The sequence below is a fragment of the Cryptomeria japonica genome, chromosome 1 (assembly GCF_030272615.1).
Source record: "Cryptomeria japonica chromosome 1, Sugi_1.0, whole genome shotgun sequence".
NCBI classification, from domain to species: Eukaryota; Viridiplantae; Streptophyta; class Pinopsida; order Cupressales; family Cupressaceae; genus Cryptomeria; species Cryptomeria japonica.
Genome location: NC_081405.1, coordinates 485,767,551 through 485,839,639, shown reverse-complemented (window position 1 = coordinate 485,839,639; position 72,089 = coordinate 485,767,551). Strand labels below are relative to the sequence as shown.

Here is a 72,089-nt window from a genome sequence, read left to right as displayed (position 1 = left end):
AAAGTGATTTTAAAACCTATGGTATTTTGAAATTATTGAATAAAATCATTTGCTAATTGTTGAAAAGAAGTAATAGAATAAGATGGCAAAGAGCAATACCATTTTAAAGCCTTATCTCTTAATGTTCTAGTAAACAATTTGACAAGCAATCTTTGATCATAAGCAAAGGCAGTACACAAAGTTTGGAATGTTCTAACATGTGTTAAAGGATCACCTTTTCCATTATAGAGTTCCAATTGAGTGACTTCAACATGTTTAGAAGGGAAACCTCTAACAATATCAAGAGAAAGTGGGCTCGCAATATCACATGTGGACATACTAAACTTGGATGGACTCATAGAAGCGATTTGTTGTTGCAATGAAGACACAGTTCGAGCAAGGTTATTAATAGTTGCTTTGGTTGAGGGATTTATATTAGACATGCTTGGTTGAGAAGGTGGTGCGATGTTATTGAAAGAAGGCATTGACTGAGAATAAGATGGTGGGACACTATGGTAATTAGGAATAGGCTATGATTGAGTAGGAAATGGGAAACTAAAAGGAGGGATAGAATGATTGGATGAATTACCCCCTTGTGTCACATTGATTGGTTAATAGACAATAGAAATATTGGCATTGGGTTGTCATTGATGTCAACCAGTATGGGATGACTACCGGTATGAGAGATGTATGTGCAACATTGTCATGGAGAAGTACAGGATGAGATATCTTCGATATCACTTTGTGTTGCAGGACACCGGCAAGGTAAGGAAGAGAATGTCATTCAGATGGATAACCACTGGTGTTAGTAGTACACAAGTTAGTTCTAACTTGTGTGTATAAAATGAATAGGTAACTGGTATAGTGCATCACAGCTAAGGAAAGGATGTCAACTGGTAAGTGATGTGTTGTCATTGGGAAAACAACTCAACCAAGTGAGTAGTTGTCAACTGACAAGATGATGACCAGTGTACAAGCAGGATGAGCAAGGTGCTTGAGCTATTGTTTGTGATGAAGAGCCAGAATGCTATATAAATCACATCAACACGAGAGGATAAGGGTGAGCAGGTCATCAGTATGTTGTGAGGTTGTAGAGAAGAAGGACTCCCACTGGATGAAAATGCAGTCATCATAAGAAGCAATGGCTGATAGTGAATGTGACCACACCAGATCACATGTGCCTATTTGAAGATGTGTTGTACAAACAGGGAAGCCACATGAGTGCACTACAGGATGTAGATTACAAGACCTCACTCCCACTGGTAAGTAGAACTTATCTCCTATTGTGCATAGTGTGCATCATATTCATGTGAGATAAGGTAGATGAGGCAACGGCAGGCGTTTGAAGTCTTACACCGGATATACCAGTGAATCAAAAGAAGGCCTTAAGTGCATGAAATCGGGGATATGTATTGGACTGTCTGAGAAGGCATCTTGAGATGCCAGTACAGATGAAGAGTGATGAGTTTTTCACTTTGACAAACTGGTTGAGATATGGTCTAAACTGATCAAGGAGAAGGCAAGGCTGACCAGATGCAGTCAGAGGAGAATGGCTAGATTGAAGATGGAGTCTGGTGAAGGTTGATGACATGGTGTCATCAAGAGTGTTTATCGATATGTTAGTCCACCGATAATATGGACAAAGTGTAGATGAAGAAGACTCCTCATCTAATGAAGATGTGCATAAGGCAGGTTAGCAAGAGTGTTGCTTGATTGAGTAGTCCACTGGAAGAGAAGCAGAGTGCAAGGCTGATGACAGACTGGTTTAAGGGTTTAATCGGTAGAAGAGAATAATCGGTTGTGTGTTTGGTCGGTGATTCCTAAACCAACACATTGATCCAAGCTTGCAGTTGGTCGCCTTGGATGCCACAAAGAGATGAAGTGGCAAGCATGCAGAGGTCAGTGGAGTGTCGTGTAGAGATAGGTGTCTCTATTGTTGTGCATTCAATATGGATCCCATGATTTGTGGATCGGATCAGAAGAGTGCGGCTCAAGGAAGAGTGAGCAACTGAGACAAATCAGGGAGTTGTTGGCGCTGGATCAAAGTAAGAAAATCAGTTTGTGAGAAGACCTCATGAAGGAAATATAAAAGATATTAATGGTGGCTTGATAGATGCAGGTAAAGATACAGGGCTGTGTTTTTTATATTTGGAAAATGTGTATTGGAAGGCCCGTTAATGGTGGAGATGTATAGTTGGCTGAATGGGAGATCAGATCAAACAAGATCTGATTGGAATTGGTTTGCCTTGAGGTTGATGAGGAAACCCAAACCACCCAATGTTTGAATTGGTTTTTGGTGGGAAAACTACTCTATAAATATGCAAGCCAAAATCAAAGAAGGTTGTCATTGGATGAGAAAGTGTTGCTACTGAATAGAAGAAGATAGTTCTACTACGAAGTGATCAAGTGTTACTTATGCATGTGAAGGAAGAGTAGTTTGAGGAAGAACTAGAACAAAGTGTTCAACCGGTATCAGTGTAGAACCGGTAGCGACCATACTGGCAGAGCAGAAGTGAAGGAAGTTGCAGAGGAAGCAGACATAAAACTGGTAGAGTATTGTACCGGTAAAGTGCAGAGTAGAGAGGAGGGGATCCAGTAGAGCAAAATAGAGGAGAGGTGAACTGATAGAGTTTACTAGCAAGGAAGCAGCAAATGAGAGCAACAGAAGAATGAGTCGGTATAGCTGAGAAGGTGTCTCGCCGATAGAGAGAGGTATATGAGATGCTTACAAGACTCACTTGTAACAATAGTATTAATTTTGTATTTGAAGTTATCATTGTGAACACTGAGTTGTAGCTCGATGCAAGGGTTGTAGATCCTTTGCATTGTAGCCCATAAATCAAGGGTTGGTGCTCCTTGGGCTGGTGCCCTAAATCAAGGGTTGTAGCTCCTTGGGTTGTAGATCCTTGGGTTGTAGCCCTAAACATTGTAACAGAGTTTTGATTGTGAGGCTAGATTGGAGAAGTGGACTCCAGCAACATTGTTCACCGAGGTTTTTCCCATCTTGGGTTTTCCTTGTACATGCTAGTGCTATGTGATGGCCCTTTGTATGTGATTGCATTTGTGTCGGTCTCACTACTAACCAGTAAGTCTACATTTTGTTAGATCCCATAACCGGTATATACACACAAGTTAGTTAAAGGGAAAGTTTAAGAACCACTGATTCACCCTCCTCTCAGTGGTGCATTGTGTCTAACAATTGGTATCAGAGCCTAGGTACCCTGTTTAACAAGCTTTCTCTCCCTTGGGTAGATTTTAGCTTAAGGACAAAATGGTATGTTTAGTGTCAATCCTTGCTCCAGTCTTTGATAGTTCAAACTATTCCATTTGGAGTTGTAGAATGGAAGACTACTTGTCTTCTCTAGGGTTTGATGTATGGATGTCGGTTATTAGTGGTCTCCCTAGGAATGTCAGTCCTCTCACCGGCTCTGAAGAAGAAAGAAGATGCTTGTGCAATGAAGAAGCCATAAAGGCTATATTCAGTGGACTCAATGATGATGTCTTCTCATAGGTGGATAAGTTTAAATCAGCAAAGAGTCTATGTGATAGACTAAAGAAGCTTTATGGAAATGAACCCTACACCATTGGATCAGTTTGTGAGAGTGAGAAGAACAATGCAACAGATGCATGTGCAGATGATGAAGGTAGATCCACTAGTAGCCACAGCATTGATGAAGAAGGAACCCACCTCTTCATGGCTCAAGAATCTAAAGATGAGAGGCACACATCTTAGACTGATCATGCAGATCACTCCTACCAACATGATGTGTTTGGCAATGATGATGAAGATGAAGGAGACAAGGCAAATATATCTAGCCATGAAGATCTATTTGATAGTGAAGGTGAAGAAGAAGATGAAGTAGAAGTTGACCTTGAAGGAGAGCTTGTAAATGCACTTAATGAACTCAACAGAGTAAGAAAGGAATACAAGCTATTCAAGAATGCTGCTATAGTGGAGCATAATCGTTTGGTCAAATGCCTTGAAGAATCTGAGAAATGCATCTTAGAGTTGAAGACTCAAGAAAAAGACACCAAGGAGTGTCAGTGCAGTGATCTAGCTTCTGAGCTAGAAGTAAAAGATATAGAATATCAGAAGTTGCTTGGAGAAATGAAGATTCTCAAAAATGACCTTGAGAAACGTCAAGATGAGCTCGAGGTAAGAATCTGGTTTGATGGAAGTAGTGATGCCTTGAACAAAATGTTGAAGAAGCAAAGGCATGCCAAGGACACTGAAGGCTTAGGTAGTGGTGTTGGTGAATGCTTCACCAACAAGAATGTCCCCCATAATCAAATTTTGTTTGTCTCCTCAAATGGAGAAAACAAAGGCCAAACCTTCACAGTGAGAAATGCTCCCCGAAAGAAGGTTGACCTAAATACAGCCAGTGAAGAAGTACAAACAAGAATAAAGACCAGTGCTACAAGAAGGAGGAACAATGCAGATCCCAAAGAAAAAGGGAAGATGGGAGAAGACAACTTCATCAGAAGTAGGAAAATGAGAAGACATCAAAGAGGGCCTCCTACTGGCAGAGGACAAAGAAATGCTACCACCCACAGAGCAAAGCAAGTGTGGCAGAAGAAGAGACTAAATGGAGGAGGTGCATAGAATGGACAACCTAGGATCCATTCTCAGAGAAGGAGAAATGGAGATTCCAAACCAATACGATCTCCCCATGCATGGAAGAATAAATTTGTAAGTCATGTGCCATCCTTTACCAATTATTGCTTTGCATGTTATGCTTATGGCCATAGGCTAGAAGAATGTAAAAAGAGATCTAGAAGGAATAATCTAGGATCTCACAGACATCATACATATAAGCAAAATGTATCCAGGAATAGATACATGCATGTCCCATCTTTCGGTTATGCAAATATTTTTTGTCATAACTGTAATGGATCTAGTCATAGAGAGTTTGAATGCATGAAGAGGAACTTGTAGTCATATGTAGGCCGGTGTAGAAACCTTTCTCTGCATAAAAGTGGGTATAGAGCATATGGAAATTAGAGACTTGCATGGAACCAGAGGAGAAATATCCCTGCAGGAGCAAGAGGTGAACCGGTTTTAGCTACTAGACATAGCAACATGACCAAGAGAAGATGGTCAAACTGGTAAGTTAAGAGATTCCCCAATCATGAAGTTGGGATGAATGTTGTGTGCTACTATAGAACCACTTTTGGTTGTGATGCAGAGTCCGGGAAAGAAAGAACCCATCAGCAAAAGAAGGAAAGACCTGCTCCTAAGATTGTAAATGGGAAGAAGAATGAGATCAAGCAGGTATGGAGAAAGAAGACCATGGATCGACACTATGCATTCAATGCACAGGTAATATCTCCTAAGGCTTAGAGGAGATGCATGACCTCAGGGGGAGTAGTACATTGAATATATCATTCACCCTTAGTGGAAGAGAACACATGGAAGGACAAATTGTTGTCGGTATGAAGGAAGAAAATAAGGAGATCAGTGTGTGCAAAGGCGGCTACACACCTTGAGATCAATGTTGGATCACTATTGTTGTGTTAAAGTATGATGAGATAACAATTGGAATCAGACACAAAGGTTAGGAGTCATAGGAAGGTGCTTTGGTAGTGATAATGAAGTGGTACAAGACACCGGTATGTGCGGAATGTTACCGACATGAATGCTAATAGGTACTTGTAGGTTATGTAAGACAATGAGTTTGGAGATCATTGCAATAGCCCCTGTAGTATGGAATGTGGAGATTATGTCTCAGGTGGTATTGGAAAAGACCTGAATGACATATGTTGGCCTGGTGATTGATCATGCAGGCATGCATGTCTTTGGGCTAACTGGTTTAATTTATGACATGATGATTTCATTGTATGGCATTGTGAAAATCCAAGATCGTGTTATAGGCTGTGGTGAAACAACGGAGCTGAAAGATCATCAAATAATCACAGTTGCATAGCTCAACCGGTACGTGGAGATGGTTGGAGCCCCCAGTATTAGACCTCACTGGAGTTGAGAGCCTGATATGTATGACTCGGGGGGAGTTCAAGTGGTTATGATACAAGGCCAGCATGCTTGAACTTTAAAGGGTAAGTGCACTGACTGCCCAAACTACAGATGATGGAAGTTGCAGTAAGAATACCCACGAGAGTTTCATTGTAAGGGGTATCTACTTGTCATCTGGCTGGTTGTAATGATAGTATAATGACATTTGATTCTAAAGAAATTTGGGACCAAATGGTAGGTGATGCAGTTTGACTGACAGGTGAGTAGTGTTCACTGACAGATCCCTCTGCAATTGAGTATTCTAACAAATGATATAAAATTTGCACACTCAATTGGTGTCAGTTGATAGTTGAGTCCTCCATCTCAAGTGTCATGACTTGAGAAGATGTAATAATTTGTAAGTCAAAGGAGGAGAAAGAATTTTGTCAGTGCCTAGTACATGCAAGGAGGAATGATACCTTGGCAGTGCCCTTTGCCATTGGGGAGAAGAATTTTGTAGTATACAACATACTACATGTGTGAGAATCCATGGATTTGAGAAAGGGGGAGAAGGATTATGTACTATGCAAGATACTACATGAGTTGACATCAATGCCAAAGGGGGAGATTGCTGGCATTGGGTTGTCATTGATGTCAACTGGTATGGGATGACTATCAGTATGAGAGATGTATGTGCAATATTGTCATGGAGAAGTACAGGATGAGATATCTTTGATATCACTTTGTGTTGCAGGACACTGACAAGATAAGGAAGAGAATGACATTCAGATGGATGACCATTGGTGTTACCGGTACACAAGTTAGTGCCTAAATTGTGTGGATGAAATGAATAGGTAACCGGTAAAGTGCATCACCGATAAGGAAAGGATCTAAACTGGTAAGTGATGTGTTGACATTGGGAAGACAACTCAACCAAGTGAGTAGCTGTCAACTGGCAAGATGGTGACCAGTGTACAAGAAGGATGGGAAAGGTGCTTGAGTTGTTGTTTGTGATGAAGAGGCGGAATGCTATCTAAATCATATCAACACAGGAGGAGAAGGGTGAGCAGGTCATCAGTATGTTGTGAGGTTGCAGAGGAGAAGGACTCCCATCAGATGAAGATGCAATCATCATGAGAAGCAATGACTAACAGTGAATGTGCCCACATCGGATCACATTTGAATGTTTGAACATGTGCTGCACAAAAAGGGAAGCCACATGAGTGCACTGCAGGATGTAGATTACAAGACCTCACTCCCACTGGTAAAAAATACTTATCTCCTATTGTGCATAGTGTGCATAATAGTCATGTGAGATAAAGTAGATGAGGCAAAGGTAGGTTTTTGAAGGCTCACACCGAATATGCCAGTGAATCAAAAGAAGGCCTTAAGTGCATGAAATCAGGGATATGCGTTGGACTGTCTAAGAAGGCATGTGAGATGCCAGTACAGATGAAGAGTGATGAGTTTGTCACTTTGACAAACTGGATGAGATATGGTCTGATCTGATCAAGGAGAAGGCAAGGCTAACCAGATGCAGTCAGAGGAGAATGGCCAGATTGAAGATGGAGTCTGGTGAAGGTTGATGACATGGTGTCATCAAGAGTGTTTACCGGTATGTAGTTTCACCGGTAATATGGACAAGGTGTAGATGTAGAAGACTCCTCATCTGATGAAGATGTGCATAAGGCAAGTTAGAAAGAGTTTTTCCTGATTGAGTAGTCCACCAGAAGAGAGTAGAGTGCAAGGCTGATGATAGACTATATTGAGGGTTTAACTAGCAGGGTTAGTAAATCGGTAGAAGAGAAGATCTGGTTGTGTGTTTGGTCGGTGATTCCTGAACTAACACACCGATCCAAGCTAGCAGTTGGTCGACTTGGATGCCACAAAGAGATGAAGTGGCAAGCATGCAGAGGTCGGTGGAGTGTCGTGTAGAGATAGGTGTCTATTGTTGTGCATTCAATATGGATCCCATGATTTGTGGATCTAATCATAAGAGTGCGGCTCGAGGAAGAATGAGCAACTGAGACAAATCAGGGAGTTGTTGGCGCGTGGATCAAAGTGAGAAAATCAGTTTGTGAGAAGACCTCGTGAAGGAAATAGAAGAGATATTAATGGCGGCTTGATAGATGTAGGTAAAGATATAGGGCCGTGTTTTTTATATTTGGAAAACGTGTATTGGAAGGCGTGACAATGGTGGAGATGTACAGTTGGCTGACTAGGAGATCAGATCGAACAAGATCTTATTGGATTTGGTTTGCCTCAAGGTTGATGAGGAAACCCTAATCGCCCAATGTTTGAATTGGTTTTTGGCGGGAAAACCAGTCTATAAATATGCAAGCCAAAATCAGAGAAGGTTGTCGCTAGATGAGAGAGTGTTGTTGTTGAATAGAAGAAGATAGTGTTGTTGCGAAGTGATAAAGTGTTACTTCTACATGTCAGGGCAGAGCAGTGTGAGGAAGAACCAGGTTGAAGTGTTCAACCAGTATCAGTGCAGAACCGGTAGCGACCATACCGACAAAGAAGAAGTGAAGGAAGTTGTAGAGGAAGTAGACATAAAACTGACAGAGTATTGTACCGGTAAAGTGCAGCGTAGAGAGGGGGAAATCCAGTAGAGAAGAGCATAGGAGAGGGGAACCGGTAGAGTTTACCGACAAGGAAGCAACAAAAGAATGATTCGGTATAGCTCAGAAGGTGTCTCACCAGCAGAGAGAGGTATATGAGATGGTTACAAGACTCACTTGTAATAGTAGTATTAATTTTGTGTTTGAAGTTATCATTGTGAACATTGAGTTGTAGCTCGATGCAGGGGTTGTAGCTCCTTTGGGTCGTAGCCCATAAATCAGGTGTTGGTGCTCCTTGGGTTGGTGCCCTAAATCAGGGATTGGTTCTCCTTGGGTTGGTGCCCTAAATCAGGGGTTGTAGCTCCTTGGGTTGTAGCCCTAAACATTGTAATAGAGTTTTGATTGTGAGGCTGGATTGGAGCAGTAGATTCCAGTAGCATTGCTCACCGAGGTTTTTCCCATCTTGGGTTATCCTCGTACATGCTAGTATTATGTGATGGCCCTTTATGTGTGATTGCATTTGTGTTGGTCTCCCCACTAACTGGTAAGTCTGCATTGTGTTAGATCACATAATCGGTATACACACACAAGTTAGTTAAAGGGAAAAAGTTTAAGAACCACTGATTCACCCCCTCTTAGTGGTGCATTGTGTCTAACAAGGAATACTCATTGAAGGCATAGATAAAGATGGAGGATTGAATGAAGAAGAGGGATTGCCTCCATGACTAATGTTTGTAGGTATTACATTTTGCATTGAAGTAGTCATGATGTTTGAAGTGAAGGTAGGAATGCTAGTCATTAAAGTGGTCAAAGGAATAGAATGATTGATTTGTGTAGAAGGTTGTGAATAACCTAAGTTCTCAGCACAACTCTTTATAGGCATAACATTAGAATCAACAATGTGAGCAATACCACGCAAAATATCAACTGCATTCTTATCACTTTGAATCATACGTTTTAGACCTTTAATTAATGGAAGAGCTTCACTATTACGATATTCTTGGGACATCCATTGTTGGAAGTTGTTAAATTGATTGTCCAATTTTGATAGTTGATCTATGAAAACTCTAGTCAAAGTTTCTTCTTCATCATGGGAATCATCAATTGGGTAGATAGGGATGTTATTAGGATGGGAAGAATTAGCCATATCCTCATTGTAGAAGTCACCCAAATTAGGCTCCATCTCTTCAAGAATTAAACCTTGGGAAGCCTTAATTCTAATGCTTCGCCTAATGGGGATAGTATAGGTAGGACTAATAGTTGTAAAGCTCATGCACTAGAGGAAAATTTTGAAATTTGAATTTGAATTTTGGGAACAAAGTTTGCAAAATTGAATAATGCAAAATTCAAAAAAATGATGATTATACAATTGGAAGTTTATGGAAAGAATAAATAACACAATCTCCAAGGAAATTTATGATTAATAAAAAGAGTGAAATTTAAAATTAGGGCCAATGAGATACCACTTAATGACAAAATTAAGATCTTAAAATTAGGGCAGATTATAATTAACCGCTTAACTTTAAATGTTTCTTTGAAAGTTGTAATGTTGAAATTGGGAAGTGTTTTTTATTTTGGAGGGATCAAAATTCGACAAAATCAACCAATTTTTTGGATTTAAACAATTAAATACAGTCATAATAGTCTCCCAAAATTTTGGGAAAAAAGTTAGGGCCCAGGTTGAAAGCACACCCGTTCCTCCCAGCTTTTTTGGAAATTTTCAAGGATGAAAGCTATGATGATTTGAGAACTAACCCAAAAAAATTGATTGATTTTACAATCTCTAGATAGGAAAAATTAAGGTTTGAATGTCGAAATAGGACCCTATTAGGGTTTTGAAAAAGATAAGAAATTGAATTGCAATTTTAAAAAAGATCAAACCTAATAGATAGGTCACCTTGAATAATATTTAGAAAACTGAAATTGGTTGAAATTGATTGAAATTTGCACAAAATCCAAGCAAATTTGAAAATTAGGGTTTTAGGACCTAACCACTGAGTTTTAAAATTTTGAATTTTGGAAAAAAGAGGGAAATTGAAAATTTGAAATTTAGGCAAGAAGACAAGTTTGAAAATAGTCACAAATCTGAAAATTAAATGTGAATCCAATTTTTGCACAAGTTCAAGTTGATGTTTGAAAATTAAGGTTGTGACAATTGACCACTTAATTCTGTAATTTTTTATTTGCAAATTGAACAAGACAATGAAAGAATTGTATTTGACAAGCAATGTAATTTTCAGATCTAAGACAATAGATAGCAATTTTTGCAAAACACAAGTTCAATTTCAAGTTTAACAACTAGGGTTTTGATTGAATTAACCACTAAGTTTTATAATTTGCATGAAAATTAAACTTGTAAATGAAAAATATGCAATAATTTTCAATGTTAAGCATGTAAGCACATCGAGCTCACCAAAATGTAATATGGTGAAAAGTGATGAGGGCAGATTAAGTGGAAAGTTTTACTCCCCTCAAGAGAGATGAAATTTTCACAAAGGATACCCTTCAACTTTTCACTCATATTACATTAAAAGAGGGATTGAATTCACTAGATCCAATCTCAATGGAAAGAGATTGAATACTAAGTGAATTGTACGGAATTTGGAATGTATTAGAAAATTAAATTAACCCCCTTTTAAAATAGACAAATTGAATTAAGCAAATTGAGACTAAGTGTAGAGATTACAAATAAGCAATTATATATTGAGATGGAGATGCGGGATGAAGGTGTGCACTTGGAATTAGCAATAAAATATCGAGACAAAACTTCCCTACAAATCTGAGCAAAAGTTGTCGGGACCAGGTTGAAGCTGCACCTGGTCCTCTGAAAAATCTGTGCGCTGAAAGGGTTTTTTTGTCTCTGAAAATGAAGCCTAAACCTGCAATTACAGTTGCGCACCTGCAACCTACACACAGAAAAGAGAGGAAAATGTTGTTGGGATTGGAGGTTTGCCTTCAGGTCAAACCCCATTTTGGAATTAACCAAATGATTGAAAAATGTTCCAAGTAAATGAAAGGAAATGTCTGAAGTAAAATCTACCTCAATAAGGGGATGCAATTAAAATGTTGATGAAATTGCTTGAAAGGATATGTGGAATAGGATGTGGTTGAATCCTTGACTTGAATGCAACACCTAACATTGAAAGGAGACTTGAAATGCTCAATGGATGCTTGAATGTTTGAATGTTTTCTTTTGCTTTATGATCAACTTCTTGTCGCTTATCATCGCTTTGCTTATTGAACTTCACTTGTGCAAATAGGAGGGGAAGTGCTCCTTATATACTTGCCAATTAGGGGTATTTAGCTAATTTTCCATCTTAGGCCGACATAGGAAAAAAATTTCCCACTCACAATTGACAAACCCAATGCAAAGTTTGATCAAAGGAGGCCCAAAATAGGGCTAGGATAGGGGCGTCATGCCCCTGTTCTGCCCTAATTTAGGACAAGCAGTGACAAAAAGGTAGTGCGGGGTGGTGGAAAATGCAAGTTACTAATTTTTTGAGCGTGTCTCAGGTCTCCAATCAGGCTTAGGGATTTGTCCGCCAATGCAAAGACCCAAATGCGGTCAAAAATTGCAAGGGTCACAATTTTATGACGCTACACTATCTTTGATTATCTTCCATGATATTTCTTGAACTGTTGATCATCTTTCCCTTGTTGTTATTCCCCAAGTTGCATGTTGATCATCTTGTTACCATTGCTTCGTTGAAGTGTAACTCTTGATGTTGATCTTTTGACATAGCACCCCTGAGACCTTGACACTAGATATATTGATATCCCTTGATCAAGTCCATTTTCTCTTGAACTCTGACCTTACATCATTATACTTCCTTTGTTTTCACTTGCAATTGTAGCTGCAAAAGAAGTATAATTTGAATTAAAACATCATCAAAATTAATTACATCATCAAGTTGTAGCATCCTAAATTTTTACTCACCAACAATTTTGTCCACACTTGGGCCTCACTTTGGCGTTTTGTAGTTTAAGATCTGACTGGACCACTAATTCTTTTCACACCAACTATCAAACACAATTGTTTGCATTGTCTCCCCTTGATCCTAGAGCCTTGATTTCGAGGACCATGGCATTGGGCACCATGGTCCTCTCAACAAGGGCCCATCTTGGGGCCTCATAACGATCACCTAATTTGGGTGGGGACCTAAATCTCATGTCAGCTCAAGTCGGAAATTTAATTTGGTTTTCAACCAGCATGTATAAAAGGGGATCTAGCCCTCTCATTTTAAACTTAATCAATCACCTAATGAATTCAAGATCTTGATTACACTCCAACAAATTCAAGTGAGCACACAATCAGTCTTCTATCATGCATTGGAGCAGAAGTAAAGATTCAAGTATTGGAGATGACATTCATGTTCTATGTTTTATGAAGACTATCTACATGAAACCCTAATTCTTTGGTGGAGACAAACAAAACTTCATTAAAGGTATATCATTAGGTTTTCATTCATTATCAGTCTTTCCCTCAAAAGGAAAGTATTTTACTATAGTATGTCATTTACATTTTCAATTCAATTTCACAGTTAATTCCAAAATCAAGGTTTGACCTAAGACAAACCCTATTCCTAACAATTTCCCCTTTCTTTTTGTGTGTGGAACAAGTATAGAGTTGCAATCAGGAGGATCAACAAGATTCGTAGAGATGAAGAGGTTCACCTTTTGACGACAATAAATTTAGAGGACCAGGTCGAATTTGAGCACCACAATCCCAAAAATTTAGGTTGAACTTCTAGGAACAAATCCTAATCATCTTCTTGTACTCAAATCCAGGTTGGTGGCTTCATATGACATCTGTAGCTCACTGTTTCTATCAAATTGTTTCAATAATTCACTATCTTACCCTAATCTTTAACAATTCAAATTCAATTCAACTTGAGGAAGAAAGAGCCCCACTTGGGAGGCCTAGAATCTTATTAGAATCTTGACTTAAAAAGATTAGATCTATTAGATTCCACTCTTCTTCAATGCTTTGGTGAATTAGGTCATTTAGTGATTTTATTATCTTAATTTAAGACTACCCTTATTTTACACCCAAAACATTTTGGTGAACCTGACTTCTTACACCTTGATTTCCAATTTGAGATCTTAGATCTAATTGTTTATGCATTTTTAAATTCAAACATTTACAAGTTTAATATTCAATTGAATTGCATAAATTTAAAGGTTAAATTCACACAAACCCTAATTTATAATTCTAAAATTGAACTTGTAAGTTGCCTAATTTGGATTCATTATTTCAAATTTAATTGTTCATACATTTTAAAATTCAAATATGCACTCATAGATCTAATTTCCAATTGAATTACATAAATTTAGAGGTTAAATTCACACAAACCCTAATTTATAATTCTAAAATTCACTTGTGGGTTGCATAAATTTTCAAATCCATTTTCAAATCTAATCTTTATGACATGTTATGTTATGATTTAGAGGCATTTATTTTTCAAATTTACAAATCAAATTGTTGAATTAATTAGTCAATCAATCACTTTTACACTTTTGCATTGTTCAATCACAATCTTCAATTTGTGCATTCAAATTTCCCTCCTTTGTGCATGAGTTTTGTTACCATTAGTCTTATCTACAATATTTCCATGAGAAGTTGTAGAGTTAAGGCTTTTTGAAGTTTAATTTTTAAGGATATGGAGCTTAATTTGGATAACTTATTTCATGAGAATGTCAGTGCTTCCTCTAAGCCAACAAATGGTGTCATTTATTCTCATTCTTTTCATAATTCTCATTCCTTTCATATTTCTCATGAGGATGAATCACTAACTAGGGTTACCATTGACCAATTGGAGAAGATTGACAATGAATTTGAAAATCTTCAACAATACCAGAAAAGTGAGGCAATCCTATTGATTGAAGGATTACAAAGAATTGTGCAAAGTGATAAAATTGGTGTTGATTTGTTGTGTGGCCTTGCTCATATTCTTGACACTAATATCATACCTATCAAAAGTTGTGCCAAAGTCTTTGGTTACTCTCAACCCACTAGTCAAGCCAATCATTTCATTCCTATGCTTACATCCTTGCGCAATGTGCCTACATTTACATCTTTTGTCATGGCTACTTCCACACAAAATGTTAATCCTACACATGTTAGTCATGGGGGCAACCTTGTTAATCAAAATTCTTATATACCTCCTTATGTGAGTCTTCCATTTATATCCCAATCATCTCTCATACCTACATATCAAAGTGTTCCACCTCTTTACTCTCAACCTTTACTTAAATACAACATTACTCCTCCATCACAATCCAATATGTCCAAGTTCAATCCATCCACTAAAGTAACCATCAATAACTTAGCCCAAACTATTACATCCCTACAACAACAATTGGCTTCTATTACCCAATTCAAGTTTAATGTGCCCACATTTGATGTAGTGAGCTCATTATCTAATGACATTGTTTGTGTTGTCCCTCTTAAACATATGAAAGTACCTCAATTAGAACTTTACAATGAAAAAAGTGATCCCCTGACTCGTGAAAACATTTCAATCTTTGTGTAGTGATTTTTCTCATGATCAAAGAATTATGGCTAAACTGTTTATTTGAACCTTCAGAGAAAAATGTTTTGTGATGGTATTGTTCTTTGCCTCCATATTCTATTACATCATTTCAACAATTAGCTAATGTTTTATTTCAACAATTTTACAATAATATTGGTCCTAAGATTACTTTAACTGATTTGATTCATTGTAAGCAAGGAGTTAAAGAGAAAGCGATCGATTTTATTGGTAGATACACACATTTGTATTCTTAGATTGTTTATCCTATATCTGATCATAAAAGTAGTTTTTGAAGCCCCTCCATGCGACCCTACTCTTAATATTAATGGGAAGTAGGATATTCACATGGTCTCATACTAATTTGGTTAAGAATTTGATTACTTTATATTGTACAATTTTTCATGCGCTCAAAGATCAAGAACCCAATGAAGAGCTATTGATATAAGCAACTTATATGAGTATAAAAGGAAAAATTACGAAAAATGGTATTGAAAAGAATGAACTATAACTTTTTCAATATTAAAACAACTACTAGACTTCATTTTCAAACAAATGCATAACAGCTTCAACATTCAACATTCTCATTTTAAAAAACAAATAGATATGATCGAATAAAACTGACCGACAAGTAAATACCTTGACAAAATTATTCTTGGAACCTTATAATCAGAACTTACCATAGTTTGTTAATAACTATCTCATATTCATACAAATTAAAGTGTGAATGAAAGGAGAACAAATAGATACGTACACCAGATTTAAGGAAAGGAATTATATAAGGATCATTTTCAAACTCGAGAAAAAATAGATGAAGGGTCGATTGCTAAAGTAATTGTAATCTTATTGAAGGATTCATAATCAGATTCTAAGTGATAGCAGATTTACATTCTTGCAGACTTGTGATCAGTTTCATGTCAGACTAAAGGAGGAGAGTAGGTGATGCGTGGTTTCAAGTATATAAGACCTATGCACAAGAAGACATTGATAAGGAGATAGACTGCAGATTTAGTATAGAACTTTATCTCAGATTTATAGTGAGAATTTTATGGCAGATTATATGTGCAATTAGTGAAGAATTTTATGACAGACTTACGAGGGGATTGTAGTCTGATTTGGGCAGATTTATAGTCATTTCATAGCATTGGAAGAACAAGTTGAAAGGGAGAACTATAGCATAAGTTATAAAGAATCTATTTTATTATGGCTCTAATCTGGAGGTTCAGTTGACCAGCAACAATGTATAACATTGAGGCATATATCTCAAATATACAAATCAGAGAAAGTTATAAGATAAGTTCTACTCTCTGAACTATTCTTAGAATCTCAAGTTAAAAATTATAATGAAATGTATTCAGTTCTGATAAAATTTTGTTTATTAATATATTACAACTCTCAGTTTAAGTTAGAATTGTTGTCTAAGGACTAAATTAAGGCAAATCCCAAATGGGGGCATTACACTATTGATCCAGCATAGAAAAGTATTATCAAGAATTTATGCATAATCAAATAATAATCTCAGAGTGAAGAATGCATACACTATAATAGCAAATGCAAACTTTTTATAGTTCTCTCTGAATCCGCTTACTTTCCAGCCCCTTACAAGCTCAAGAGCACTGAAAGTGGGAACAGAGGGGGAGAAACTGTCAGGCCCTACTATTCTAAAGGGTTGACTTTCTCTGAAGTTTGATGGAATGGGCAAGACAATGGCCAAAAGTGCTACTTCCGACTGAGTTGAGTCCCCGCAATGAAGCAGAACCTACAGGTGGACTTTCAGCTCCGGGGAGATTTTCTACTTAAATATCGATATTTGACATCTATCATAATAGAGATTTTCACCACCAACTAATCTAAGACTGACGTTGATGTGGCTTGCAACAGATTTTTAAACCAAAATTTGACTAACAACAACTCTATTATCAATATAGAACCACCAATTTAAAGTCTTTCACTTATTTCAACTTCTCGCTGCTTTGTCATAACCATGATATTTTGAAGGAATTATGTCTACTCACTGAGTAGGTAGGTGCGACCATCTCTCACTATCCTGTCCTTGGAGTTAAAAGGGGCCTTGAATTCATCTTCTAAGCATTGTTTTCTAATGCTTGAGCTAGGCATATTGATTTGGATTTTTTGAATGCTTTAACCATAAATCAAAAGTAATTGCCAAGTCACTAGCTAAGACTCCTAAAATTACCAAGTTTAGGAATTAAAACTTATGCAATGATGGAATTGCTAGAATATAACTGAATAGTAAACAGAAAGACCTACAAGAAAAATAAAAAATAAAGGTAAAATAAAATAAATCCTCTTTTTATGGTTGTGTTGGATCATTGACAACAAAGATGCTCATATATCAAACGCACTAGGCTAGGTGTAGGTTAGGCAGATATCTAGATAGCTTTGGGTAGGGGTAGTAGTGTTTGGCATAATACTTGGCTATTGTTGTAGAGGTTGTGGCTGCTGCTTGAAGCTAGCAATGGGGTTAGACCATGATTGGTTTCCCCTCCTTTGTTGCTGTTATGCATTGCATGGTGCTTGCCACTATTGATTATGGACTTGTGATAGTTATGGTTGTTGTTGCTATCCTCCTTGTTGAGGTGTCCAGTTGAGTGATAATGAGTTTTGCCAAGCTTGAGAGGTCATATAATTTAATGATGTATTGTACCAATTTCCAAAATTTGGAAATGAATTAAAAAATAGAACATTATAAGACAATGAATCTTGAAGCATAGATTGTCATGGTGGCAATTGTCTCTATTGAACCACATAGAAAACTTGTCCATCTTCATCTTCTACCACCTTGAATTCTTCCTTCTCATGCTTATATTCTACAATGCTAGCCACCTATTAACACTTCCAATAAATTTTATTTTGCTGACAATAGGAGCAATACTCCGCTATTATTGGCTCTGCTTCTTGTTTCTTGCTTGCAAGTAGTGTAACAAGTTGAGTTGTCATGTGATTTATAATATCCTGCTTCATATCCTTAAGGAGGTTGTTGATCTCTACTCCAAAAATTCCCGCAATAGTCTTTGTGTAGGACAAAATTTTGTCGCCACGAATATTCATCGTAGTGAAAAAGAAATGTGAGTGTTCTTCACAAATTTTATGTATATAATTGAATGGCACTTGAGAAATGTCTCCACCACCAATAAAGTCCAAAGCATCCATACATTCCTCATGAACTCCCTCAAGAATATAAATTTAAGTGAGTCAGCAAACAACTTGTTCTACAAGGACTTTTAATAACAGAACATAAAACTTTATATATAGTCCTCTATAGGAATCTCTTTTTTCTGAGTCATTCTAAATATGTCATCTTCCCTCATATTCCTACTTCTACAATAGTCTTGATACTTTAGCAGGAACTTTTCTTTAGGTTCTCCAATCTACTATTGCATCTCTACCCGATCCCATGAACCACCTTAAGGAAAAATCCTTAAGGGTTGTTGGAACTTCAATCGATGTGCATCACTAGCATAATCATAGCTTTGGAGAAATATGTCAAATTCAAAAAGGAATATGTCTAGTTCAACATGTCTTGCCTATTTAGAAATGAGGAACTCAAAAATAGAGGGTTTAGTTGGATTATATGTTGCTTCTTTAGCCATTGTGGCTTGAACTAAAACAACCCCCAGAGCTTTTCCTATGGAAGGTTTTCTAAAGGATGCTTTAGGGAATTGAGTAGTGTGGTTATGGACTCTAAAATGGCTTACGGTTGTTTGAATTTGAATCTTGACTAATGACAACTTTTAGGGAGACCAATGAGGGTTGTTCCTCAAATGTGATATGTTCACTTGTTTGCCCATCTACTTCAATTGTGACTTCTCTAATTGCAAGATCTTCTATTGATGTAAATGCTTCTCCTTAGGCAACTATCACGAGACCAGCATTCTCTTCTTCCAAATGGGTCTTTTCTTCATCGCATGCAATGCACCATAGCTAAAGGCCCTTTTCTCTTACACAAAGTAAATGGATATGTTTGGTAACATTCATTTTTGGCTACTAATCCTAAGTTGCAAGAAGAAAAATTTAGTCTATAGAAAGCAATCAAATTTAATTCAAAACCCAAAAATTCTGAATGTGACACCATTCTTAACAACGACAACAAAAATGATGACTGCAATCAATTCCCAGCCAAATCAGGTGCAACTAAGGCTCACACTCAACTCGACAGAATACGATTATCATCTACTAATCAAATACTCATGAACATAGTAATCATCATAACTTAGATAAAATGTTATATTACCTTGAATAATAAGTGCTTTAATATATGATCATCCAATCAAACACAATACAGTTAAACTTAGTGCTTATATTAAAATATTAATTAAAAGGTATAAATATCTTTGGGAATTGTAGTTAAAAACAAGAAAGAGCATTAAACAAGGATAATATATAGGCTCATCAAGTGCCAAGAGCTACTCAACTTCATAGGGTTAGCCAATTGTCACCAATAGCATGCAAGTGATAAAATGCTAGGAGCTGCCCATCTCAAGAGTTCAATGTTGGCATTGATATATTAGAGGGAATGTATGCTTCCAATCTTGTGTTTGTCTAAGGTATGGTTCTCACAATTATGATTGTTAAATCAGTCCAGGTGATTGATATTGTAGACACTATTTTGGTGAAATAAAACCATTTGGCATCCTAATTATATTTATTCAATTATAAAATGAATTTGGAGGCTTGGCAGACTACAGAATTCTTATTAAAGGCCTTAAGTGATGTATGGTTTTACACATGTAACCTTGCAATGATGACAAGTAATATAGGATGCTTAATGAAGCCCAACAGTTGGGCTTCATTAAGCAGTGAATGTATGCTTCATGCATATTTTGGTAAGATTGCCACCACATCCTTTTTGCCAATTACTCATTGTGTGTGCATGTGACGTTTAAGTTATTTTTTTTATATTAAATATAGAAGATTAACATCAAGATTACATCAAAGATCAAACATTATACTAGCTGGACAAGCTTCAAAGGGCAGCATATATAAGGACCACACAGGGTCATAGGCCACCTATCGGACCCTTATACCAACTGACTTACAAAACTGAAGATTTACTAAGAGATTGCATCGTAATTAGATCTGACTTACAGGCCTGAAACTGTCTTACCTAGCTGAAATGACTGAAACATTGCTTTACAAGACATGACTTTTTCTGTTGCATGCCTGTCATTACAAAACAAAGCTTTTTCTGTTACATAACTGTCATTACAAAACATATCTTTTGCTGATGCATGGCCAAATGTCATAACTATAGCTACCCAATGACAAGCCTGACTGTTACATACCAGCTGACCAACACATTGATTAACATGATAGTTTCCGTCTACTAGAGAATGAGGCATCCGCATAACTGAGCATAACAATGAAATCTCAGAGTTGGATCTCACATAATGCAACAGATCATGATAATGGGCGATCAATGACTGAAATATCGTAGTTGGATATTTTGCTATGAACTCTATTTTTACCTTTTGCACCATCTTCAGCAGTGCTATTGTTATGAACTCTAGTTTTACCTTTTGCACCATCTTCAGCCGTGTTATTGTTATGAACTCTAGTTTTACCTTTTGCACCATCCTCTTTCTTGTGCTTTGGAGGAAGTTCATCATCATTATAGCTCTTTTGAAACTCATGGAAGGCCTTTGAAAAGGTGGGGTGTTCAACTTTGTTGAATGGCCAAGAAAACCGATATCTATTCTTGGACCTGCTCATAGTGTCCATTGACTCCATTCCTTCCTTCAGCAGCATTAAAAACTTGGGCATGGAGCTCGCCATAGTCACTGATACCTGCATAGCCACGTTGTAAAAGATGGGTCTCTTATTAGACTAAGTACGTGACCTTTTCAAGTCTTGATACTTTTCATCATTTCTTGCAATTCATATTGACCATAAAATTTCAGTAGAAAAAATTAACCAGAACATATTACATTCTTTGTTCAAATCATCTCCCATACCCAACAATATTTCAAACCATTTAATATTGACATTCCAACCTTGAAGATTACAACAAAATAAGCTCCAAATTTCCTTTGCAAAGAAGCAATCAAAGAAGACATGTCTAATAGTTTCAGGCTGTTTACAAACTGTACAAATTTCAGTATCATGGTGATTAATCTTATAAGGCAGTTTTTGAAACTATAATAACCATTTGAAACATATTTTCTTAGGTTCTAAACTACTAGACCAAAGCTGTTTAAACGTGTTTTTCCATTGCTTTTCATTTAAACACAAATTCCAAGTTGTATTGAGATACTCTAATATGGAATCCTTGAAAATTAAAGATCCGTATATTTATTTAGCAGAAACTTTTTGGATATTAGTGCCATCAATCCCTTTTAGTTGACTGACATCATTGCTTTCCTGAATACAAATTTTAGGTAATTGCAGCATCCTGCATGCTTCCCTGAGTATGGAGGAGGTTCTCCAATTAGATTGAGGAAGATCATATTCACTGCTTAATGAAGCCCAACAGTTGAACTGCCTTTCTGCCAAGATATCCCTTTCAAAGACCAATTCTTGGCAGAACAGCCTTGAATCAAGGCAAGAGGTTTATTTTTATGTTCTAGATTCCACCAGATGGATCTATATGCATGAAGCTTGTTATTGTTTTACACTATACCACTATTACTAACATAACCTTTTACCAGCTCCAAAGATTTCCAAACACTCTTAAACACAGTGGGCCCTGCAAGAATAACTAGTTAGTTGCCAATAAGCAGGTCACAGAAGGGGAGAAGCTTCCATGATTTTGCCTACTTAAGGATGGCAAGCTTGATATTGTTTCTAACTAACACCTTCCAAGGTCCATTTCGTTCTATGGCCTTAATAATCCACTTAGCAGCATTGTAACCCCATGAATATTCAGATTCCTTAAGACCCACACCTCTGTAGGCTTTATCCATGCAGCACCAATCCCATTTGACAAAATGTTTTTTCCTCTTCCCCTTTCCATCTAACCAAAAGAATTTATTAATCCTTTTCTAAATGTCATTAACTTGATAGTTGTTGAATAGCCAAACAGAAGAAAAGTAAAGGGTATAGGAGGATAAGATTTTTTGGCAAATCTGAAACCTCCCAGCCAGAGGCAAGAATTGTTCATTCCATTTGTTTTTCTTGCATTCAACTTTATTTTTTATCCAAAATTCATACTTACTAAGCCACTGAAGAGGGGAATCATGCTATCCTAGCAGAGTGGACTCTGATTTAGATATCTTTGCACTGGAGGCAGCACAAAAAATGTTCAATTGCTGCATAAGTAGCCCAAAATTCTCCTCTTCAAGCTCCAAGAATAAAGCAGGATCATCAGCAAATTGCATATTAAGGAGATCCTACATATTAGGGAGGGATAGACCCCTAATCTTGGGAGTCATAAAGGACTCTCAAAAGATAAAACAGAGCATCAGATGCAATAACAAAAAGCACAAGGGCAAGAGGGCATCCTTACCTAAGAGATCTCTCAAAGAAAAAGTTTTAGATAATGACCCATTTATATCAATTTGGGCCACATCATCCTTAAGCAAAGTCTTCATCATGCTACAGAATCTGTTAGGGAAGCCAAAGGCTTCAAGAGCCCTTACTAGGAATGACCACTCTACCCTATCATATGTACTCTCCAAATCCAAGAGAAACATAGCTGCATTCTAGTTAAAGTATCTGGCCCATTCCATGGCCTCCTAGCTAGTTATGAGATTTTCAAGAATGTATCTACCTTTAATGAATCTAGTTTGAGTGTTACTAATGAGGTTAGGAAGAATCTCAAATAGCCTCAATGCCAAAACTTTAGCAAGGATCATGTAAGTAACATTAAACAAAGTAATTGGGCGCCATTTCTTAATCAAATACCTATCACCATCCTTTGGAAGCAACTTCATCAACCCCTTCTTAATATTATTTTCTAGAGAACTTCTTTCCATAACTTCCTTATATACTTGGGGCAAGTCCTAACTTACCCAATCTATGTTTTTCTTATAGGATTCCACAAGTAAACCATCATCTCTTGGAGACTTGTTATTGTTGAAGATCCTTATTGCTCTTTTAATTTCATCCAAGGTGATTTCCTTATTAAGATTATAGGAATCTTCCTTGGAAATCTTTTTAAAAATGAGCTGTCTACAGATATCTCTTGCTCTTTGACTATCCACATTATTTCCTTTAGAGAAGAGAAGATTTTTGTAGAATGCAAAGAAATGCTTTTTAATCTCTTCATTATCAGATATCATTATATCTTCTACCCAAATTTTATCAACTCTCTCCCTTATATTCTTATTATCTAAAGAAAAATTTACAACCATTGTCCCCACTTTTTAGCCAATTCATCTTTGCCCTAACTTTAGTCCTTGCATCTTGTTAGCTTGTAACCTTCTTAGAGAGTGTTTGACATCTGCTATCTCTTCACATACCCCTATATTGGTATGGTCATTCTGCACCTAAGCCTCACAGACTAATAATTTCTCATTGAGATTATCTTCCAACTTTCTTTTGTCTAAAGCTCTTTTTTTCCTAATGGTTTGATAAATTACTTTCCAGTAAATGACATTCTGCTCCCTCCTTTCTATAGCATATTTATCTTTTAACATTCATCCATTCACCTCCCTAAGAGTGAAGACAGCATCATTGTAGTCCTCAACTTATAGGAGGTTAGCATTGAAACTCAAGCAGTTGCTATCATTAATCTTATTAGTCACCATACTATTAATCTGAATATTAACTTGGATAGGGTAATGGTTTGATAAGGAGTAAGGGTATATCTTAACAATACACCTATTCTCTTCTTACAAGTTAAAGAAGTCCTTATTAACATAGGATCTATCAAGTCTACATTAAATTCTTTTACTGCCCTTTTGAGAGTTGCACCAAGAGAACCCCATATATACATTTTCCTTCTTCGCCTCTAAAGGGTCCTACAAATTGAGTTTAGATTTCATTCTGCACCAGAAGTACTTCTCATTACCTTTCCAATCCAAATTTGTTCCTCCAGCCTTGTCTTCAAGGTTTACAATCATACTGAAATCCGCTCCTATAATCCAAGCAATATCTTGGAATTTAACCATCTCCAAATCTCAATCCTTTCTCTATTGTCATTGAGAGCATAGACTAGGTATACACCAAAAATAAGATTGTCCTTCACAATTATGAGCCAAACTACTCTATTGCATGGAAATGAGCCAAATTCTTTTGCAAACTATGCCCGCCTATTTGAAAGAAGAATGAATGAACCTCCCCTACCTATGTGATGATTTGTGGAGAATTGGATAGCATATTTCCAGATTAAACTAAGATAAGTCTTGTTGTGATGTTTTCACACATCGGCCCATTGCGAATGGGGACCCCCTACTTTTTAGGCCCTCTTGGTCTTTCGGTTTTGGTTTTTGGATCTTTTTGCGGTGGTCTCGTCGGTTCTCTGAGTTTGTGAGCAGGATTCTTGCACGAGTGGATAAATTTGTTAAAATTCTTCAAGGCAAGAAAATCTTCCAAAATGTCTTTTGTGAGCTTGGAATGGAAGGATTCTTGTAAAAGATGAGTTGGCAACATGCAAATAGAATAATCTATATTAATGAAGCATAACCAAAAAAATAATAGAAGTTCTTATGACGGGGGGGTCCACTTGCATGTCAAGAATCTATTGAATGCATGGCGGCATGATGGCACATTTACTGTCGGCAAGCGTTTGACCAAATGGCGGTTGAGTCAATGCATGGTAGGGTGGTGGAGCATCTTTTGCATGTAGCCGTCGTGTTCGGGAGATGATGAGGCATTTATGGCATCATGGGCGATTTTGCATGGAGGCATATTTATTGCATTTATGATTTATTGGGCGAGCTTGATGGATGAAGGTGCATTTAATGCACAAGTGGATGCCATTTTTGGCATGCAAGAATTTATTGTTAGTGGGTTTAATGGGCATCTAATGAATATTCCCACCTTGTTGCGTCATGTGTGGATAATTTTTTAGGACAAACCCTAATTAGGGTTTTTTCATGTAATCAAAGCTTGAAGCCTATATAAAGGGGTGACCCCCTCATTTGTAAAGCAGGGAGACTTGTATGAAATTGTTGCGATAAGTTTTGAGATAATAATAGTGAAACATTGTTCTCTGATGGTGTCCACTTAAATTACTTTTCAAAGCTTGCATGGTTTCACCTTCCTCGCTTAGAGTAGAAGTAGAGTAGTGCTTTGATTTCAATGGAGAAAGTAATGGTGTTTGATGAATTTCCATGGTTCCTACTTTTTGCATCTTGTTGATTATAAGTTGTAGTGTAAAGTTACCCTGAACCCCCAAATTTGTGCTAAGTTTGATTGTGAATAGTCGTTTGGATTGTCCAGTGTTGGGTATTCAAATGCACTTTCTCAATGTGAAAATCCTTCAACATCCTCAGAATATTGCACGAGTTCTTGCAAAGTTGTAGTTAATCTTGGCAAAGCAGAGCTTGGTTTATTTGGAATTTGTCCACTAAAGCATTATCTATTGATATCACTGCCCTTAGGAGTAGATTTAGATCCTTCTAAAACCCTTTCCCCTTTATTTTTAGTTCATTTGAAGAAGAAGCATCACAAAATTGCCATATCTGATGATGAAGTTCCAGCCACAGCAAAGAAGTGAAAGAATGATTCAAACATAAGTCCTCTTGGATTACCAGCATATCACATCAGCCAACTGAGTCACGTCCATTGCGAAAAGGAACCTTAGAGTCGATTGTTTGAACTCACGACAATCTTAGCATACAATCGTACTTTGATCAAGAGAAAGTGAAGTGATCGTTAGACAACTTTATTTTGTGTTAGGCGTTGTCATAAAAAACACGTCAACAAGTCTCAAGCATGAAATCAGTAGCTTTTACTTATAAAAGGACAGCATCCTTTCTTTCATCAAGATTTAGAAACGTTTAACAATATATTTCCTGTCAAGAGATTCAAGAACCTTGACATTCCAATAAGTGCAATGAAAACCCATTAAAATAGGATAAGAGGTGCCCATTAATTTCCTAAAGCTATCAAAGCATTTAGGAATCCCCTCTTCTATATCTTTTTTCTTGGAATATGGAGTTGGAATCTCTTTATTTCTTTTTAGTTTTAATTTTTTTCCATATCCAGTTATTCTATCACCTTTGGTTTCCTCCTTTATGAAGGAGCAAGCCTCACCAAGGAGAAAATCTCCTCCTGGAGCAATCTTATTAAACTGCTCACTTATTCCTACAGGGAATTCACTGTGAATCTCCATATTATTGGAGAAATCCATTTCAAGAATTTTATTGTTGCTATCATTATCAATCAAGTTTAGGATCATAGTTTTCCTCTTTCTTAGTATTCAAGTTTTCTTTAAGACTTGACCCTAATTGAAACTCTTCACCCATTATCAAATCATGACCAAGAACCTGGTCATGCTTGTCAATGTTTGCAGAGATGAAAGAAGAGTCAATAACTTCCTCCATTTCAAAGTTGATTTTATTAGTAGGTTCTATTTGCACTTCTTCACTCATTATCAAAATATGCCCAAGATCCTCCTAATGCTTGCTAATGTTTGAAGAGTCCAATGAGGAATCAAGATCAGATTTATTCCCTTCCTCCTTTTCATTGTTAACTTTAAGGGTAGTATCTACTTGCACCTCTTCACTCGTTAGCAAATCACGCTCAAGATTCTGCCCATTTTTTACAGTGAATGAAGAGTTCAAATACAAGTCTGAATTATCATTCTCCAAGCCTAATTTACTTGGAACCTGCAAAATACTATTAGTTTGTTCTATAAAATCATCGTTCTCACAGATCGGATAGCTATTACTTGGATAAGAGTCAAGTGTATGTTCCTTTGAATTACCAAAGCTAGTCTTTGAGTTATAAATACCCATTTTAATATCTTTCTCATTAAGAGAACTTGACCTTGGCAAACCCTTAGGAGTTTGCAGACTCCTACTAAACTGGGTTTTTGTTTCAATTTCCTGTAATAAATTTTTAACAACAGATAGATTCATTAGCCCGAGAAAGAATGATATCACAATCCCCAAGTTATTGTTTGAGAGATTAGAGAGAGAGAATCAACCTCATTATACACTAACTCCTCTAAATCTGTCACATCCCCTCCTATATACTCTTATTTTGATACTTAAATGTGTTGTTGCCTTAGATGGATACTGGTTACTGAAACAATGGTTTTGATGCCCTACAAGATTTCGGTTTTTGCTAACAGTGGTATTCAGTTTTACAATGATGCCCTAAATGGTATTTAATGCTAGAAATAGTGGTTTAGCCTAAATGATGCCCTAGTTGAAAATGGTTTTATTTAGATTATTTTTTAATATTATAAATATATGAAATGTTGTGATGTTCACTTACGTAAAGTAATGTTATAACTCATCTTTTGTTTTAAATGAATATAAACATTAAGGTTGAATTGTCGAGATGACGGACTAACTACTTTGGTTTGGACAAGTGGATGCAGGAACGACTCGGCCTCCCAGAAGAAGGGGAAAAAGATATTATCGGGAAAGAGGAAAGTGAAATGGTTATGGTCAATGATTGAATGGAATATAAGACTGGTATGTACTGCCCAATGTCAACTAGTATGACCTTGTCAACCTAGTTTTCCTATTAGGACCATGGAAATTATGTTCGTTAGTATCTCCGACTTGCTCCGACTCGTTTGTCGGACCTTTGTTCTTGCGTTGCGGAATCATTATTATGTACCTTCTATTATTGTCTTAATTAATACCTTAATTAGACATGTTTTCGACTTGCAAAAGTCGACTCTGTTTATATTTATATATAATGACCAATTGATAAATTATTTTAATAGAGGTGTTTTGTTCTTAAATCTAATTGCCTTGAAAAAAAAGAAAATGTTAATAATCTTTACTTTTTAACTTAATGTATTTATTAAAATATAAAAGAAATAGCTTACTTATTTTAATTTTACTTGGACCTTAATTTCATTAATGTAAAATCTAAATTTAATAATATAAGCCCATTCATGTTAGAATTCATTTTCTTTTATTTCTTTTGTTTCCTTATCAGGATGGTGGAGTATTTCCGAATAGCTTGTATTAGGCTTGGAAGCTTATAAAAAATTTAAAAAAAATTCTATCGGACTAGAGCAACTTCCAGAACCACAATGGGAAATGGCGGAAATATAGAGCCTTACCTCCCATAAAACGTTAGGGTAGTGGGGCATATGGAAGGGATTTTCTTTGTTTTGGTGGAGTGACTTCTTCTTCATTGGCGGCATTCACTTCTTGAAGAGCAGCTTCCACTTCTTCTTGGCAGCTTTTGCTTCATTGCTAGGATGGACGGGAGAACTTAGGGAAAGGAATGAAGGCACTGAAATTCCTAAATCATCTGCAGTAAAAGGAAGTGCAGACAGCCATTACAGCTATAGTCTCTGTTAACCACGTTGCTTTAACCTGTTGCAGTGCAAATACTCTCACATTCCAGGCATGTGGACTTCTTTTTATATTTTCTCTTTAATCCAGTAGAGAGCAATTTACTCTTGTAATGAGGCTTAGCTTAAAGCTACAAAAGGGGTCTTAGTTTTAAGAAATATATTCTCCTGAGAAGTCTAGCTAGTTAAATTTCCCTTGTAGCTCAACTAAAGCTTCTTAAATTGTTCTTTCCAGCCTATTTTCTGCATAGTTTCTCCTGAAGGAGTCTTTTTGTATATGCAAGTACTGGTTTTCCTTTATAATTCATTTACCGTTCAATAGGAACCTCTGCTACAACAAGAAAATTAAGAGAATATAATTAAAGAATGATAATTTAATCATTACCGTTCAGTAGGAACCTCTGCCACAGCAAGAAAATTAAAGTGAAATTTAAACTAATGAAAGGTAAATTTTTAAATAAGGGTTTACACCAGTCAGAAAATATTAAACCGTAAGTGTGAGATTAAAGTATTAACCTCACAAGTGCCAAAAGAAATTTCTGATGAATTCCAGTTTCTTATTATTGCTTATAAATTAAAAGAGCAAGTTGGATAGGATGGAACTGAGCCTCATAAAAACATGTAGACAAACCCTTGGCCAAGGTGCACTAGCTGCATGTAGTGCTTGTCAGTTCTAAGAATCCAGATACAGTCCTAGTCAGGAATTATATCAGTTAGCAGGCAGCTATAGGGTGTAACTGATTATGACTGTAGGGTCTTACACCAGTTCCAGCATGACTTGACGTAACTATTCTCTTTACCCTTGCGGAGGGTCAGGCCACTTCAGTTAGAAGTGAGCAAGGGGGATCGGAAACGATCTAAGGATGGGTGGATAAACCCCCTGGTGATATCTTTTTCCCCTTTATGACTCAAAAAGAATTTAAAGATGAGCAAGTTTGCCTGATAACAAATGAAAAGTACTTTCTAAACCCTTCATCTTTTCTTTATAAATGAAATAAATGCAAACGTATTTTTTTGTTCATGTTTTCCGAAGAACTGATGTTTATTTGTTCAATAAAGAATAATTTTCTTTCTGCTTTGTTATTTTGTTTTATCATAGAATTTGCATATGATAATGGCATTAGTTTTCAGAATTCACTATTTTCTTTTCAAAAAAATAAATAAATAAAACTAGTCGTTACTTGCTTTTCTTGTTATTTAAGTATGAAACTAGCCGTTATATGCTTGAGGGAATTGAATATATTTAGAGCAATCTTTTGTCTAATAAACTCTAAAACAATCTGTTGAGCAGTTTTTTTGACAAATTCCGAATGCTAAGGGATCAAAGATTTCTTAGAGAAGCCCTCCTCTTTGGAGTTAGAGACTAGGAAACATGATTGAAGGCCTAATAGGGGAAGAAAATGGCAAACAAATGATAGAGGGTGGTGTTGATGTGTTTTTCATGCACATGCGAACACAGAATAAAATACCAAGGTATCTTATCCTCTCTTGAACAAAATTTCCTCGAATGCTGAAGATTTTGCCTAAGGATCATTCGAGAAGACTCCAAGGTTCTTATATGTAGGGTCTCTATGTGTGGATAAGCTCTTGTGGTATGATGTAATTTTGCTGGAATCACAGGGGGACTTACATTCGACTACCTGAGCGTTTGATTTGCTGGAACTTGAGTCCTAATTACTAACCGGGATAATGAAGAAATAGCAAAAGATTGAGGGTTCAAGAAAACTATTCTAAGACCTAGAATGCAAGAAGATGGATGAACAACTAGGTGGAGTCCTATTGGGCTGGGTCTCACCATCAGGTTGAACAATCCGACACCAACTCAGTGCGATCTTCTAAGGGAATTTTGAAGATGTTCAAATCGTTACACCATCAAACACTGATCACCATTCAAGTTAATGCATGAACAATAGACGCGTAACGACTCGAGATTAAGCTTATTTTATGCCAGTTGACCACATAAGGCGCCCTTACAATCAACAAGAGGCTAGTGGTTTGGACTAGGCAGATTCCACGCGAATGCATTCAGTAACTTCCTTCATCCAATCTAATTAACCATCATCTAAAATGAAGATTCAACAAGAGGCCGTGCATATTGCAAAGAAATGACACATTTCACCATAACTTCAATGAAAATGGAGTCCATTTACAATTTAGGCAACAATTTCTTGCCTTCTCCTCCTATTCTATTCTATTTACTATTCTATTTTACTGACTATTCACTAACTCTTATTAGCTAACTCTTAACTATTTACAAATGAAGAGCTAGAGCTTTATATAGGGAGCTTTTTACAATTCAATGACTCTGATTGACTTACAATCAATGGCTAGGATTACAAGATGAAAACCCTAATTAGGGTTTGTTACAACAAACTCCTTTAGCCAATAAGAAAATTACATTTCATAAGTGTGAACCAATAGATTTCAGGGGTAGGTGCCTCGAAGTTTGTGCCATCATTGGTGAGTCAGGTACACTGAATTTGGACATGCTGAGGTGGAGCTATTTGACTAGAGAAACAGTGACTGGAATGCAACCTTGTCTTGTGTTTGCCCTTGCATTGACCTTGGTTGATCTTCCTTCATCCTTGATGTACTTAGTGAATGATGTAACCCCTTGACTCTCATATGTTTGATGAAGCCTCCTTATGGTCAGATCACTCCTTAGTAGCCCACTTTGCCTTGAAATGCTTACAAGATCTTTCTTCTAATATCTTGTGATCTCTTTGAGGATAGTTTGCTCTATTGCTTGCGACCCTTTGAACACTTGAAGTCTTCCAACGCTTTCCTCAAACACTTGAAGTCTTCCTTCATGCATTTGAAGTGTCCTTAATGATGATGAAACTTGAGTAGGTCTTCCTTGTCCTAGCCTAATCCTCGTCCATCTTGATTTTGTTAATCTGCAAAACAAACAAAGGATGATTAAGTATACATGATATATTTGTTCTAACATGATATTTCTCGCCTTAAATCATCAAGAGGGCATTAGAAAGAAATTCGCTCAAGATCCTCTCCAGGGACAGGCCCTATAGTGAAATTCGCTTTGGACCCTTTGGAAGGGTCAGGAGCGAAATTGGACAAAGTTGCTCAATTAGACCAAGATCAAATCATTTTCCTCCAAAATTGTTTAGAAATGGGTTTTGCTCAAGGACCTAGTCAAAACATTAGACCTCCTAGGAATTTCGCTTTGGACCCTTTGGAAGGGGTAGGAGCAAAATTTGCATTTTAGCTCAATTTTAATCATTTCTTTGCCTCAAATCTCTTCTCAAGGCAAGAATACATCAATCTTACACCATAGGGACAAAATCTAGGCTTCAAACAAGAGGCAAAATAGTTTTTTAAGAAATATTGCTTTGGACCTTGGCCAAGGACAGGACCTATAAGGAATTTTGCTCTGGACCCTTTGGAAGGGTCAAGAGCGAAATTGGTGATTTAGCTTCAATTTTATCACTTCATTGCCTTAAATCACCTTTCAAAGGCAAGTACATATCAATTCTTTCCCAACCATGCCTTAGAAATCAAGATCTTGGCTTGAACAAGGAGGAAATAGAGGTTTTAGGAAATTTCACTTTGGACCCTTTGGAAGGGTCAGGAGCGAAATTTACATTTTGCTTGATTTTCCCTCGTGAAACTTCATTTTTCATCCTTTTCTCATCAACAACAAGTCTTTTGCCTTCAAAAATGCTTGGGAATGAGTTAGTTCATAGGTTGGAGCAGGGTATAATGCTTCATGGAGAAATTTGCTTTAGACCCTTTGGAAGGGTCAGGGGCGAAATTATCTTTTTAGCTCAATTCACACTTTTTTTCTCCTTTCTTTGCCTTGAATTTAACTTGTCAAACTTCCTTCTATCACCATCAAGTCAACTTGCTCTCAAAGTGGTGTCTACTTAGTGCTTTTGGTGAGGAAATAAGCTATCCTAAGGATTTCGCTCTGGACCCTTTGGAAGGGTCGGGAGCGAAATTTGGAAAATAGGCTTGTCCTTTATAAAACTTTCTCCTAGCTTGCTTTCTTAGCTTCAAACCACCTTAGGAAAATACCTTGAGGGCAATTTGCTTTAAAATTGTGAGGAAAATACATGCTTTTGAGAAATTCGCTCTGGACCCTTTGGAAGGGTCAGGAGCGAAATTGCTCTTTTAGGATCAATTCTTCCTCATTTTCACTCATCTTGCTTTAGACTTGTCTTTTTGAATCCTTTTCTTGCCATGCATGTCCACTATTTGATGTCCTTAGTGAAGAAATAGGTCTTTTGGGGAATTTCGCTCTGGACCCTTTGGAAGGGTCAGGAGCGAAATTTGTAATTATGCTCAAATTCCTTACTTTTCATCACTTCACTTTGTTTCACACATCAATACTCTCTCAACCACGCCATAGGGATACGGTTTATGAGGCAAATTAGGACCAAGAAGGGTGATATAAGGAAATTCGCTCTGGACCCTTTGGAAGGGTCAAGAGTGAAAATTGACATGTTAGTCTGTCCGTCAGGATTCATATATGGAATATAACATCTAAGTATAAGAAATATTTCTTCTTTCTTATACTTTAAGTTATATTCCATATATATTGTCAAGATGTTTGAGACTGGTTTCGAACCTCCAGGAGTTATAATGCAAAATCTAGATTTTGGAGGATTCTTCAATTTTCCAGACAGTCAAATTTTAGGATCAGAATGACATTCCATACTTAGCCAAATTTCAGGACATTTGAGGATCAGGATGACATTCCAGACTGATTAAGGCAAATTCGCTCTGTCCTTGATGTAAGGGATGGGACCTAGGAGGACATTATGCATTCAACCAAGGTTTGATTTAGCAACTTGAAGTGCGACCGAATAGTACACAAAAAACACCCTAGGAATGATCTAAATAACCCCTAATCACTCAATTGACTTGACCTCTTGAGGAGATCCACCTACTGACCCACTTCAACATAAGCAAAGCCTTCTATCCTAATGATCTCTCTGACAACTCTCCAATGCAAAGGCTAAAAGCCAAGACCAGACAACCAAGCAAAGAAAACTAACCCTAGAAAGCAAAAAGTAGGGGTCCCCATTTGCAATGGGGCGATGTGTGAATATGTCACAATAGAGGGTTACATGGAATCACCACCCGAGTTCACAGATTTCAGCAAGGAAGAAACAAAAGACTCCACCAACTCATTAGAATTAACCCTAATATCACTTACAGGGGTCAACAAAACAAAGCTATTTGAATCCATAGTAAGGGGTGAAATAAGCAAGGGTACATCGGGGAGAAGTTTACCCATTGCAGCCAAAGGTTCCACCTTTTCTTTATCTAGACTAACATCCCTTTTAGGATTAACAACCCTATCACTAGAAACATCAAGATTAGGATTAGGGCTTGATTCTTGATTCGAGGGTACCAAATTATTTACACTACTAGCATTTCTATTAACACTATAATTCTATTTGTGACCCACATTACCACGTCAGTTGAGGATAATAGGGCAATTTTTCCTGATGTGCCCTTCCTTTCGGCATATAGATAGCATGCATTAATACTGCCTAGAATTTCAATTTCACAAGAGAAGGAAGAATCATCCAAATTGATTTCAATCATCTCTGGTATCTCAACCCCCAGCAAGACAGAGACTAAATCCCTCGCATCATGTGGAGTGGAATTTGTTTGGAATTGTCAATCCTTGAAACTTTACCAATTTGAACGAGGACCTATGGTAAGAAAACCCACATCAACAATGGAACATTTTTTATAGTCAACCAACAATGGCAAGATGAGCCAAGCCCTCGTCATTTATAGCCTACAATGACCATTTTAGGGCATGAAAAAACAGTGTTCCACGAAAATGTGTTCCCCCCCCCTAGGCCCACGTTTCCGATATGGGGACGTTTCCAAGACAAGGAGACAAGGACATGGCATATCCCATCATCCCACCACTGCCACCGGTGCTTCGCCAAAGACGCAAAGATGTCTCAGTGTCTCCAAGGAGTCTTGGAGACATCTCGACATCTCCAAGACTCCTTGGGAGATGCCCAAAAGTCTCTCGAGGGGTGAGGAGATGCCCAAGAGTCTCCTATCTGCCAGCATAAAAAGCAAATTTGAGCAATTTTGGGGGGTTGGGGGGTAACCCTAATTTGACGTGGGCCATGTTGATGTGTTTTTTATGCACATGCGAACACATAATAAAATACCCAAAAGTATCTTATCCTCTTTTGAACAAAGTTACTTAAATGTTGAAGATTAGCTTAAGGATCACTTGAGACAACTCCAAGGTTCTGGTATGTCAAGTCACGACGTGTGGATAAGCTCATTGGTTTGATGTGATTATGCTAGAACCACTAGGGGACTTACGTTGAACTGTCGAATGCTTGAATCACTGGAACTTGATCATCTAATATTGCAATCTTGTGATGCTTTTTATCCTAAACTCGCTTGAGTTGAAAAAAAGGGAAAAAGATGAAGGGTTGAGAGAGTCTATTCTAAGACCTAGAATGTAAGAGAAGAGTGAATGATTACATGGAATCTTACTGGGCGAGGTCTCACCATCAACTTGAACAATTTGACACAAGCTCAGTGCAATCTTCTAAGGTGCAATTCGGAGATGTTCAAATCATTACCATCGAACATTGATCACCATTCAAGTTAGTGCATGAACAATGGACGTATAACAATTTGAAGTTAAGCTCATTTCATTCTAGTTGACCACACAAGGCACACTTACAATCAGCAAGAGGCTACTGCTATGGACTAAACGGATTCCACACAGATGCATTCAACAAATTCCTCCAATCAATCTAATCAACATGAAAGTAAATTGAGAAGTAAAGACCATGAGACTTGTTGAAGTAACAAACCAAATTCATCATAACTTCAATGAAATCGATTGCTCTTTACAACAAGATTTGGCAACAATCTTAGCCTTCTCCGAATCTAACTTCTACTTTAATTGCTATTCACTATTATATTCTTCAAAAACTATCTATTCTTTTGCTACTAACTATTCATTGCTTACTATTAACCTTTACAAATGAAGAACTTAAGCCTTTTATAATGCTCTCAATACAATTCAATGGCTCAGATCAATTTGAGATCAATGGTTGAGATTTTACAATGAAACCCTAATTAGGGTTTGTTACAACAAACTCAATTTTGGCCAATGAAATAATTACAACACTTTGGCATGACCAATAGATAACGGGGGTAGGTGCCTTGGAGTTTGTGCCATCATGGATGAGTAAGTTCATTGCATCTAGACGTGCTGAGGTGGAACTTGTTTTGATTGGTGGAGATAGTGACTACGATGACAACTAGGACACCACTTCAACTTGCACTTGTAGACTTGATTCATCACCATGAAGGGATGTTGAGAGATCTCTCAATACTCAACATTTCAAGCTTGCTCAAAGTAGTGGTGATGGGAAGCATTGATGTCGCTGAGTCATTCCTCCATCCTCGCCTGCTTGCCTTAGGGTGATTGTATGACTTCTCCATTGCGCTCCTTTGATCTCTTCATGTTTCCATGGTGCAATGAGAGTTGAGATTCATCATCATGAAGGGATGTTGAGAGATATCTCTCGATACTCAACATTTCAAGCTTGCTCAAAGTAGTGGTGATGGGAAGCATTGATGTAGCTGAGTCATTCCTCCATCCTCGCCTGCTTGCCTTAGGGTGATTGTATATCTTCTCCATCACGCTCCTTTGATCTCTTCATGTTTCCATGGTGCAGTGAGAGTTGAGATTCTTCTTGGGCATTCTCGTGCTTGTAAATGAAGTTTTCCCCTTTGCATGGTGGCGTAGATCTTACAATCTTTCTCCTTTTGCTTTGCAATCACCATCCTCTCTTGTCTGCAAAACAAAACAAACATGATATCAAATACACATAATATATAACCTTGATAGTTCTTCTAACTTGATATATTCTTTGATTTTATGTGTTTTGCAAGTTTCATAAGAGGATTTAGAGAAAATCCACTCTCATGAAGAAGCACTTGAAGTTGTTTTTCGCTCCTAGAGAGGAGAACTTGAAGTTCGCTCCAACCCTGATGCTCATGAAGTTACCCTTAAACTTGTCTTTGGACTCGCTTTTGTTCATTTTCCTTCATTCTATGGGTTCTAACATTGAGTCTTCCCATCATTTATTGATGCAAACATGATGAACTGTCCTAAGGGAAGGCCTCTAGAGGAAATTCTCTCCAAGTGGTGTGCACATGAAGCTTGCTCCAATCACCTTGCTCATGAAGTTCGCTCTCCCTGCCTTGAACATGAAGTTCGCTCCCCTTGCCTTGAACATGAAGTTCGCTCCAAGATGGGAGCATGTGAAGTAACCTTCTATCTTGCCTATTCATCTTCTTAATTCAAAATCACTCCTTCCAAGTATTAAATCGGTTCAAAGCAATGTTCTCATAAACAATCTTTCAAATTCACTCCCCTTGGCCTAAACATGAAGTTTGCTCCCTTGGGCTTAAACGTGAAGTTCGCTCCCCTAGACTTAGAGATGAAGTTTGCTCCTCTACCTCAATTCATGAAGTTCGCTCCCCTTGGCCTAAAGATGAAATTCACTCTTGAGGGCTTGAAGATGAAGTTCGCTTTTCTAGGCTTGAACATGAAGTTCGCTTTTCTAGGCTTGAACATGAAGTTCGCTCCCCTGGGCTTAAACATGAAGTTCACTCTCCTTGGCCTAAAGATGAAATTTGCTCCTCTTTGCCTGAACATGAAGTTCACTCCCCTTGGCCTGAACATGAAGTTCGCTCCCCTTGGCCTGAACATGAAGTTCGCTCTCCTTGGTCTGAAGATGAAATTAGCTCCTCTTGGCTTGAACATGAAGTTTGCTCCCCTAGGCTTGAAGATGAAGTGAAGTCCAAATCAGAGTGGATGCACATGAAGTGAAGTGAAACTTGACACTTAGTATTTTCTTGCTCATTCTCCTTCATTCCATTCATTCAAGCTTGTTGAAACTATGCTCATGGTGCGTTCTAGGAACAACTTCGCTCTCAACTAAGGGCAATTGAAGTAGCTTGAAAATGTACTCTTGAGTTGAACCTTAGTTTATGCCTCCAAGGGGTCCCTCCATTCATTTACCACTTCATTTCCCACCTCACACAGGGCTATCTACCAGACTCATGGCTTCTTGACCATCTATACCTCTTCAATGCAAAGGCTAATAGCTAAGGACTCTACCACTACCCTAGAAAGCAGAAAAAAGTGGGGGTCCTCATTTGCAATGGGGCGATGTGTGAATATCTCAAAACAGGTCCCACCCCTTCCCCCAATGCAACACAAAACCACTAAAATTAGTCATTTCATTCACATTTCTAAGTCTGATTTCTTTTACCAGCAAGCTGAAGAGGAGAAAAAACTTGGAGAAGATTGATTGAAGGAGTGAAAAGAGTGAGTGCAAGTCTAAGAGAAGTGCAAGGAGCAAGAAGAAGAGGAGGAAGACGATTCTACAACATTTTGGAGAGATTTTTCAAGCACAAGGTAGTTTTTTTCTTGTTTTTTATTTGTTTTATTTTCTGATTTTCAATTTTTTGGTTGTTTAAAGTTGTTTTTTAAATTCATTTCAAAATCAGATTTGATGTTGAAATCATTTTGCCCTCAAGATTCAACATCAAAACTGATTTTGAAATGAATTAAAAAAAACAAGTTTAAACAACCAAAAAATTGAAAATCAGAAAATAAAACAAACAAAAAAACAAGAAAAAAACCTACCTTGTGCTCGAAAAATCTCTCCAAAATGTTGTAGAATCTTCTTCCGCCTCTTCTTCTTGCTCCTTGTTACTCCTCTTACACTTGCACTCACTCTTTTCATTCCTTCAATCAATCTTCTCCAAGTTTTTTCTTCTCTTCAGCTTGCCCTCAAGATTCAACATCAAATTAAAAATAATAAATTTAAAATTTTGTTAGCAAAAATGAAATTTCAAATTTATTATTTATTAAAGTAGGCTGAATTTATTTCTATTTTCATTTTGTGAAATGCAATGTCACTATCACAATGAGCTCCCATGACATGAGTGAGGATGAGATGGAAATCCATTATCATAGTGGAAATGATTCAGATTTTGAACCTGAAGCTGAGGGGGGTGACCATGGGGCTAATCTTGGAGCCCAAGCTAGTTCCATGGCAAGTACACCAGCTAGTACAAGTTGCCCTTCAGAGTTATTGGCATAGTATGCTAGGATTCCTTATGATCCTAAATCTCCTCTAAAACAGTTTGCTTCAAAAATACAAGGCACATCAAGTACATGTGGGGGAACAAGGAAGTGTCAATGCAACAATTGTGCGCCTTGTGTGGTCAACTGGAATTTAACTAAGCATAACTTCAACTATTACGTGTCCGTTGACAAGCATCAACTTGGATGGTGTCAAGTTTGATGGTGAGAGCCTAAAAATCTTTAAGTATACCTTAGATGATTGCACTAAGCTTGTGTCAATACCTGATTGTGAGACCTTGCCTGGTTTGATTCCACTAAATCCATTCATCATTTCCTACATTCCTAGGTTTAGAATAGATTTCCTGAACCCTATTCTTTTTCCCCCTTTTTTAGTAAGAATTAAATCCAGTGCTACATTGGTAAATCTTAAGTTGTTAGCACACCTATTCCGCATCATTCATGATAATCCAAACATTTGTGTAAGCCCCCAAGTGAAACACAGCAATTCACATCAACCACTGAACTTACCCACTCGTCAAGACCTGACATGTAGAAAGCTTGGAATCATTTTAGTTGATCTCATTCTTAGCATCTGAGGTGATTTTGTTCAAGAGAGGGTAAATTACCTTGGTACTTTATTCTGAAATGTTTTGTGCATAAAAAACACATCAACAGGTCAACTGGAGACATTAAGATTGTTTGAGAGTTCAATCATTGTTGGAGGCATTGATATGTATCTTACTGTTAGTACCTATCCCATTGATGATTGGAAAATCATTGAATCCCCTTAGAAGATCGCACCAATTCCAGTGGAGTTGTAATCTTTTGGCAATACTGAAATTGGTAGAGTTTTACCTGGACCAGTCCTCATTGAGTCATTCTTAGGGTTAGTTTAGTCTCATCTCCTTAAAACCATTATCTTTTGCCCTATTTTTTGAACATCAGTTAGTATTAGGAGAATCTAGTTCCTCATCGAAAAGTAGTTGCACGAACAAGCTTTCTTTGAAAGTACGTAAGGCCCCTTGTAAAACAGCAAACACAACAACCACTGGTGCTTATCGACAAGTAGAGATCCTACATAACAGAACCTTGAAGTTCCTCTGATTGATCCTTCTGCAATATCGTCAACATTCGGGAACTTTACTCAAGAGAGGATAAGATACCTCTGGGTATTTTATTCTGTGTTTGGTCGTGTACAAAAGAGACATCAACACACCCCTAGGCTCTGTTGGTGTCTATTTTATCATCTACCAAACATTAGGATAGGATACCCGAAGGTATTCTATCCTCTCCAGAAAAATCACTACTGGTTCCAAGGTCTATATGTGCGAACAAGCGACTTTAGTGGAATAGCTTCTTGGGTAGTGTATGCTGAAATTTTCAAGGGGGACTTACGTTTGACAAGTATTTTTTAACTGCTAGACTTAGATGGATTTAGCAATTTAGGCTCTTCTTTTTTGGGGGGAATTTTTTGGGATTTAGACTTTCAAAAGAAAGGGAAAAAGGGATAGAGTTCAAGAAGGCTAATCTAATCCTACGAATTCTGGAGACGATATCAACTGGGTGCTCTCGAGAAACCAAACCTTGCTTCGCCACACTAGGGACAACTACACAAGGCCGGTGCAATCTTCAATGGGTTGTGCTTATGATCGAGATGTTGGGATGCACAGGGGATGGGCTCAGACTAACTTTGCACAGTGAGATGGAAATCATCCATACACCAAAAGTATGAGCGGAGATACACCATCAATTGACACTTATCAAATCCTTCATTCGAATTAACAACAATGAAAGCAAATCTAAGTTAATTTTAACTAAGTGTTGAGGCAATTGAAACCATGCAAATCATTCAAATAATAGAGATTACAAAGCAGCGCACATGCAATATATTATCTGGAAATGACCTTAAGCAACAATACATCAAAAACCTCACCCTTTTCAAATGAGAGGAGGCAACCTTATATAGTTTCTCAAAAATAAATGAATGGCCGAGATCAAACAATGATCAAGGGCCAAGATTGAAAGTCCTAAACCCTAATTAGGGTTTCCCGAAATACTATCAGTTCAAACAAATGAAAGAGTGACAAGTGGCGCAGCTGCTAATTTCACTGAGGTGAGTGGCCACTTTCCTCTTTCAAAGATTCAACGTATCTAGACACAATGAGCTTGACCTCCTCCATGGTGACACTTGGCAAACCGCCAATCTGGAAGTCGATGAGGTCCACATTGTCGGCACATGTGGCAAGGATGCCTTCCCACTCCACTGCTTGGGTGAGGAAGTTGTCATCGATGGAGAGGAAGTTTGCAATCTTCGAAAGATCGCCTTTGTCAATCATCCCTGAATCCCGGAAGAAGATCGTCTGAATCCTGGCTCTCAGGTTTTCTGCTTGTAAATGCTTCTCCCTTAGGCTTTCCTTCTTCCAGATCTGTGACGCCACACAGAATACCTTGCCCAGGATCTCTCTAACACTTGCCTCTGTCTCAAAACACTTGGTCTCGGATTTCTTCAGAACCTCAATCCAAGTGACCAGAACATAGTACCACGTGCCGAAGTTGTGCCTGTCTCCTGTCTGTATGATGCCTGCATCCACTAAGCTCCTCTTTGACATGCCTCGGATAACCTTCAGGTGAGGGAGTATTTCATTCTGAATTTCATCCACTTCTTCCCAATTGGATGCTAGATCCTAGATACAATCAATCAACAAAGAAGTTGCCTCATGTGCCGATACTAAGTTTTCTACCAAGGTGTCAGCACGCACCGAAGCGTCTGAAATCCATTCCTTTCCTTGAGTGTACCAACCCTTCATATCATCATAGTCCTTCATTGATCCCTGCTAAAGAGGCTGTGGTGGAGTAGCCGGGACTTCATGGTTGAGCGGGTTGGTAAGATGGAGAACATACTTCTTCCACTGTTGGTTCTCTTCTTCCACTTTCTTCCTCTTTTCCTTTTCATGAGCCAGCCTCGTCTTTAGAACGTTGCAGGAGTCATCAAAATATTGGATCTCTTGGTCCTGGGTAGGCTTACCCATCTCTATGGTAGTAACCTTGTAATCATCTGTGGTGACATTGTCCCTAGTCTTCCCTTCTTTGGGCACCGCTATTTGGACTGTCCTAAATCCAGCACTGTCTCTCTGAATCAAGGAAAACTTCCTGGCGGGTTTGGGCGGTTTAGCTATAGCGGGTTCATTCACCTTCTCCAGGAATGTTGCGGTGACCTCCTCGGTTGAGTGGGCCTCCTTGGGAACCTTGGCCTTTATCCTTGCTCTCAGCCAATCCGGAATGGTTGATTGTTCTACAGTGTTCCGATCAAACTCATCATCTGCCTCTCTTGGGTTCGCTGGTATGCCATCCAAGAAGATTATAGGTGCTTCAATTTGCCCCCTGTCTGGACTTCGGAAGACCTTTTCCACCACTTCCTCAACTGGCTGGGAAAGCACTCTTACTTCATCATCAATCACACAGATGTTCATCTCTTGCTCCCCAATTGCACTCTGATCAGGCGCAATGGAAGCAGCACTTAGGATGGAGTGACTTTCGTTGGATTCTCTTCTCTCACCTACAGCCCTTTTCCCTGTGACCTTTGTGGAGCTTCCACCCAACTCCTTCCTCTTTCGAGACCCAACACTTTTTGAATTTCGAGCATCACCGGCGAAGGTACAAAGGTCGACGGATAGAGTATCATCTACTCCCATTAATTCATAAGTCAAAGTCATACCTTTGGCCTTCAACTGTTTTGTCTTTTCAGACGCCCACCACCTTGAGTACTCAACCACTGACCTCATGAGGTCTGCTAGATCTGATTTCTCTCCCTCTGTCCAATCTATTAAGACTAAGGGTTCATTCTTCATCTTTTCAAAGCCCGGCTCCTGAAGTTCTAGGCTTTCTTCTACCTGATCAGCAACTCTGAATACTTTCGTTGCTCTCACCATACTCAAAGGAATTCTTGACCAGAACCTCTTTCGGATCTCGAAACTATCGGCTGCATTAGCCCAGTAGTCTTCTAGATCCAGTATGTGCTCAAACGTTGTCCCTTCGATCTTCTTTATCCTATGGAATGGATCGAAATCCTTTCTTGCCTTGTATTGATAGAAGGGATACCAGGCCAGTTCTTTCTCAGCGGTGGCTGCAGCCTGTGATGATGGACATGTTTCCAACCCATTACCAATTGTAAGTAAGGACGTCCTTGCCTTCTTCTGCTTATCCCTTTTAATCACTATATACTCCTCCAATTGTCTCACAACCTCGAGCAACACCACTCGGTTGGTAGGGTAAGCTGGAAGCTTGTATGGAGGCCCAGAGAATCCCTGAATTCGGAGGTAAGTGAACTTTGGATATTGGATGTACCAACACCCGAACCGACCGATGAAGTCCATAGACTCTTGAGAGAGCCTCTGGTGCAGGCCACCTTGAAGTGTCCGGGTAATGTGCATCAGGAAGGTATCATTCACCCTTTTGAAATGGAACTTCTCCTCCATGTGGAGCTGGGGATAGCAATCATATACTGGAAATTGGTTCTCCTTGTTCCCAACTTCTCCTCTACAAGCGAGACCTCTGTACCTGTAGGTCCTTGCCAAAGAATAAAACAAGTAAGAACTCATGAAGAAAGTCCTATTCGCCTCTAGGTTCCTTAGCTGGTTGTCTAGGTTGTCGCTGATCATCCGGGCCCAGTATATCATTTTTACTCCATTGATTATTTCATTAATGAAATAATACATCCAGGGTTCGAATGGAGCTCCCTGAGGATTTCCTATTATTCTATCGAGCAGGACAATCATGTCCTCCTTGAAGTATGCTCGCACTAGGATCTTTCTCTGGAGTTTGGAGGCGCCCTTCCTCGGCTTGTCTAGCCAGGAATGGTTAACTATGGCATCATATTCCTCTAGGTGGTTGTGGTACAGACTGTTAGCTTCGTCCTTTGTCATATATACTGCGTTGTGATACTCAGGGATCCTGAAGGCCTCTCTGATGGCCTCATCGCTAACATTCGCCAACACTCTTCCATCAGGTGCAACAATATCCTTACTGATGGGGTTGTAGTGTTTGGCACATTCGACTACTAGTTCATTGCACTGCATGGTGGGGAGGAAGCCGGCAGCGTGCACGATACCACTCTTCATCATTTTTCGCGCAATGGTGGTAGGCACAAGGTTGTCCAGACCAAACATTCGCTTCTTAAACTCCCTCAGATTGATGTGTTCGAGGTTGGTGTCACTGATGTTCTTCCACTTTGAAGTCATCCTCGACTCTGGAGGAGCATCTTTGTCTACCTGGAATTTCATAATGTATAAGGCTTGCATGCAAACAATGAAAATTTTAAAGTTAGAAAAGGATTTGCAAAATTTTGAAAATAACGGGGCTGCGAAAGGGCCAAGTGTTTGAAAATTTTCCCTTTTTTATTCTCATACTTAGCCATAAAAATCGAATTTTCACCTTAAAACCCTCAGTCTTAAAGCTGGTTGTGGTTACCACCAAGTGTCAAAACTTTCAAAAAATTTCATACTTAGCCAAAAAAAATGATTTTCTTCCTCCAAAATTTTCGAAAAAAAATCATTTATTAAATTCTGGAAAATATTTAGAAAATTCACAATTTTGATTTCACCTCTGACTTGGATAGAAGTAAGGCTAGAATTTTCTCTGAAATATTCAGAAAATTCAAAAAAAGTTTGGATGATTCTTCCTCGTACTAGTTGCCTTTCTCCGGAAATCTGTAAACCTTTTGCCAAAAAAATATTATCCAACTTCCAGCAATATCTAGAATTTTCTCCAAATGATCTTCAAACTGACATACTTTACTAAGCTCTCCTTAGTAACTTTGAACTTCTTGGTGTAATAATGAAGTTGATAATGAAGTATTCGTTGACAAGGTTAAATCTTCAAGTAGAAACCCTTAAAATCATCCAACCCATACTTCTAATTTTAACTTCACGTTTCCCAGTTTTAAGACAATCTCAAAAAAAACATTCCATTATGATTTAAGTTTGAAGATATTTATCGATTCTCCTTTCAAAAAAAAACTTTCCATTTTGATTTAATATCTCAATATTCTCAAAAAAACTTTCAATTTTGGATTTATTTTGAGGATTTTTAGATATTTCTTAGATATTTTCTTCATTTTGGATTTAATTTTGAAATCTATGTGGATTTTGTGACATCATGTTGACTTTTCAATGCGTAGGTGGACTTTGGAATTTTATCTCCATCTTTTCCAAGGTATGGCGAACTTTGGAGACCTCTCCTCTTGGCCCTCTTCAAGGCGAAATTTTGGCTAAGGCATGGGGTGGACTTTAGCCTTTGCTCCTTCATGGCCTCATAACCCTTGGCAGACTTTAGACTTGGCTCCTCCATGGCTTTCTTACTTTGGGCGGACTTTGGTGGCCTCTCCCCTTGTGAAGATCTTGGGCGGACTTTGAACACATCTCCAGTATGGCCTAGGGCGGAGTTTAGACATCTATCCCACATGACTTCTCTAGCCTATGGCCGACTTTAGACTTCTCTCCCACCTTGGGCGGACTTGGTGACCACTCCTCAGGACCCTCCTAGCCTATGGCGGACTTTAGGCATCTCTCCTAGCCTATGGCGGACTTTGAAGGTTGCTCCCAACACTTGGCAAGCTTGGGAGGACTTTGTTGTTAGCTCCCACATGACCTCTCTAGCCTATGGCAGACTTTAGGCTAGGCTCCTCCATCACTTGGCATGCTTGGGCGGACTTTGTTGTTAGCTCCCACATGACCTGCAAATGCATGGCGGACTTTGGCTAAGGCACCTTCACGGCCTCCATTAAGGTGAAAATTTGGCTAAGGCATTGGGGCGGACTTTGAACACATCTCCTAAGGCATGGCGGACTTTGGCCTTAGCTCCCACATGACCTCTCTATGGTGTGGCGGACTTTAGGCATCCCTCCTCTTGCTTGGGCGGACTTTGGTGGTGTCCCCTACATGGCTTCCAATGCATACATGGCGGACTTTGATGGTTACTCCATGCAAGGCGGTCTTCAACACATCCCCTCATGGGCAGACTTTAGAGTGTTGGCCATCATGGCCTCTTCAACACATGGCGGACTTCTGGCTTAGCACCCATGTGACCCCCAAAGGCATGGCAGACTTTGAGGTGAGCACCCACACAACCTCCTAAGGCATGGCAGACATTAGGCAAGGCTCCTTCATGGCCTCTCTTACATCGTGGTGGGGTTTGAACCTGCAAAAATACTTCAAAACCCTTGTTAGCCAGACTTAGAATAATTTTCAGAGAAATTTCAAAATTTCACAGTGTAGCGTCCTAAAATTGCGACACTTGCAATTTCGACTGCATTTGGGTCTTCACGATGGCGACGCAACGTTGAACCTGAATGGAGACCCCGAAACCTGTTTACGACACCAAAAACTGCATTTTTCTACACCCTGGCCTGATCCCTCCTTGCACCCTGATGTTCCGGGAGGTGGGACCAAGGCGCCCAGCGCCATGGTCCTGGGGGACCAGGGCGCCCTGCTGTTCCGGGAGGTGGGACCAAGGCGCCCAGCGCCCTGGTCCCCCAGGACCATGGCGCCCAGCGCCCTGGTCCCTGGCCCTATTTTGGGCCCGGTCTCTTTTGGGCATCGGGTCTTTAAGTTTGCAAATTGGAAAATAATGTTTCCTGGTCGGCCTAAGGTCGGGAAAATCAATCTATCAGCCCTAATTGACAAGTATATAAACTACATTTCCTCTCCCATTTGAGGAAGTCGAAAAAAGGAAATAAGCAAGAGCAAAAGGTGGAAGCGATATTCAAACATTCAAGCATTCAAGCATTCCTTCAAGCAATTGAGCATTCTAAGTCTCCATTCAAGGCTAAGTGTTGCATTCAAGACAAGGATTCAACCATTGAAGAGGAGATCACATACAACATACAACATACTACATACATTACACCTTCGCATGTAAGAATACAAACATTCTTACAACAAGGTTGCAGGTACGCGGCTGTAATTGAAGATCTGGAATCCTTGTGCAGAGACGAACAGATCCCCCTTCGTTTCGCGGATTTTTCGGAGGACCGTGTGCACACCGGGCGCCATCGTCCCGTCAACTTTCGCTCAAATTTGCAGAACAGCACCATCTCGACATTTTACTGCTAATTCCAGGTCCGCAGCTTCATCCCATATCCCTATCTCTGTTTATAAGTGAATCTTTCCTACTTTACATGCATTCCTAGTTCAATCTTTCTATCTACATTCTTTACAAAAGAGGGTATCCTTGATGTCTTAACCCTTGAAACTCATTTAGAATCCAATCTTGCATTGCGTGAGATTGGATCTTGTGGGTATCAACCCCTCTTTTGAATGTAAAGTCTCTCCTAAGTGAAAACCATCAACCCTAGTGACTCTCCCTTCTCTCTCCTTGGAGTTGGGGAGGGGAGAACGACTAGGGTTCGATTTTTCCGCTTTACACACAGTTTAGTCTAATTTAATCGGATTAACTTGAAATTTGAAATCCATGCCTAGGTGGATCATCTGAAGCAGCAAAAAGCCTAAAATCTAGGGATTTAGCTTTTTACATCGAAACTTGGAATTTTCAAGTTCCGATCGAAGTTGGTCAATGGTACAAGTGTAAACCCTAGGTTTGCATCCCAAAAAAGCAAAAGGCCTAAAATCTAGGGATTTAGCTTTTTTAGGTCAAAACTTGGAATTTTCAAGTTCTGGTCGAAGCTAGTCAGTAGTGCAAGTGTAAACCCTAGGTTTGCATCCCAAAAAAGCCAAAAAGCCTAAAATCTAGGGATTTAGCTTTTTTAGGTCAAAGCTTGGAATTTTCGAGTTCCGATCGAAGCTGGTCAGTGGTGCAAGTGTAAACCCTAGGTTTGCATCCCGAAAAAGTAAAAAGCAGACATCCCTAAAAAATAGGAAAAACTTTCTAAAAATAGCCATACCGGGGATCGGGCTGAAAATGCCAAAAACGAAACTTCCTAAAAAATAGGAAAAAGCAAAAAAGCAAACTTTCTAAAAATAGAAAGTTGTCCAAATTCGTCCAAATCGATTGCAATCTTCGTCCTTTGGCCTTTCTAAGCACTCTGGTGGTGTTCACATTTTGGAATCACATAACTTGCAAAAACTAACTTTCAATCGTCAGGGCCTGAAATGCTTTGAACTGGACAAGGCTTGGTGAAATTGCAGCAAAAGGTCACAGGACGCTAACAAAACCCTAGAAAGCAGGAAAAATCAGAGGGTCCCCAGTAGCAATGGGGCGATGTGTGAAAAAGGTCACAACAGGCTCCTATTCACCACCTCTGTTTTACCTTCAATTTGGGGATGGTACGTTGAATTGAATTGCAACCTTCTATTCAACTTCTTCCATGAGACCCCCCAAAAGTAGCTTAGGAACTTGCTGTCCCTATCACTTGTTATTGTTTTAGGAACACCATGCAACCTCACAACTTTTGTAAATAACAAATGTGTCACTTGACTCATATCATTGGTCTTCTTACAAGTTATGAAATGGGCCATTTTAGAAAAACAATCAATCACTACAAACATTGAATCTTGCCTCTTTGGGTTCATGGAAGCCCCAAGACAAAATCCATAGAAATATCAATCCACGGTTTCTTTGGCATGGGCAAGGACATGTATAAACATGTATTCTAACATCCTCCTTTTGCTATTTGACACACCCTAAAAGAAGCAACAAACTTGTTCACATCTCTCCTCATATTAGGCCAAAAGAATTTCACTCACTAATCCAAAAGTCTTATCTCTTCCAAAGTGACCGCCCAACAAATTTGAGTGCATCTCTCTCACAAGTTTTTCTCTTCGTGATCCAAGGTAATGCAAAGTTGGGACCCCTTAAACAAGAATCCATCTAAAAGTATGTAGTCTTCAAATGGGTGAATATAGGTATGGTTTGGACTATTTAGATTGCATAGATGTTAAAATGTGAATCATTTGCATATTCACCATTCATCACTTCAAAATCAACTAGTCCATGACTCATTACAACCAACAAATGATCTCTTCTACTCAAAGCATCAGCCACTAGATTGGTTTTACCACTCTTATGATAAACAACAAAAGTATAGGCCTGCAAAAATGAAGCCCAATTGGCATGTTTGTGGGATAGCTTACCTTGTGAATTTATATGTTTCAAGGCTTGATTGTCAATCGACAATATGAATTCCCTATGTAAAAGGTTGTGCCTCCAGTATTTTAATACTTGTTCCAAAACATTAAAAAAATTATCATAAGTGGCATACCTCTTTTTAGCATCATTTAATTTCTCACTGAAAAAGGCACATGGTTTTCCCTCTTGACTTAGCATTCCCCCAATAGGTACTCCTGAAGCATCACATTCAACTGTAAAAAGTTTCTCAAATTCAAGTATGGCAAGGATAGGTGCCTCACTACCCTTCTTCTTGAGCAGTTCAAAACTAAAATCAGCTCTCTTTATCCATGCAAAGGCCTTCCCTTTTGTGAAATCAGTCAATCGTGCTCTTATGCCGCTGAAATTCCTAATGAATCTCTTACAAACATTTACCAAACCATAGAATCTCCTCACCTCAATAATTCTTTGAGAAGTAGGCCACTCAAGAATAGCTTTGACCTTTTTTGGATCCATGCTCGATCCATATGATGAAATATTATTTCTTAAAAATACTAGGTTATCTTTGCAAAATTCACTATTTTCATGGTTGATAAATAACCTTTATGCCTTCAGTATGTCAAGTACTATCCTCAATTGTTCTACATGCTCCTTCAAAGATTTACTAAAAATTAAGATATCATCAACATAAACAATTACAAATTTCTCTATGTGCAATCTAAATAATTGGTTCATTGTTCACATGAAGGTAGCTAGAGCATTGGACAACCCAAATGGCATCACCACCCACTAAAACAACCCATCCTAGGTTTTAAAAGCAATCTTCCACTCATCACGTTTACAAATCCGAATTTCATGGTAACCACTTCTGAGGTTGATCTTGGAGAAGATCTTAGCACCTGACAAGCAATCCAATAAGTCATCCATCCTAGGTAGTAGATTTCAATACTTCACAGTGATTTTGTTAATGGCTCTAGAATCCATACATAATCTCCACTTTCCTCCCTTCTTAGGGAAGAGTAGAGCAGATGTGGCATCCTTTTTCCAATAATTCAGTGATTGGTTTCCTCATTTCCCCACTCTAGAAGAGTCATTCTATAAACAACTTGATTTGGAAGTTTAGCACTACAAATTAGATCAATTTGATAAGTAATGCATCTAGGAGGCAAACCAGCTAATAGGTCATTTGGAGTCGAGTCTGAATAATGTTGCAGCAATTTCTACACTTCCAGTGGACTTGTTTGCTGATCTAATCTATCTTTTTCTCGTAGGTATAGTAGATAACTTTTTTTTTAGATTCTCTAAAAAACTCTTTCCACCCCACTATAAATAGGGACAAAGTTGATATTTTTATTGATCCTTCTCCCTTAAAATGTTTCAAGTTATGGAGTTTAGCTTCATGCTATATCTCATAGGTGTTCTCTCTACAATGATGAATTACATCTCTATCATATAACCAAGGCCTACCCATTAACAAGTGACAAGCATCCATTGGCACTATATCACACAACAATTTGTCCCCATATGGACCAATTTTGAAGTCAACAAAGCAAGATTGGTTCACAAGCATACTATGATCCTTTTTCAACCAAGAAATTTTATAAGGATTTGGTTTCGAAATGCAAGAAGCAATCTTTAATTTGTCTACCATCTCTATACCTACCAAGTTATTAGTGGACCCCTCATCTGCAGTCACCTTGCACACTTTATCTTTGCACTTGCATTGCATTCAAAATACATCATTTGTCCTCCAATCAGCTACGCTGGTTTCTTTGTCTTCAGCTATCATGGTCCGAAACATCAAATTCTCACCTGTCTCTTCTTCCACTTCTTCTATCAAGGGCTCTTCTCCTTCCTCTTCTTGAGTCATTATTTTTCTCTTGGGGTTTTGAGGCCAATCTACAGCTCTATGGGCCTCAGTACAAATATAGTACCCAAAGGATTCCAACCCCTAGAAAAAATTTGTCCTCGTCCTCTACCTTTGAAGCCACCCCTCCCTTGGAACTTTGGCTTTATATTATTCATTGGTTCTTCTTCATTAGTTGATTTGGAGGAACCTCTTTCTCTATTTAGATTTAATACCACCTCTTTTGCTGGCCACTCTGCTGGCTCTTCAATTTCCTCTGGTTTTAAGGCTAGTTGATATGCTTCATCCATGGTATTGACTTTGAGTAGGACTAATTCATTTTGAAGTTGAAATCTAAGACCGTTAACGTATCTAGCCACAAATGCTCCTCATCTTTTTGCAAATTAGTTTTAATTTGTAAGTTCAAAAATTCTTCGATATAGGCTGATATAGAGGGCTCCTTTTGTTTTAGATTTTGTAATTCTCTAAAGAGCTTTTGCTGATAATCAAAAATTAAGATTTTAGTCTTTAAATGTTTTAATATTTTTGGCCACAATTTGATCTTCTCTTTCCATTGACTTCTCCTAGCATTTTGGAGATTCTCCCACCATAGAGCATCATGTGACTTCATCTTAGATGCTGCAACTTTGACCCTTCAAAGATCAGCTTCCTCAATTCCTTCCATGTCATAGTATCTTTCAAACTCTTGAATCCAATCCAAGAATACTTCAAGATTTACAACTTGATTTTAAGTACCTTAACCTTCACTATAGTTCCTCGTTTGCTGATGGTCTCAGTAAGTCTTTCTATTGGATCTATGGCTGCTGCTCATCCCCTATGAACCTCTTGCTCTTCCTCAGATACTTCACAAGGCAACCTAGCCTCAAGGGCTTGCAACCTTCTAAGTACTTCATCAACTGCATTACCTCTCCATCTAGCTTTCCTCCTACCTCTTCTTCCCCAGGCTACATGGGCTCCCCTCTAGGCCATATTCAATTTTTCTCTGTTACCAAGATGATGCAACACTACCTTCAAAAACATGCAAAATTGCTACACAAAAATATACTTTGTCTCTTACCTGTTTGATTCAGATATAACAAAATTTCTGCAGCAGAGATTTCATTTAGGAATAGCTAATAGTTTTCAGATTATTATTAGAAAAACATAACAAATAGCTTCTTATCATATTCCGTAACTAGAAAGAAACAGAACCGCTACCAATGATGACTGATTTTGATTTTAGCCTATTGACAAGAAGCTTTTTCTGCCATATGGAGTTCCTCTCCCCTGAACTCATAAAATTCTTCCTGTCCCTTATTTTCTTCCCAACTTACTCTCTAAGCCTATTTTTCTCCCCTAACTACCCAGCTCACTAAAAGACTCCTAAACAAACTGAACCAAAAGCTAAAAATAGCAGATTACTTGATAGTTGTTAAATTTGAAGACCAGTCAAAGTAAACAATTGAACAAAAGGCTTAAAAAAGTAATGAAAAGATCCTAAAATGACTGAACAGTCACCCAACCAACTGAACGTGGGTGGGGACTATTAGATTAATTGCTCTGCATCAATTCCACTCCTTGGTTAATCCTTGACTCGATGGCTTTCCTCTCTGAGAATGGCTCCCGCTTACAGGGTGAGTATTTATTTATCCTCACCATTCTTTTCACCTTCTCACAACTCTTCAATGCCTTTGTTGTAGATTCTTTCTCTTTGCCTTCTTCTTATTGCTTGTTTCATATTCCTCCAACATCTACCATAACTCCTCCAACCCATACTCTAAATTGTGCAACTCTTTTGTTGGTCCTCTGTTGGCTTCTGCATTTGCCTTTGCCTTATAGTTTCTTAAACTCCGGTTATCTTCTTTCTTACATTCTAATATAACACATATTGGGATCCACAACCATATCCCACAGTTCCAAAACAGAGCTGCAACTCTCTTCTACTCTTCGTTTTTGGATGGACAATATATTGAACACGCATCGACATTCAATTGATATCCTTCTTCCCTCTAAAGAGATTATCACAAATTTGGAGAGCAGAACTACAAATTAATACTCCATAGGCCAATATAAAATCTTTTCAACTCACAACAATCTTCAACGCAAGTGGCTACACTTAACAACATTGATACCAACAAACTACTATTTGGAAAAAAAGAACTCTCTAAAACAACCATCCTACTATTCCTTCAAGCTTATTTGAGAACCATACGCTAGGTTGAGTACTTCACTCTAATATTGCTCAAGATATAAATGTAGAAAAAGCAATCCCTATAGATATTGATAAATTCTTACTACTTTTGCCAATAGCTTTTCTCCCATCCATGCATTCAAGACCTACCCTTATTGACATGAGTGCACCAAAAAAACAATCTTCGGCACTTTAAAAAATCAAGATGGTTACTTCAAACAATTTTTAAAATCTCTCCTCTTTTAAAAAAAAAATTTAATGCCAAATTCAACTGTTCCCCTAGAATTCCATTCAAAGACTTTCTTCCTTGCCTCCACTTCTAATGTTTTGGTTCCTCCAATGCACATCCTTCATCAGCTGCTTGGTGAATTCCCACCCTGAGCTCCTACAACACGTCTAGCTTATAATGTCCAAACTCTCTCCAATGTCTTGGACAACAATAACCTCCTTGGCAAAATCAATGCTAGAGGCAATGAAAGGTGAAAGGTGAGAGATTTATAATGCTAAAACCTCTCTCTTCCTCCAACTCATGAACTAAGTCATCAGCAATGAGCCACTGTTCATTATCCTGCCACTAACTTTGGCGAGAGGCCTCATACGATGGTGCCTTGACACAGGATAAGAAGAAGACAATCCTTCTACAAGAGTAAAATTTCTTACACATCAAAAATAGATAATGAGAAATCTTCTGCCATCAAACATTAAAAACTATCACTCTCTCCTTTGCTGACTCAACAGTCTCTCTACTTCATTGCCTTAAAAATTCCATAGCACACTTTCCACACTCAACATTTATACAATATTTTACCAAGCAGATTCTAGACAAACTTGGAATAGCTCAAGCGCATCAAGGAGAGATAAGCAGCTCCAAAATACTCCGCCAAAGTCTGTAATCTATTGTCTGGTTCTATAATCACTCATGAATCCTTTTAATGCTCTAAAACCAAATCGATGCAGCGCCTTGGCATAAACAAAAATAAGATTAAATAAACCTTAACAACTACAACAATGTAGATAGGAAAGAAACATTATCAATAGCAGGAAAATATACTACAACTTTCAACCTATTAATGGGCCTCTGTGGGGTTAATCCAGATGACAACAGGGCAAAGGATGTTGAGTGGAGGAGCACTGAGGAGGGATGGATCAAGGTGAATTTTGATGAGGAAATGAAGGGTAATCTAGGTCCATCGGGGGAAGGATATGTTGAGAGGGATTAGAATGGTAACATTTTGGCAATGGGTGTGAAGAAGCTGGTGGAGTGTACAAACAACAAAGCAGAAGCCCAGGCAGCTCTGTTGGCAATTAAAATGGCAAACAAATTAGCAGTTTCTGAAATTAATGGTAATTGCATGTATTATTCACAAAAGAATCAAATTTACATATAGCAATTACAAGCATGATGTTTCCATAACCAAACAATCATCAAAATTAGAAGCAATCTAATTAACTAATATTACACCTAATCAATCATTAAATAAAGAAATAATACTTATTCTAACACCCTCCCTTATTGGTCAATCTGACAACTACACCAAGCTGCCCCCTAAATTTTACAAACTTATCCGGGCTCGGAGACTTGGTGAGAATGTCTACAGTCTAATCCTTAGTTGGAACATACTGCAACTGAACTGATCCATCTTCGACAAGTTGTCTGATAAAAGGACAATGAAGCTCAACATGCTTTGGTCTTTCATGGAAGACCAGATTTTTGGCAAGTTTGAGCACCCCTTGATTGTCATAGTAGAGGAGTGAAGGCCCTGCTTGAGACATTTGCCTGTTGGAAAGCATCCTTCGAAGCCAAACTGCCTCACAAGCTACTTTAACAGTTCCTCGATACTCTACTTCAATTGAGGAAAGAGCTACCGCATGTTGCTTTTTGCTGGTCCATGTGACTACACCTATTCCTAGACTGAACACATACTCAGATGTTGACTTCCTATCGTTAATAGAACTTACCCAATTTGAGTCTGTGAAACCAATAAGTCTAGGATCTTCGCTTCTGCCATACATAATGCCAAAGTCAGAAGTGCCCTTCACATATCCCAACACACGCTTCACTGCAACCCAATGTTCAGCTTTATGAGCTGTCAAGAAGCGAGTAGCTCACTGCATAACTGATATCGGGTCTAGTGGCGATGAGGTAGATGAGACTGCCCAATAGTTTCCCGAACAAGGATTCATCCACCACTGGTGAATCTGAATTGGCTGACAACTTCAGCCCTAATTCCATAGGTGTAGAGGCAAGTTTGCAATCCTGCATCCGAAACTTATCAAGGAGACTCCTAGCATATTTCAACTGAGAGATAAAGATACTGCCATTAGTCTACCAAACCTCAACACCTAAGCAATAATGCAAAAGCCCCAAGTCTGTCATGTCAAAGGAGTGGCACAAACTTTGTTTGATTTGCTCGATCAAAAGTGTTGAACTACTAGTGATAATCAGATCATCAACATAGATGACAAGCAAAACAATATCACCACCAGTAATTTTGACATACAAGTTGGAATCGGAATGACTCCTTTGAAAGACTCGATCACTAAGGTACTTATCAATTTTCATGTACCAAGTCCAAGGAGCCTATTTCAGGCCATAGAGTGCTTTCACCAATCTACATACCTGGTGTTCTTTATCGGCAACCTTGAACTAGGAGGTTGTGTCATATAGACTTCTTCCTGTAGCTCACTATTGAGGAAGGCACTTTTGGCGTCCATTTGATGGACTTTCCAACCAAACTAGGCTATCACGGTAAGGACGAGCCGAATTGCACTCATTTTGGTTGTAGGAGCAAAAGTCTCCTCATAGTCAATGCCTTCTTTCTGTGAGAACCCCCGAGCAACTAACCGTGCCTTCTACTTATCAAGGATTCCATCAGCACTATACTTAACTTTATACACCCAGTTGAAACTAATGGGCCTCTTCCCAGGTGGAAGATCGGAGAAAACCCAAGTGTTGTTCTTCAAAAGGCTATGATGTTCAGCTTCCATAGCCTTTTCCCACTCAGATATACCTTTAGCCTTTGCATATGTCTGAGGCTAATAAACACTATGAATGTTGGCCATGAGAGAATAATTAATTGTATGTTGTTGTTTGGTTTTGTTTCTAGATGATCTACCCTCAATGAGCTTATCATCATGAAGATCACCAATAGTCTTGGCCCACCACTTAGACCCGAGAGTAAATGTACCAACATCTAAAACAAGTGGATCAACATCACTAGGAATGTTAATAACAAAGTCATCAGGATGTTGTCCAAGATTTTCCTGAGGAAAGTTGGGTGGTGCAACTACCTGTCTAGGAGACCCTACAACAGAAGTGATAGGTGCAAAGCTTGGAATAGTTGTATCCCTCCCATCAGGTGGACCCAATGGAAAACGGACACCCAGATCGCTAGCCTTCAGAGGTTGATCCTTAGGGCTCAAAACAAGAGAAGAGAGCTGAAAAGGCCCTCGTTCTTCATCAAAACATCTCGACTGAATATGAGACGATCAATGTCTACATCAATCAGCCAATACGCTTTGTAATTATCATTGTACCCGATGAACATGAGTTTCTGACTATTAGAATCCAACTTTGTGTGCTTGGCATCTAGGATCCAAACATATGCAAAAGAGCCAAATACTTTCAGGTGGCTAATTTTGGGCTTCCTGCCAAACCAGGCTTCCTCTAGAGTCTTCTTCTTAGCAGCCTTTATGGGAGATCAGTCAAAAGATAGACAGCAATGTAGACTACTTATGCCCAAAACTTCTTTGGAACATTTCTATGTTCCAGCATAGACCGAACTAGTCAGTTATTGTGTGGTTTCTCCACTCAACAGCATCGTTCTGTTGAGGAGTGTAAGGTGTAGTAAGCTGACACTTAATGCCATGTTTCACACAGAAGTCAAAGAAAGCAGAAGAACAAAATTCCCCCCCATTATCTGACCTAAGAGTGATTATTTGTTGACCAAACTCTTTTCCTACTAAGGCCTTAAACTGTCGAAACATGCTAAACACCTCTGATTTTTGTTAACGAAAATACACCCACATTTTGCAACTAAAATTATCAACAAATAATAGAAAATGCCTAGACCCGGTAATTGAAGGAGTGTTCATCGAACCACAAACATCAACATGAACCAATTGCATTACCTTAGAAGCTCGCCAAGAATCACCATCTAGGGATGGAATCTGATGCTGCTTTCCAGCCTGACAAGCTCCGCAAATTCCCTAATTCTGAGTCTAAATCTTAAGTAAGCCATGAACCAGATCCTCTCGAACAAGCTAAGAGAGATAGTGTACATTCAGATGGCCATACTGCTAATGCCAAAGATTGCTAATTGAAAAACTTTTGGCTACCATGGCATGCTCCTAAGAATCACCAGTATCCACAAGTCTATAAAGACCATGATCCTCAATACCCATAGCAATTGTAATGCAAGTCTACCTATCAACAATGTTGCATTTGTGCAAACCGAATACCACATCAAGCCAAGGAGAGTGTCTCATAATTTGACTGACAAAGAGAAGGTTGAGTTCCATGCTAGGAACATAGTGTACATTGAGGAAAATTAAATTCCTCCCACTACACTGAAGCTGCACATTGCCCTTACTGACAACAGTATACTCTTCCCCTCCCCCAATGACTACAGAATCGATGAAAGGTTGATATTCTATGAACTAGTCACGTCAATGAGTGAAGTGTCGTGAAGCACTTGAATCAATATACTCGGCAGAGGACTTCACATGATTTGTAGGTCTTTTAGTCATAAAGGCGTAAAAGGCAGATTCCTTCTTCTCGGTGTGCTCAGCAACATTTGCTTTTGGCTAAGACCCTCCCTACTTCTTATGTTCAAAACCAAGCGTGATCGACAATATTTCTTCATATGACCATACTTGTGGCAATAGTTGCACTGAATGCTCTTCTTAGAGCTGTCCTAGGATTAACCTGAGCCTTTCTACTAAGAGGATTGACTTTTCCCTTTATATTTAGCAAAGGATTTAGCAGAAAAGGCTTGCTCAGTGGAGGACAAACTAGCACTGCAACCAAACTATTGTTTCCAACAATCCTATTGCAAAAGTTTGTTGCACAACTCTAGAAACTTCAAGTCAACATTAGTTCAAGTAATGTTGAGCATCTCAATAAAATGCTCATAAGACTTTGGTAGACTTTTTAGTGTGATGACTACCATGTCTTCTTCCTCCATCTTCCGGCCAGTTGCTTCCAACTGATCACAAATGTCCTTGATTTTCATGAGATGCTCTTGTAAAGACATTTATTGAGGCATCATGATGGAAAACAGCTGATTCTTCAAAAAGAACGCGAAAAAATTCAAAACGCGAGTCACAAAACGGAGAAAATCCACGTTGCTAAAACTTGCAGGAACTAGAGGTCTCACGAAACACCAAAAATCACGAACACCAAACTCCAAAAATGCGAGTTCAAGTACATACGTGATCTGCAGAGATGGAGGTTGCAAGTGGAATACGGAAGTCGCAGGAACCAAACCCATGCGTCAAACATGTAAAACACAAAAAGACGACTACGCACAGTTGAGAAACAATCTTACGTGAGCACACACAGGGCCATAAAGGATTCCTACGGACTTGAAACACGAACACAAAACTCCGAAAAAAAAACGCAGATAGAAATAAAACAGGCACACGAGTCACAAAACAACACTCACGCGATCAAGCAGAAAACCCCCAAAAAATGCATACAAGATCGCCTAGAAATCTCACATGAAAAACATTCATGAATTACAGATTAAAAAAATCACCCCAGATTATTTCTGCTCTGATACCATAAAATTAATTGTAATTGCTTGTATCATTCACAAAAGAATCAAATGTACATATAGTAATTACAAGCACGATGTTTCCATAACAAAACAATCGTCAATATTAGAAACAATCTAATTAACTAATATTACACCTAATTGACCATTAAATAAAGGAATAATACCTGTTCTAACAGTTTCAAAACTCCATTTAGAAGGCGAATCTCAGATAGTTGTAAATGCCATTATCAAAGGTGAGTCAATTGCATGGAAAATTAATAAATTTGTAGAAGTATTAGAGATTACCTAGCAAATTTTAAAAATTTCCAAGTCACCCATACTTTGAGAGGGGGGAATGTCGTGGGGGAGAAGATGTCTAAGATGGCAATGGCATTTAATGAGGGATAGTCATGGGAGATATGGGAAGATCTTCAAGGAGTAAAGTTCGATTTTTAAGGGTTGTCAAGGTGGGTGGTCTAATGAGTGAGGGGGGTTGTACACCACTGAAAATTGATGGCAATTATGGCAAGTCGTGCGTAATAACTGCAAATAGCCAAGAGATATTTTGGTGAAGGTGAAGCGTCTTTCATTTTGTAGAAAGATTGAGTGAGTTGTGATAGAGGAAGGTGACGGGTGGTGATGATGTGCGAAGGACGGAGGTTAATTTTTCTCTAATAACCCCTAAACAACAATTGGCTTTCATGGGCCAGGTGTCGAAGAAGTGAATGCAAAGTGTTTTTAAATATGAGGAGCCCATTTTCATGCAGATAATGGACCTCCTCCTCAATGAGAAATTCATGAGCGTCACACATCATTAAAGAACCAATGCGGACATTGTGTCCATGGTCATGGCATGGGGGATAGAATTGGGCAACAAGGAGGATGTTGGTTGGGTGATGCAACAACGTGTTGGCGAGGAGTGGTTGTATGGGATGAATGTGTTACTAGAAATGACACACCCTAGGCTTGGGTTTTCGGCTTGTGACTATGACTGGGTGTAAATTGGTGAGTTGGAACCTCCAATGCATCCTTTTATCAAGTGGAGCACTACATTCGACAAGGATGAGTGGCGAGCAGAGGCACATATTGGTTGGGAGGCATTGAGTGATTTCTTGAGGGAGAAAGAGTTGGAGCGGAACGAGGATGTGGAAGGAATAGCAAGGAATAGAAAGAAACAACTCCAATTTATGCTTGAGGATCATTGGGTGAATGGGCCTTTGAAGCCAGGGAGGAAGAAGAAGTGAGCCGAGACCCTCTAGGTTTCATTTTTGGTAAAATTTTGTTTTAATATGTTCAAGGTAGTCTATAAGCTGTCCCATAGTCTCTGTTATTAAGTATACTTGGCAATAGTCAAATTTTGTATATGGTGTATAGGGTATAGTTTGATGGGATATTGTGAATTTTGTATAGATCCAGTTATGATGATTGTATTTAGGGTTTCTTGGGTGTATGGGTTGGCTCTCAAATATGGTTTGAAGTTGGTCTGGTTTCTCTATACAAATGTACCTTTTCTATATTTTCTATTAATAAAATTATCATCTATTACCGATCAAAAAAAAAAAAAAGACAACGGGCTAAATCAACAGACTCGTCAGAATAAAAATAATCTACTTAGTAAACTGAATCAACCATATACAACAATAAGATAGTCAACACAAAAATATACAACCACATTATATTTACAGATCTAAAAGGATGATACATAAGTTTAAACTCCAATCCCCTCGATCACCAAATTGACTCCCTAAGCTTGAGCACTACCTATGTTATAAATAAAGACCCTATTCTTTGGCACGAGAACTCCATTACTAAACTCACTAACTTTCCAAAACAGCATAATAGTAAAAAGTGTACACTAAAAGTTTGAACTTTGAACAGTTACAGACAACCCCAACAAAATAGGAGAAACAATGAATTAACCTTTAGGGTGGGTCCCATGGGGAGCTTCGAGATCTATTTTCAAGGAGTAGGGGTCCCACGAAGCAATAAAATATGCTAAAAGTTTAATTAGAATTTTTCCTGAATAATAGCAGCCCCTACCGTTTAGAAGGCAAATTTAATAGCAACCCCTAGCTTTTAGGAGGCAGATTTAAGCGAGTGAAATTGGGATGGGACAAGAAATTGCCAAATTGGCTTGGTAAGTTTTTCTGCTTTTGTCAACCATCTGAAATTGAGATTCCTGCAATGAAAAAATTCAAGGGAAAATGATCTTTATTTATTTATTTTTATCAAATATTTAAAGTTCATTCCATCAACTTCCCTAAATTTTGGAGCTAAAACTTTTAAGCTGAATTGCACTTCTAAATTCACGAGACCGCTAGCTTTAAAATATTCATTAAAACTCTTAATAGCACCCACTAAATATTTTTAGGAAGCTCACACACATCCATGAGACCCCAGCCATAATTCCTGAGAATCAAATTTTTCGTTGTCCCCTAATTCTAGGGAGTTGGTTTGCATCACCCTCTTACTTGAAAACGATTCAGGTTTAAAATCTTACCATTAAGTAGTCAAAAAACTTAGAACCGATTAATGTGTAAGTAGAGCATCTCTTGTCACATGCCAAAGTTGAGAGTAAAATAGCTCACAACAAACAAACAAGCAGGTGTGAATCTAATGGGCAGTTGTCAACCACAGACTATTAAGAAAAGTGGAGGAAATTAGAACATTGAAAGCAGAACTGGAAATACCTAATTAAAAAACACAAAGAAAGAGCAATAAAAAAACTTGACTTTTTAACAGATCCAATGAAGTCATGAGATATAAGAAAGAGCAATAAAAAAACTTGACTTTCTTCATTCCAAGAGGGGCTCAGTCCTTCCACACATTGAAAATTTCCGTAATCATTATGTATGCTTTGAAAGAAATTACCAGACTATGTTGCCAGTGAAAGCGAAAAAAAATTCAAGAAGATAAACAACATTTGGAATAAAAGTAAAAAAGAGCATGGAATCAAATCACCAGTCTAGTACAATAATCCTTGCTAGCAAGGATGCTCTCCTCAAGTACAAAATATCTCTGAGGAAGTCCATACATCGACCTTCATCATATTCGTCAGGTAACCGAATTTCCATTGTTTCAAGAGAGGGTATACTCTGGAGCAAGCAACTGATTACTGCAATCTCTTTGTAGTCTAACTCGAGAACTTCTACGCGTATTTTCTTGAGGTTAACATGTGGCGAGGCGAGGCAATCAGGTATAGGATCTCTTGCCAACTCCTGCTTTGCAGTGTCATGAATAATTAAGATTACCGAGGGTTCTTTTCTCACATTGTTTAAGAAAGAAGTCTCTCATCTTTTATTTATATACATTCAAAATGCATGACCTTAAACCATCAACTTAAAAACTACTGACCTTGAGGTTAAGTTTGCATATGTACCTGTACAAAGCAGCCCACTATATGCAGCCGCTGAAGATTTGGAAGCCTGTGAAACAGGTTCAGTAGAGGAGCATCTATCTCTACTTCCCTTTCAACGGAATGACCCAAGTATATAACAAGTTCCTTCAAGGAGTAGCAGTTACCTACTATGTGAAGAAATCTACTTGCTGAAACATCTCCTAGACAGAATTGCATCGACAATTCCCTCAGAGTACTTCCACAGTCCATTTCAAGATGCCAGAAGGCAGAGGAAAGCTCGTAGAGTCTTACACCGTTTACACTCAAATCCTCAAGCATCATCCCTGACATAATTTTAAGTTTGGGGCAGTTAACAGAGAGAGATTTTACACGTTGCATTAGCAAATGTTCAATGGTGGATGAAAAGATTACTACATTACCTAGCCAATCATCTATAATTATTTCAAGTTTTTGCAGAAGAGGGCAGAGTGAAATGAAGGAGATTAAAGACTCCTCTGTCAATTGAACACCCTGGAGGCGACAAGTAATCAGGCGGGGAAATCCAACGAAATTAATTGGGACACTGGTGAGAATGTAGTCGTGCAGAGACAGTGCTACAAGACGCGAACATGAAAAGAGAGCAGGGGGTGGGGTTTCTTTTAAAGCACGGTGGCGCTCATCGACACGCTCATTGTAAGGACCTGGCACGTAGTGGTCGAACAGAGTGAGGTGTTGAATATTACACAAAGATGCAAATTCTACCCATTTGCACACACTTTCACGAGAGAAGCGTCGTTGGTTATGATCGAACCCGGTGTTGTGGAGGTGCAAGGCCTCGAGATTATGTGAATGCAGAAGCAAAATATTGGAAATTATATTCTCAGCGCTTGATACGAGGGGAGGATTGAGAGAAGGGCGATCAGACCCCAAAACAAGATCCGGAGAGAAAGTGAGTTCAGGCATCTGGGTGTAGATAAATCTCCATCTCTTGGAGAGGATGGAAGATTTGACAGCATCTTTAATTGGGATTTTCGATAGTATGAAAGAAAGAAGAGAATCAGGAAGTGTGTAGAATGCATCGTGGGCAGCCATGATGTGGAGCAAGAGATTGATGAGATAATCTGTAGGAGTACCCAGCAGCAGCGAAGTTGAGAGTTCTCAAACACAAATCATTGCGATTGACAGCATTGTATCGGCTCGTGCCCGGAAATCCTTAAAAAAAAATGTTCGCAAGCAAGAAATAATTCATGAAGGAATTACATAGGTTTTTTGTGAAGCTAATTTTGGAGAAGTGCCACCTCGGATGCTCACATTTCTCTCATACTAATTTGACGATTATAATATATACTAGAAATCACATCTTGGTGTGCAATGGGTACGCCGAATAGATGTGGAAGGTCGATTAGGAAAAAAATTGGTCTATTCTTTGTATATATTTGTGCAATACATGAGATCACTTGGTAGGTCATTAAAAAAATGTTGTTGTTTGTAAGATAAAGGTATCATTGAAGAAGTGATAGCTTCATTTGAATCAACTATGACTCGGATTATGAAGATCAAAACATGATTGAAAAGAAAAATTTTGAATCAAGAAGATAACCAAACTCCATCACATACAAGCTCATGTTATGTTTGCTATAAAGAGAGAGGGGGGAGTGCGAGAGAAAATATGGATAAGCGGGTAGATATTTGGGATAGAGATAAAGACAAAGGAGAGAGAGAGAGAGAGAGAGAGAGAGAGAGATACATTTAAGGGGAGGGAGGAGAGGGGGGGGGGGGAGGGGGGGGGGCGCAAAGATGGACAGGTATAGAGTGAGAGGGGGAGAGGAAGATATACATGGTGAGATAGTGATAGAGAAAGAAATATACTGAGATATAGAGAGAGGGAGAGAGTTAGAGAGATATAAGGAGAGAGGGAGAGAGGGAGAGAAAGAGACAAATTGGGGGAGGTAGAGGGAGAGATTGTGAGATAGATGTGGGTGTAGGGAGGGAGTGAACGAGGCAGTGATGTTGATAAATAGAGAGACAGGAGAGAGGTAGAATGATTGGTAGGTGAGAGATTGAGAGATAGATGTGGGTAGAGGAAAAGAGAGGAAGAGGGAGAGAGGTAGAATGATTGATGGGGATAGAAGAGGGTGAGATAAGGATAGAAAGGAGAGATAGAGAGATACATATAACTTGGGAAAGCTAGAGGGTGTGAGAGAGATACATATATAGAGAGGGAGATATGGAAGGAGAGAGGATGAGGGAGAGAGAGAAATAGAGATAGAAAGAGAGAGAAAATAAGAGAGAGGAGATGGAGAGATAGAAAGATAAAGATATGGGAAGTGATATATAGAGAAAGGTAGAGAGAGGGATATGAATACAAAGAAAGAGTGGGAGACATGAAGGGATAGATGGAATGAATAAGAGAGGGATATAGAGATAATGAGATATAGATAGAGAGAGGTAGAGATGAGAAAATAGAGATAAAGGGGAAAGAGAGAGATAAATGATATTATTTGTTCAATAAAGGTCCTAATGGGGAAATAAAAGCTTCAAATCAACAATGCATCCACTTACAAGGATCAAAACATGACTTTATAAAGCTCTATATCAAGAAGATAATCATGTTCCATTACTACTTGGGCTCATTTTATGTTCATGAGAGAGAGAGAGAGAGAGAGGGGGGGGGGGAGATGGAGAGATGGAAGAAGAAATATGGAGAAATATAGATGTTGAGGTCTAGGGAGAGGGAGAGAGATGGATGGATAGAGAGAGGGAGACATTTCTAGAGAAAAGAGGAGAGAGGAAAATAGAAGTAGAGATGAAGATAGAATGAGAGAGGAAGAAAAAGATGGCAATATAGAGAGATAAAGAGGGACAAGGAAAGAGATAGAGAGAGATGAAAATATTAAAAAAATTATATAAATTATATTAAAATAGATTGTGATTCTTTTTTTCTCCTTCAATTGTTCTCTTTCATCTCGATGATGGTTCACAGAGTGTGACCTGAAGTGTTGATGCAAGAGTTCTTGCACAATTGAATTTGTAAGCCAATTGCAATCAGTATCATGGACTATGGAAATCTAATAGATAGATTAAAATTGTTAAAGCTATAATTCTAAATTTTAAAAATTAAAAATCCTATTAAAAAAATTAAATTTATAATTAGTTTATTTAATTCCACTTCTATATATGATAAAAATAAATTAAAAAATTATAAGTAATGGGCCAAAGCTAATAAGGTGTACATACTCTACCCCCTTTATGGGATTTGAACTTGTGACTTCTATTTCAAGAGCACAAGTTCTCCACCACTAGGGCAACTCAAGTTGTACATATATGATAATAATAATTATTATTAAAATTATTAGAAATAAATATTTTTATTAAGTATTAAACACTTATTATTATTTACCTATACATATTTAAAATGTTAAATAATAATATTATTAAAAAATTTATATTATATATATCAACTATTTATAATTTATATGTGATATTATCATATAAAAATTTTAGAACAAGAATACAAAATTAAACAATTTTAAAAATATAATTTATTGTTTATATATTATAATATAATAATTATTAAAAAAACAAATTAAAATAATATTTAAAAATTTATTAAATTAAATAATGACATGTTATTAAAGTTTCTATATTAAATGAGATGAACAAGATAGTGATATTTTATTTATTTATTTAAGTAGTTTCTTTCATATAAGGAAGATACGTGTGAAAAGGTTAAATAAATATTTATAGATTATAGCCCTTCAAAAAGATCCCAACTTTTACACACAGGAGAGTGTTAAAGTAATTATGGTGGAATTGCTCTTTGATTATGTATGTCGTTCACCGTATATTTTTGTATTCATCTCACTAAGATGTAAAGAAAGCTTTATATTTATAGCAGGAGGTGGGCTTAACGTCTAAAGTGGGACACCCAAACAAATCGCATGGCTAGGTAAGCGATAGCACGTAGTTTTTAGCGAATAACTAAACCCATTAATGTCATCCACAAAGTTTCTTCTGCGTGAGCAACCAAAGTGGAGAATAAATTGTCACTATTCAAAATCAATGTGAATGAAGGAATTTTAATGACGTCCACGAGACCCAACGGCCTAGGGGACCAAGAAACAAAATTAACCCTTTTTCAAGCTCTTTTCCATGTTGGTTCTTCTCTTATGGATTTTGAGTAAGAAACTCATTGTTTTGTGAATCTTTGTCTCTTCAAAAAGTTCATGTAGATTGTCCACCTTTAATTTGTTCTCAAACTAATTGTGAATATCCTCATATACCACACACTCCTTGATGAAATATCATTCTACTTCTACCACACTCTTGCTGCAAAAAATGCACGTCCTTTCTTCTCAATCTTCTTTGGGCAGCTTCCACCTACCAGTTTCACATCTCAAATGATGAGATCTAGTCCTCAACTATGCAATTAAAATTTTGGCCCTTCCGCTAATCATTGCTCTCAAATAAATTTGTTCTTCATGATCCCAACTATGGTTAAATTCTTTAATATAGTATGTTTTCTTTCTACCTACCTGTTTTGTCCACATGATAGTCTTGAATTTTTCTAATACCCACTTTTTTATCTCCTCTTTAGCACTAGGACATACATTCATATTTATGTCCCACTTGTTCATCCACTTGTTGTTTTGTTTCTTCCACGTCTTCTTTCTATGACACAGCTCCTCTTCTGCAATCATTTTGGGCCAGCGGTGTTTATTCATACTTTCAATCCTTTTTAAGTAGCATATCAACTGAATTATTGATGAGGCCTCAATTGGGAACATACCAGCTTCCACTAAAATAATCTTGCAAGGTATCGTTGATTTGACTTTGAGGCTGCTAGTGATTAGATGATTTTGAATTCTTTCTATTTGTCTCCATTTGTGATTTGAAATGTTGTTCCCCCAAACTTCACACCCATAAAGGATAACTAGTACCACTAACACACCGAAAAGGGTTTTCTATGTTCTCCAATCCCACAATTTAGCTTTCCTACATCTATTTTGAAGAAGGTATAAGGCTCTCCATCCTCCTTGGATCCTCTTTGATCTGCATGTTTCCCAGTTGACCCTATTGTGAAAATCAATTCCTAGGTATTTGTACTCTACCACTACTTCCAAAGGGTTGTCGTTGAAGATGAAATTAACATGTTGCTTCTTCCTTTTCAACGAAAAAATCATGATTTTGGTTTTGCTAGTGTTCACTTGCATCCCAACCTCCTAGCAAAAGAGCTCAAGAGCCTTCAAATGCTCTCTCAAACCTTGTGTCTATTTTGTGATAAGAATAAGGTCATTCACATATAGAAGTAACTTTACCACATATTTCGCCAGTTGGATACCTTCTCCATTGGTATTGTTTAACCACTCTTCAAGTGTATCAATATATAAACCAAACAACGTGGGAGACAAAGGTGAACCCTATTTGACCTTGATGTTACTACCAAAGCATTTAGGCATACCCTCTTTAGTTCTGATTTTGGATCTGACTTTCTCGTAAAGTTTGTGGACAACCACTCTAAACTCCCTTGAAACCTCCAACTCTTCCATTTTGTGCCAAAGTTTATCCCTAGGGACAGTGTCAAAGGCTTTTTTGAAATCAACAAAGCAGCAAAAGGCCTCTCCCCTTGGTTGTCCTGGACTTTTTCAATGAAGTATCTTAGAGTGATGCAGTGGTCTATAGTGGAATGTTTAGGTAAGAAACCAACTTGACCTCTTGCTCCTTTTGCCTCTTTTTCTGCCCATTTACTAATTCTACGCTCTATCATGCTGCCAAAAAACTTCCCAAAGAAAGGGTTGACCATAATAGTACGGTAATTAGAAGGATTATTGATGTCTCCACTTTTGTGAAGAGGAATAACCACACTAGTTGTCCATTCAACCGAAAAGATGTTTTGAGTAACTCCATTAAAGATTTACTTGATATGAGGAGCTAGGAGATCAACTCCCCATTTTAAAAATTCTACATGTAAACCATCAATGTCTTGTGCTTTACCACTTGCCAAATTCTTTATACCTTGTTTGATTTATTTCAATGAGAAAAGCTCAACAAAATTTTTAATTGTGGGTTGATTACATTTATCATTTGTTCATTTGTATAAGATCTTTGCATATTCTAACCACTGGGCACCTGTGATATTGTTTTCAATTTGTTTTCTCTTTAGTTGTAGCTCCTTCCAAAATCATTTGGGATTGTGCTTCCCCAAATCAATTAATTATTTCCTCCTTGCAAAACTTATCTTTCTTTTTTTTATTTAATCAATTGTTTGTATATTATCTTGTTTTCCTTGCTTGAATCCTTCCCTTTAAGAGATTTTTTAGCATCTTTGCACTCTTCGTCATACCAAGGGTTACTTGGAAAGGTATTTGAAACTTTCTTCATAGGTTTAGTTTGTTTACACACCTTCAAAGCTCTGTGTATCAAAGGGATCAACATGTTATTGCCAACATATTCTCTTTCTCTTTTGTTACTCTTCTATTCTATGATGTTTTTTGCCAACTATAGGTGCTCTTCCAAAGTAGCCTTGAAGAGCTCATGATTTTCTTGATTTATAAGGATTTTACCTTGTTTAACATCCTTCATGTGAGACTATTTTTGTTCTTCTTGTAATCTCGTAGCATTTATGTTTAGCTTAATAAAAAGAGGCATATGATCGGAGTTCAACTCTATGGGACCTCTCTCAATATTGAAGTTCAACAACCGGGAAATAAAGCTCTCAAAACATATTACATAGTCTACCACGCTTTTCCCATTGTAAGTCTTGCAAGTAACATTGTTGGATCTTGGCCAATTCTTCACGCCATTACATATAACCATTCCATATAAGTTGAAAAGGCCTAACAACTCTACCCCAAAGTGTGAAACACTCCCATTCTTGTCCTACAAAGTTCGTTTCCAAAGGTGATCCTCATTTTTCCCTAGCCATAAGGGGTTGTTCTCTTCTCCTACATCACTACTCAACTGAATTGATTGATAGTTTGTTGTCCTAACATTGAAGTCTCTAATAACAGAGATCAAGACAGGCAATCTTTTTTATAATACAAGATCTCTTGCGAACACTCACTATTTTTAATTCTTTACAAAGCTTATCATAATCTGCAACCTTTCTTTGAAAATCTAGGGTATGATAAGAAGATAAATGAGGAACTTATCAACTAAATAATACATATTACTGTATGCACATCAAACAAGCTTTTCATTTGCACTTTCTAATCATAATAAAGCAATCATATATATCCAACAACAAGTTCAATGTAGCATTGTTAAAATAGATCCTCAATCAAACTCGTTTAATGAAACACATAAAACAATCTTTCGTGGAACACATTAATACACTTTCGAAGCTACTATAACATGTTCCCTTTTATACTTCTTTTACAAACAAAGTAGTTTCACATAACAACTATTCACATATTAATGCACCTTGCTTAAGATAGGATTTAATCATGTTACTCCTACAAAACACATGGAGAATTCTCTTACAAAAACATAAAAATTTTCTTCCCAATAACCATTATGATCTTTCAAACCCATGGTCCTTTTATTTTTTAAAAACATAGAAGCGTCATAAGGTTCACACAAGGGTTCAAAAAGTCACAACCTTTCTCTTGCAAAAGAAAACTCACATAAGAGATAAATACATGTATAACAAACATTTTAATTTCTAGAGAGAAAGAGGAGGAAGGGTGATAATTGTTCAGTTTGCTACAAAATAAGCCTTCAATATCTACCATACAAGTCCTTCAAGTGTACAACACTAAGCTAGATCCTAATCTTAAAACAAGCACATTTCATACTTTCAGATTCAAGACAAGCACATATAATCACTCAAAAAGCACCAACATCAAGAAGGTGAAAGCAAGCTGTGAACACACGTTACACACAATTAAGATTTGCTCAAAAGAATACGCAAAAGAACAAAACATGAGTCCTTAAGATCTTCAAGATCCTATGCCTCAATCACACCCATACAAAAGGAGGACAAGCATACAACATAAGATCGATACACCTCACACCAACTAAGGGTACAAGCGACACCAGAGATCCCAGTGTTTGCAACTTGGGCTTTGATACCAAATGTAATGCCCTGCCAGGAAACCCTGAAGGGATAAAGCTAAAACACACGAATGGAGTGCAAATAATTTTTTTTTTAAAATTAAACATAACATAATGATACAATGAGTTATCAAAAGCTCAAATAACACAATGGAAGACTAAACAATGCCTAAGGAGTTTCCCAACGTGATTACATAATCTAATAGCCAACTCAACTCATGACATTTGATCCTATTAAGCAGGTTAACTTAATTTCGTGTTGTTACTTTAGACAAGGATATAATTTGTTCAGTAAATTAAAATTATAGATAATAGGATGCGTTCATGCATTATGATTGAAGATGTAGCTAACATGAGGAAATTCACCCATTAAAGTTAAAACATAGATAACATGTGGACGTTCATCCATTAAAGTTAAAAGATAGATAACTTAATGAGTTTATCCCTTATGATTTAACCAACCCTTACGTTCAAACTTTCATTAAAACTTAAGTCATGCATCTAGTTTTATAACACACTTTAATTTCATTATAAACTAATGAGTTATTTCCATGCATACTTAATTTCATTATCAATAATTGAATATGTTCCATTATTCTAATCTACATTCTTTCATGATAAATTTTTTGCATTTAATATGATGACTAGACACATGCATTTAAAATAGACACATGCATTTAAAATTAATTTCATCTAATCCACTTGATACATTCTAACATAATGCCATCCATACATGTAAAAAAACTAAAAGAACATAAGAACATAAGCACCACATAACACCAAATTGATATCGGAGTTCACCCCTAGAGGGCTACATCTCTGGGTCTGCTCAACTGCAAGACCCCTCTGATCATTAAATAAGTTAAGAATACATAAGGTTCACATCATTTACAATCCTGCCATCAAGGCGAACATAACCAATATACAACGACCACATCGGTCAAATAAATACATAAATGATCCCTGAATAGGAAAGGATCCAACTGAACATAATAGAAACAAATATTAAGGTCCACTAGAGCATCCACAAAATTAAGTCATCGCAACCCAAGGTCTAGCATGACATCAGGTTCTCACAAGGGCATAAGCAACAGGACAACTCCAAAATAGTGCTCCTATCAAGACAACACAACCACACACTAGCAAACATAGGGGACAAGTGTCATCACACAACCTGGTATGGTTACCATGGCAGGTCTTCATAGGTTCTGGCCCCATCCACTGGGTTACCCTAGTAACCTATTCCGAACCTCCGACCCATCCAAGCCTCATGTGGACCCACACATCCTTTCGTGAAGATAAGGCTGATGGTTTGTCATTTCAAGCCTTCTCGTAACATGTCGAGTCTGTGTTAGCACTCGTCCCATGTGTGAAGCATAATTATCTTACTTAGTGATTCATTAACTAACTCTCTAATATGCTATTAGGTTTTCACTTATTAGACACACTTCCGATGGGTTACCCATCAACCACTTTGGGCATGACCCCCAATCGAAAGCCACTTTCCCATACACAAGGTCAAGCAACCAGAGTTCAAAATGGAGGAAACAACCATTTGGTCAAATACGACTTCATATGAGGTGCACTAACTGACAGTACTCTAACTAGAGACCTGACCAACTATGGTCAGCCACAAATCACCGTTCGACACCCGCATAATGAACATGACCAGTTATAACACCATCACAAGACAACAGTCAAACTCGAGATCGAGGATAGAAATAGGTATCCCAAATCAACCAAACGACAGAGTCCAATCAAACAATCAAGGTCTTGCCATTACTTAAGAAAAAGCGAATACAAAAATTTAAACTTGCATAGGCAATAACCGGTAGAGACAATCTTTTTCCATATTGATTTAAACATTAAAAGTTGATCAAGTTTTCCAAATGATCTAAATCTGATTGTAGTTATCTACCTCATCTAGGTATAGGTCGTTCTTGGTTTTCTAACTCACTAAGTTCATATGCATCATAACATAACATAATTACTACATCACGAGTTTTAAACCAAATTCACATTAACATAAATATTCTATACGCAGAACACCCAATGATATAAAATCAAATATTCAGATTAATCAACTAACATATGATATTCCTTTTTTCAAATAAAACATCATTTCATCCTAAGTCAAATGCAATAATCTAATCTCATCTCTAGCAACACAAATATACACTTTCCAAAAATGGAAATATACATTAAAAGAAATATAGAAATAGATAAACATTTCCTAATGAAATATAATTCCCTTGCATATATTAAAACAAATACATAATCCAAAGATATATATATATATATAT

General features: G+C 37.9%; 1 protein-coding gene across 2 annotated transcripts; it reads right to left on the bottom strand.

The window, feature by feature from the left end:
* Positions 1 to 19,958: 19,958 nt before the first annotated feature.
* On the bottom strand, positions 19,959 to 63,020 carry LOC131032103 (FBD-associated F-box protein At5g38590). 2 transcript variants are annotated; one of them, XM_059218788.1, is made up of 3 exons: positions 61,774 to 63,020; positions 61,429 to 61,612; positions 19,959 to 20,831 (listed from the first exon to the last, which is right to left on the bottom strand). In XM_059218788.1, the coding sequence occupies exons 1-3, from the start codon at positions 62,821 to 62,823 to the stop codon at positions 20,737 to 20,739; spliced, it is 1,329 nt and encodes a 442-aa protein (XP_059074771.1). In that variant the 5' UTR covers positions 62,824 to 63,020; the 3' UTR covers positions 19,959 to 20,736. The 2 variants fall into 2 exon arrangements, with proteins under 2 accessions (XP_059074771.1, XP_057819041.2); XM_057963058.2 differs by having other exon boundaries at positions 61,356 to 61,612; positions 61,774 to 63,017.
* Positions 63,021 to 72,089: the final 9,069 nt, after the last annotated feature.

Bases quoted from the DNA above. Each gene is read 5' to 3' on its own strand.
- LOC131032103 (XM_059218788.1), bottom strand. From the start codon at position 62,823: ATGGCTGCCCACGATGCATTCTACACACTTCCTGATTCTCTTCTTTCT. The intron at 61,613-61,773 runs GTACATATGCAA...ACTGCAAAGCAG, and splicing joins TAGTGGGCTGCTTTGTACAG to GAGTTGGCAAGAGATCCTAT. The intron at 20,832-61,428 runs GTATGGACTTCC...GTGGCTATGCAG, and splicing joins CGAATATGATGAAGGTCGAT to GTATCAGTGACTATGGCGAG.